This window comes from Arachis stenosperma, chromosome 3 (assembly GCF_014773155.1).
Source record: "Arachis stenosperma cultivar V10309 chromosome 3, arast.V10309.gnm1.PFL2, whole genome shotgun sequence".
Classification (NCBI taxonomy): domain Eukaryota; kingdom Viridiplantae; phylum Streptophyta; class Magnoliopsida; order Fabales; family Fabaceae; genus Arachis; species Arachis stenosperma.
In genome coordinates, this window is record NC_080379.1 from 83,747,663 (window position 1) to 83,819,751 (window position 72,089).

Sequence of the window (72,089 nt, forward strand, 5' to 3'; positions counted from 1 at the left end):
TTGAATTTTATAACAGATTAAGTATTTTGATGTGGTGGCAACACTTTTGTTTTCTGAATGTATGCTTAAACAGTGCATATGTCTTTTGAATTTGTGGTTCATGAATGTTGGCTCTTGAAAGAATGATGAAAAAGGAGACATGTTACTGAGGATCTGAAAAATCATAAAAATGATTCTTGAAGCAAGAAAAAGCAGTGAATACAAAAAAAAAAGAAAGAGAAAAAGAAAGAAAAAAGAAAGAAATAAAGTTGTGATCCAAGGCAAAAAGAGTGTGCTTAAGAACCCTGGACACCTCTAATTGGGGACTCTAGCAAAGCTGAGTCACAATCTAAAAAGGTTCACCCAATTATGTGTCTGTGGCATGTATGTATCCGGTGGTAATACTGGAAGACAGAGTGCTTTGGGCCACGGCCAAGACTCATAAAGTAGCTGTGTTCAAGAATCATCATACTTAACTAGGAGAATCAATAACACTATCCGGATTCTGAGTTCCTAAAGAAGCCAATCATTCTGAATTTCAAAGGATAGAGTGAGATGCCAAAACTGTTCAGAGGAAAAAAGCTAAAAGCCCCGCTCATCTAATTAATACTGATCTTCATAGATGTTTTTGGAATTCATTGCATATTCTCTTCTTTTTATCCTACTTTGATTTTCAGTTGCTTGGGGACAAGCAACAATTTAAGTTTGGTGTTGTGATGAGCGGATAATTTGTACGCTTTTTGGCATTGTTTTTAGTATGTTTTTAGTATGATCTAGTTAGTTTTTAGTATATTTTTATTAGTTTTTAGTTAAAATTCACTTTTCTGGACTTTACTATGAGTTTGTGTGTTTTTCTGTGATTTCAGGTATTTTCTGGCTGAAATTGAGGGACCTGAGCAAAAATCTGATTCAGAGACTGAAAAGGACTGCAGATGCTGTTGGATTCTGACCTCCCTACACTCGAAGTGGATTTTCTGGAGCTACAGAAGCCCAATTGGCGCGCTCTCAACGGCGTTGGAAAGTAGACATCCTGGGCTTTCCAGGAATATATGATAGTCCATACTTTGCCCAAGATTTGATAGCCCACACCGGTGTTCAAAGTTACCTTCAGATTTCCCAGCGTTAAACGCCGGAACTGGCACCAAAGTGGGAGTTAAACGCCCAAACTGGCACAAAAGCTGGCGTTTAACTCCAAGAAGAGTCTCTACACGAAAATGCTTCATTGCTCAGCCCAAGCACACACCAACTGGGCCCGGAAGTGGATTTTTATGTCATTTACTCATCTTTGTAATTCTTAAGCTACTAGTTCCCTATAAATAGGACCTTTTACTATTGTATTTTCATCTTTTGATCATGTTTTGATGATTGAACCCTCTTTGGGAGGCTGGCCTCACGGCCATGCCTAGACCTTATTCTTATGTATTTTCAACGGTGGAGTTTCTACACACCATAGATTAAGGTGTGGAGCTCTGCTGTACCTCGAGTATTAATGCAATTACTATTGTTCTTCTATTCAATTCCGCTTGTTCTTGTTCCAAGATATCACTTGTTCTTCAACTTGATGAATGAGATGATCCGTGACACTCATCAACATTCTCACCCATGAACGTGTGACTGACAACCACCTCCGTTCTACCTTAGATTGGGTGAATATCTCTTGGATTCCTGATACACGATGCATGGTTGATCGCCTGACAACCGAGCGCTCGCCTGACAACCGAGCCAGCCATTCCGTGAGATCAGAGTCTTCGTGGTATAGGCTAGAACTGATGGCGGCATTCAAGAGAATCCGGAAGGTCTAACCTTGTCTGTGGTATTCTGAGTAGGATTCAATGATTGAATGACTGTGACGTGCTTCAAACTCCTGAAGGCGGGGCGTTAGTGACAGACGCAAAAGAATCACTGGATTCTATTCCGGCCTGATTGAGAACCGACAGATGGATAGCCGTGCCGTGACAGGGTGCGTTGAACATTTCCACTGAAAGGATGGGAGGTAGCCTGGTGCACGAAATTGTGATCATCAATGGCGCCATCAATGACATAAAAATCCACTTCCGGGCCCATTTGGTGTGTGCTTGGGCTGAGCAATGAAGCATTTTCGTGTAGAGACTCTTCTTGGAGTTAAACGCCAGCTTTTATGCCAGTTTGGGCGTTTAACTTCCATTTTGGTGCCAGTTCCGGCGTTTAACGCTGGAAATTCTGAAGGTGACTTTGAACGCCGGTTTGGGCCATCAAATATTGGGCAAAGTATGGACTATCATATATTGCTGGAAATCCAAGGATGTCTACTTTCCAATGCCGTTGAGAGCGCGCCAATTGGGTTTCTGTAGCTCCAAAAAATCCACTTCGAGTGCAGGGAGGTCAGAATCCAACAGCATCTGCAGTCCTTTTCAGTCTCTGAATCAGATTTTTGCTCAGGTCCCTCAATTTCAGCCAGAAAATACCTGAAATCACAGAAAAACACACAAACTCATAGTAAAGTCCAGAAAAGTGAATTTTAACTAAAATCTAATAAAAATATACTAAAAACTAACTAGATCATACTAAAAACATACTAAAAACAATGCCAAAAAGCGTACAAATTATCCGCTCATCACAACACCAAACTTAAATTGTTGCTTGTCCTCAAGCAACTGAAAATCCAAATAGGATAAAAAGAAGAGAATATACAATGAATTCCAAAAACATCTATGAAGATCAGTATTAATTCGATGAGCGGGGCTTTTAGCTTTTTGCCTCTGAATAGTTTTGGCATCTCACTTTATCCTTTGAAATTCAGAATGATTGGCTTCTTTAGGAACTCAGAATCCAGATAGTGTCATTGATTCTCCTAGTTAGGTATGATGATTCTTGAACATAGCTACTTATTGAGTCTTGGCTGTGGCCCAAAGCACTTTGTCTTCCAGTATTACCACCGGATACATACATGCCACAGACACATAATTGGGTGAACCTTTTCAGATTGTGACTCAGCTTTGCTAGAGTCCCCAACTAGAGGTGTCCAGGGTTCTTAAGCACACTCTTTTTGCCTTGGATCACAACTTTATTTCTCTTTTTTTTTCGTTTTCTCTTTCTCTTTTTTTTTCGTTTTTTTTTTGTATTCACTGCTTTTTCTTGCTTCAAGAATCATTTTTAATGATTTTTCAGATCCTCAGTAACATGTCTCCTTTTTCATCATTCCTTCAAGAGCCAACCAATCATGAACCACAAATTCAAAAGACATATGCACTGTTTAAGCATACATTCAGAAAACAAAAATATTGCCACCACATCAAAATAATCAAACTGTTATAAAATTCAAAATTCATGCAATTCTTTCTTTTTTCAATTAAGAACATTTTTTTATTCAAGAGAGGTGATGGATTCATAGGACATTCATAACTTTAAGGCATAGACACTAAGACACTAATGATCACAAGACACAAACATAGATAAACATAAGCACTAAAATTCGAAAAACAGGAAAATAAAGAACAAGGAGATTAAAGAACGGGTCCACCTTAGTGATGGCGGCTTGTTCTTCCTCTTGAAGGTCTTATGGAGTACTTGAGCTACTCAATGTCTCTTCCTTGTCTTTGTTGCTCCTCTCTCATGATTCTTTGATCTTCTCTAATTTCATGGAGGAGGATGGAATGTTCTTGGTGCTCCACCCTTAGTTGTCCCATGTTGGAACTCAATTCTCCTAGGGAGGTGTTCAGTTGCTCCCAATAGTCTTGTGGAGGAAAGTGCATCCCTTGAGGTATTTCAGGGATCTCATGATGAGAGGGGTCTCATGTTTGCTCCATCCTTTTCTTAGTGATGGGCTTGAGGTCATGCCTTCTCAGTTGAACCGGCATCCCTCTTGAATCTCTCTTTCATTGAACGCCCTCTTCATAAATGTCTATGAGGACTTGGTCCAACCTTTGATCAAAGTTGACCCTTCTTCATGGCCACAACTTCATAGAAGTGGTCTTGATGCACCATTGAGATGAATCTCTCCATCTCCCATGACTCAGAGGAGGAGGCTTTTGCCTTCCTTTTCCTCTTTCTAGAGGTTTCTCCGGCCTTGGATGCCATAAATGGTTATGAAAAAACAAAAAGCAATACTTTTACCACACCAAACTTAAAAGGTTTGCTCGTCCTCGAGCAAAAGAAGAAAGAATAGAGGAGAAGAAGAAGAAATGAGGAAGAAGGGAATGGCTTTGTGTTCGGTCAAAGAGGGGGAGAAGTGGTGTTTAGGTTGTGTGAAAATGAAGGGGTGAAGAAGAGTTTATATAGGAGAGGGGGGCTCATGGTTCGGTCATGTATGGGTGGGTTTGGGAGGGAAAGTGGTTTGAATTTGAAGGGTGAGGTAGGTGGGGTTTTATGAAGGATGGATGTGAGTGGTGAAGAGAAGATGGGATTTGATAGGTGAAGGGTTTTGGGGGAAGAGGTATTGAGGTGATTGGTGAATGGGTGAAGAAGAGAGAGAGTGGTGGGGTTGGTGGGGATCCTGTGGGGTCCACAGATCCTGAGGTGTCAAGGAAAAGTCATCCCTGCACCAAATGGCATGCAAAAACGTGTTTTGAGCCACTTCTGGCGTTAAACGCCGGGCTGGTGCCCATTTCTGGCGTTTAACGCCAGGTTCTTGCCCTTTCCTGGCGTTTAACGCCTGTCTGGTGCCCCTTTCTGGCGTTAAACACCCAGAATGGTGCCAGACTGGGCGTTAAACGCCCATCTGCTAGCCTTACTGGCGTTTAAATGCCAGTAGGTTCTTCCTCCAGGGTGTGCTGTTTTTCTTCCTGTTTTTCATTCTGTTTTTGCTTTTTCAATTGATTTTGTGACTTCTCATGATCATCAACCTACAGAAAACATAAAATAACAAAGAAAAATAGATAAAATATAATATTGGGTTACCTCCCAACAAGCGTTTCTTTAATGTCAGTAGCTTGACAGTGGGCTCTCATGGAGCCTCACAGATACTCAGAGCAATGTTGGAACCTCCCAACACCAAACTTAGAGTTTGAATGTGGGGGTTCAACACCAAACTTAGAGTTTGGTTGTGGCCTCCCAACACCAAACTTAGAGTTTGACTGTGGGGGCCCTGTTTGACTCTGATTTGAGGGAAGCTCTTCATGCTTCCTCTCCATGGTGACAGAGGGATATCCTTGAGCCTTAAACACAAAGGATTCTTCATTCACTTGAATGATCAGTTCACCTCTATCAACATCAATCACAGCCTTTTGCTGTGGCTAGGAAGGGTCTGCCAAGGATAATAGATTCATCCATGCACTTCCCAGTCTCTAGGACTATGAAATCAGCAGGGATGAAATGGTCTTCAATCTTTACCAAAACATCCTCTACAAGTCCATAAGCTTGTTTTCTTGAATTATCTGCCATCTCTAGTGAGATTCTTGCAGCTTGCACCTCAAAGATCCCTAGCTTCTCCATTACAGAGAGAGGCATGAGGTTTATACTTGACCCTAAGTCACACAGAGCCTTCTTGAAGGTCATGGTGCCTATGGTACAAGGTATGGAGAACTTCCCAGGGTCCTGCCTCTTTTGAGGTAATTTCTGCCTAGACAAGTCATCCAATTCTTTGGTGAGCAAAGGGGGTTCATCCTCCCAAGTCTCATTTCCAAATAACCTGTCATTTAGCTTCATGATTGCTCCAAGGTATTTAGCAACTTGCTCTTCAGTGACATACTCATCCTCTTCAGAGGAAGAATACTCATCAGAGCTCATGAAAGGCAGAAGTAAGTCCAATGGAATCTCTATGGTCTCATTTTGAGCCTCAGATTCCCATGGTTCCTCATTGGGGAACACAGTGGAGGCCAGTGGACGTCCATTGAGGTCTCCCTCAGTGGCGTTCACTGCCTCTCCTTCCTCTCCAAATTCGGCCATGTTGATGGCCTTGCATTCTCCTTTTGGATTTTCTTCTGTATTGCTTGGAAGAGTACTAGGAGGGAGTTCAGTAATTTTCTTGCTCAGCTGTCCCACTTGTGCCTCCAAGTTTCTAATGGAGGACCTTGTTTCAGTCATGAAACTTTGAGTGGTTTTGATTAGATCAGAGACCATGGTTGCTAAGTCAGAATGGTTCTGCTTAGAATTCTCTGTCTGTTGCTGAGAAGATGATGGAAAAGGCTTGCTATTGCTAAACCTGTTTCTTCCACCATTATTGTTGTTGAAACCTTGTTGAGGTCTCTGTTGATCCTTCCATGAGAAATTTGGATGATTTCTCCATGAAGAATTATAGGTGTTTCCATAGGGTTCTCCTAGGTAATTCACCTCTTCCATTGAAGGGTTCTCAGGATCATAAGCTTCCTCTTCAGATGAAGCATCCTTAGTACTGCTTGGTGCATTTTGCGTTCCAGACAGACTTTGAGAAATCAAATTGACTTGTTGAGTCAATATCTTGTTCTGAGCCAGAATGGCATTCAGAGTATCAATCTCAAGAACTCCTTTCTTCTGATTTGTCCCATTGTTCACAGGATTCCTTTCAGAAGTGTACATGAATTGGTTATTTGCAACCATTTCAATTAGTTCTTGAGCTTCTGTAGGCGTCTTCTTCAGATGAAGAGATCCTCCAGCAGAGCTATCCAAAGACATCTTGGATAGTTCAGAGAGACCATCATAGAAAATTCCTATGATGCTCCATTCAGAAAGCATGTCAGAAGGACATTTTCTGATCAATTGTTTGTATCTTTCCCAAGCTTCATAGAGGGATTCTCCTTCCTTCTGTCTGAAGGTTTGGACTTCCACTCTAAGCTTACTCAATTTTTGAGGTGGAAAGAACTTTGCCAAGAAGGCATTGACTAGCTTTTCCCAAGAGTTCAGGCTTTCTTTAGGTTGTGAGTCCAACCATGTCCTAGCTCTGTCTCTTACAGCAAAAGGGAATAGCATAAGTCTGTAGACCTCAGGGTCAACCCCATTAGTCTTGACAGTGTCACAGATTTGCAAGAATTCAGCTAAAAATTGATGAGGATCATCTAATGGAAGTCCTTGGAACTTGCAATTCTGTTGCATTAGAGAAACTAATTGAGGCTTAAGCTCAAAGTTGTTTGCTCCAATGGCAGGGATAGAGATGCTTCTCCCATAGAAGTCGGGAGTAGGTGCAGTAAAGTCACCCAGCACCTTCCTTGCATTGTTAGCATTGTTGTTGTTTTCGGCTGCCATGGGTTCTTCTTGTTTAAAGATTTCTGTTAGGTCCTCTACAGAGAGTTGTGCCTTAGCTTCTCTTAGCTTTCGCTTCAAGGTCCTTTCAGGTTCAGGGTCAGCTTCAACAAGAATGCCTTTGTCTTTGCTCCTGCTCATATGAAAGAGAAGAGAACAAGAAAATATAGAATCCTCTATGTCACAGTATAGAGATTCCTTGAGGTATCAGAGGAAAAGAAAAATAGAAGAAAGAGGTAGAAGAATTCGAACTTAGTGAGACAGAGTTCGAATTGTGCATTGAGGAGGAGTGATACTCCATAAATAGAAGGATGTGAGAAGAGGGGAAGAGATTTCGAAAATTAAATTAAAAAGATTTTAAAAACATTTTGAAAAACTTTAATTGATTTTCGAAAACCAAGAGTGGGGAAGAAATCAAGTGATTTTTGAAAAAGATTTTGAAATTAGAAATCAAAAAGATATGATTGAAAACTATTTTGAAAAAGATGTGATTAAAAAGATATGATTGAAAAGTCATGGTTTTAAAAAGATATGATTGAAAAGATATGATTTGAAAAATAATTTAAAAAAAAATTGATTTTAAAAATTAATGACTTGCCTAACAAGAAAAGATATGATTCAAACATTAAACCTTTCTCAACAGAAAAGGCAACATACTTGAAATGTTGAACCAAATCATTAATTGTTAGCAAGTATCTTTGAAAAAGGAAAAAAATTGATTTTGAAAACATTTGATTGAAAAGATTTGATTTGAAAAAGATTTGATTTTGAAAAACTTTGAAAACTTGAAAAAAAAATCTGAATTAAAAACAGAATCTTCCCTCTTGTGCCATCCTGGCGTTAAACGCCCAGAATGGTGCACATTCTGGCGTTTAACGCCCAATGCACTACCTTTTTGGGCGTTAAACGCCCAACCAGGCACCCTGGCTGGCGTTTAAACGCCAGTCTGTCCTTCTTCATTGGGCGTTTTGAACGCCCAGCTTTTTCTGTGTAATTCCTCTGCTGCATGTTCTGAATCCTCAGTTTCCTGTACTATTGACTTGAAAATAGAACCAAGATCAAATAAACAATGCATGCAAGACACCAAACTTAAAATTAGACACTAGACTCAAACAAGAAACATAAAATATTTTTGGGTTTTTATGATTTTGTAATTTTTTTGGATTTTTCGAAAATTAAGTGGAAGAAGAAAATAAAGGTATCAAAATTCTTAATGAGAATTCCAGGAATCATGCAATGTTAGTCTAAAGCTTTAGTCTAAAGGAATTAGACATGAATAGCCAAGCTTCAGCAGGACATTGCATTCAAGAGCTAAATTGATGAGAATCAATCAGCTTTGGTGATGATAAGATCATCACCTTGAAACACTAGAATTCATTCTTAAGAACTCTGAAAAATACCTAATCTAAGCAACAAGATGAACCGTCAGTTGTCCATACACGAAACAATCCCCGACAACGGCGCCAAAAACTTGGTGCACGAAATTGTGATCATCAATGGCGCCATCAACATGGTACGCTCATTGCAATCTCAACTCTCTATCACAACTCCGCACAACTAACCAGCAAGTGCACTGGGTCGTCCAAGTAATAAACCTTACGCGAGTAAGGGTCGATCCCACGGAGATTGTTGGTATGAAGCAAGCTATGGTCACCTTGTAAATCCTAGTCAGGCAGACTCAAATGGGTATGGGTGATATATGAATAAAACATAAAGATAAAGATAGAGATACTTATGCAATTCATTGGTAAGAGCTTCAGATAAGCGAATGGAGATGCTTGGTCCCTTCCGTCTCTCTGCTTTCCTACTGTCTTCATCCAATCCTTCTTACTCCTTTCCATGGCAAGCTTATGCAAGGGTTTCACCGTTGTCAGTGGCTACCTCCCATCCTCTCAGTGGAAATGTTCAACGCACCCTGTCACGGCACGGCTATCCATCTGTCGGTTCTCGATCAGGCCGGAATAGAATCCAGTGATTCTTTTGCGTTTGTGACTAACGCTCCGCCTTCAGGAGTTTGAAGCACGTCACAGTCATTCAATCATTGAATCCTACTCAGAATACCACAGACAAGGTTAGACCTTCCGGATTCTCTTGAATGCCGCCATCAGTTCTTGCCTATACCACGAAAACTCTGATCTCACGGAATGGCTGGCTCGGTTGTCAGGCGAGCACTCGGTTGTCAGGCGATCAACCATGCATCGTGTATCAGGAATCCAAGAGATATTCACCCAATCGAAGGTAGAACGGAGGTGGTTGTCAGTCACACGTTCATAGGTGAGAATGATGATGAGTGTCACGGATCATCACATTCATCAAGTTGAAGAACAAGTGATATCTTAGAACAAGAACAAGCGGAATTGAATAGAAGAACAATAGTAATTGCATTAATACTCGAGGTACAGCAGAGCTCCACACCTTAATCTATGGTGTGTAGAAACTGCACCGTTGAAAATACATAAGAACAAGGTCTAGGCATGGCCGTGAGGCCAGCCTCCCAATGATCTAAGAACTAGATGTCCAAAGATGATCTAGAGATCTAAAGTGATCAAGAGATCCTAAGATTGAAAGATGAAAATACAATGGTAAAAGGTCCTATATATAGAGAACTAGTAGCCTAGGGTGTACAGAGATGAGTAAATGACATAAAAATCCACTTCCGGGCCCACTTGGTGTGTGCTTGGGCTGAGCAATGAAGCATTTTCGTGTAGAGACTCTTCTTGGAGTTAAACGCTAGCTTTTATGCCAGTTTGGGCGTTTAACTCCCATTTTGGTGCCAGTTCCGGCGTTTAACGTTGGAAATTCTGAAGGTGACTTTGAACACCGGTTTGGGCCATCAAATCTTGGGCAAAGTATGGACTATCATCTATTGCTGGAAAGCCCAGGATGTCTACTTTCCAACGCCGTTGAAAGCACGCCAATTGGGCTTCTGTAGCTCCAGAAAATCCACTTCGAGTGCAGGGAGGTCAGAATCCAACAGCATCTGCAGTCCTTTTCAGTCTCTGAATCAGATTTTTGCTCAGGTCCCTCAATTTCAGCCAGAAAATACCTGAAATCACAGAAAAACACACAAACTCATAGTAAAGTCCAGAAAAGTGAATTTTAACTAAAAACTAATAAAAATATACTAAAAACTAACTAGATCATACTAAAAACATACTAAAAACAATGCCAAAAAGCGTACAAATTATCCGCTCATCATAGCCACTGACAACGGTGAAACCCTTGCATAAGCTTGCCATGGAAAGGAGTAAGAAGGATTGGATGAAGACAGTAGGAGAGCAGAGAGACGGAAGGGACCAAGCATCTCCATTCGCTTATCTGAAGTTCTCACCAATGAATTGCATAAGTATCTCTATCTTTATCTTTATGTTTTATTCATATATCACCCATACCCATTTGAGTCTGCCTGACTAAGATTTACAAGGTGACCATAGCTTGCTTCATACCAACAATCTCCGTGGGATCGACCCTTACTCGCGTAAGGTTTATTACTTGGACGACCCAGTGCACTTGCTGGTTAGTTGTGCGGAGTTGTGATAAAGAGTTGAGATTGCAATGAGCGTACCATGTTGATGGTGCCATTGATGATCACAATTTCGTGCACCAGGAATCTAAGAGATATGCGCCCGGCCTAAGGTAGAACGGAAGTGGTTGTCAGTCACGCGCGTTCATAGGTGAGAATGAGGATGAGTGTCACGGATCATCACATTCTTCAAAGTGTTGTGCAACGTATATCTTGGAATAAGAATAAAAGAGAATTGAATAGAAAGTAATAATAATTGTATTGAAACTTGAGGTACAGCAGAGCTCCACACCCTTAATCTATGGTGTGCAGAAACTCCACCGTTGAAAATACATAAGTGAAAGGTTCAGGCATGGCCGAATGGCCAGCCCCCAAAACGTGATCACAGGATTCAAAATACAATCCAGGATCCAGCCTCTCTTTGGATCTGATAGTAAAAAGTTCTATTTATAATAAACTAGCTCCTAGGGTTTACATGAGTAAGTAATTGATGCATAAATCCACTTCCGGGGCCCACTTGGTGTATGTTTGGGCTGAGCTTGATCTATCCACGAGCTGAGGCTTTTATTGGAGTTGAAATCCAAGTTATGACGTGTTTTGGGCATTCAACTCCGGATCATGACGTGTTTCTGGCGTTTAACTCTAGACAGCAGCATGTACTTGGCGTTCAACGCCAAGTTACGTCGTCAATTTCCGAATAAATTATGAACTATTATATATTGCTGGAAAGCTCTGGATGTCTACTTTCCAACGCCGTTGAGAGCGCGCCATTTGGAGTTCTGTAGCTCCAGAAAATCCATTTCGAGTGCAGGGAGGTCAGATTCCAACAGAATCAGCAGTCCTTTTGTCAGCCCTTTTTCAGAGTTTTGCTCAAGTCCCTCAATTTCAGCCAGAAATTACCTGAAATTACAGAAAAACACACAAACTCATAGTAAAGTCCAGAAATATGAATTTAACATAAAAACTAATGAAAATATCCCTAAAAGTAGCTTGAACTTACTAAAAACTACCTAAAAACAATGCCAAAAAGCATATAAATTATCCGCTCATCAATTGTCAAGTAATAACCTACAGTGGAGTGTGATCATATCCACAGAGATTGATTGATTGAGCAGTGTTAGCTAATGAGTTAATTAGTTAAGCTAATCAAGTAGAGAGTATTGAGTGCTGTAAATTAAATTACAGAATTATAGAGGACATGAAAGTAAAGGGAAGCAATAAAATATAGAATCATAAATGGCAAGAATGTAAATAATAGAAATGTAAATGACTGAATTGTAAATGGAAATGGGGAATTAATAGAATGTAAAAGAAAGCTATAAAGAATGTGGAAGATAATAATAAGGGGAATTCCTTGGGATTGGGAGATGTTGCTCCCTTTGGATTAAATTCAGCTCATCTCATCTTCAATCATGCAACTTATTGACCTCTTGGCAATCATGATTGATTGAGTCCCAATCCCTTGGTAAATCAATCTCTCACATCTTGATAATCAGTCAATTCCTTGGTCTAATTGCTCATGAAGAGAGATATACTTGGTCCCTAATTATACCACATATCATCATAGATCCAAATAATGGGTGAATTATATGTCACCATATCTAATCCCAAAACCCAGATTCTACTCAAGTTTGAGAAGAGATTTCAAGCATAGTTTCGTGATTCTTTTTCCAAGGTTCTCATGAAACCCATTTTGCATTCAGTTTCTTTCCCAAGATGATTGCACACTAGCATGTGGAACGAAATTCCTTCTAGCAAATCAAAGAGAAGATGAAAAGAAGAAGAAATTCACTAGCATTAATCCATCAAGTACAACAGAGCTTCCTCTCCCAATGAGAGGGAGTTTAGCTACTCATAGCTCAAAGAAAGTACAAAAGATGAAGATTAAAGTTAAAACTAAACTTTATAATGCTAACCAACTCCTTTTCCAGTACTTGGAGGTGGTATTTATACTACTCCTATTACTAGAATTAAGAAAATACAAAAGAGAAAAAAAATTGCATTTGGAGGAAAAATAAAAACTCAATAAACGTGACCTTCAGGCTTGGCGTGTGGCTGGCGTTTAAGTGGCGTGCCACACCTAGCCACTGAATTTGGCTTGGCGCGCCATGCCCAGCTCTTCAAGTGGCACACAATATGTACTCGTACCCCTGGCGTGCCACGCCTTCAAACTCAAGTGGCAGGCCTAGGGTCTTCTTACAACCTTGGTTAGCTTGGCATGCCATGCCTTCGAGCCCAGGTGGCACGCCCAGGCCTCTCTTAAAGCCTTGGTTAGCCTGGCGTGCCACGCCTTGGAGAATTGAACTAACGTGGCACGCCCAGGGTCTGGCGTGCCATACCCATTGTGTGCTCTATTTCCCTTCTCTGGAAAAAATTACTAGTGTGCCACACCCACAAGAAGCCTTCTCAACGTCTCTGGAAATCATAACTGGCGTGCCATGCCTTAGTGCTGGCGTGCCACGCCGATGCATTGCTCCTTGTTCCAGTAGATGGCGTGCCACGCCCAGCATTCAAGTGGCACGCCCTGGTGAATAGTGAGAGTTGGCATGCCACGCCTTCGACCTCAAGTGGCACGCCCATTGTTGGTGCTCATCCTTCTTTAGCATTGGCGTGCCACGCATGGGTCCCAAGTGGCATGCCCAAGTGAGTAGTGAGAGTTGGGGTGCCATGCCTTCGACCTCAAGTGGCACGTCCAGTGTTGGTGGTCATCCTTCTTCACCATTGGCGTGCCACGCCTGGGTCCCAAGTGGCACACCTAAGTGTTGATTTCAAGCTGGCGTGCCATGCCTTCGACACCAAGTGGCACGCCCAAGTGTTTGGATCTTCAACCTCCTCTTCAAGTGGCACGACCATTTTAAGGTGACTCCTTCAATCTTGGTGTGCCACGCTTGGGTCTTTAAGTGGCACACCCAAGTGATGGGCTAGAGTTGGCGTGCCACGCCTTCGACACCAACTGACACGCCTAGTGTGTGTCCTCATCTAGATGAATGAGCTAGCATGCCACGATCACAAGTTCAAGTGGCATGCCCATAGTGTGTGATGGATTCGGCGTGCCATGCCCAGCTTGGTGTGCCACACCCCTTTTGTGGCCTTCAACATTGCTCTCTGGAAAATGATACTGGTGTGCCACGCCTGGACTCTGGCGTGCCATGCCCTTGTTAAAACCCAAACATTCTTCTCTAAAAATCATTACTAGCGTGCCACGCCTTGGTGCTGGCGTGCCACGCCCACACAAATTCATGGCGTTTGTTCTAAGTGGCACACCCACCTTCACACGCCTAGCTTTATTTGTTGTTTCCTTCCCTTTTGGTTGCCCTTTTCACCTGAAATTCAACACAAACCTATTTCAAAGCAATGTACCATAATATTTATCATTTGATTCATGAAATTGCATTGATTCAATGAATTTGTGTTCTTTTTATGGTCCTTTTAGATATGAAAAAGGGGTAGATGATTCAAGTCATCATGCATTAAATTATATACAAATCAAAACAAGATGCAAATAACTACAAGAAAATTCAAGGTAACTGATAGATGAGATTCTTACCGATTTGGGATTTCACTCTAGAAAAGAGAATATCTTCGTCAGTATTATAGTCCAAACCGAAAATTTAAATCCCATCAATCAAAGTTCACAATTTCTAATTAACCGAGAGTAATCAAACCTCGGGTCGTCTTCCATAGAAACTAGTGCCAACAAGCGCACAATTTTGGTTGCAAGAAAGCAAAGGGGTGTTTTCAATAAAGAAGCCAACAAATAAAAGAAATAAAAGAACAAGACAAAATTGCAATTAATAAACTAATAAAATAACAAAAGAACTATGTATGTAATATAGACAAGTAATGCTATAAAGTGATGAAAAAGGTGGTTCAAAAACATAAATGGAACCTTGACTTGGTATGAGTTATGGAATTCCTTCCTTGCCATAACCACAACTATGATAATTATGATGGATTAATCTCACTAAGTCAACCCTTAACATCGAAGGATAGGTCAAGTGAGTATAATTGTTATTAATCTACAAATCCTAACTAACTTACCAAATTAATTGGTAAAAAGCTAGCGTTAGTGGAAGCAATAACAACTAACAACCCAATAATTATCACTAAATGTTGGCTATTATGACTCTAGTAATCCATAAACTCATTTTGCTAAGCCAAGGGATGGAAATTTATCCCATAATCAAAATTGAAATTTCATCAAACACCTAATAGGCATATTCACAAAACATGGTAAAATTAGGAAAATAATAAAAGTTATGAACCACAAATGATCAAAATCAACAAAGGCATCTCAAACAAATATATAAAAGCCATCAAACTTCAAATTCATTGACCAAAACTCAAAATTGCAAAACTATGTATTTATTAACAAAGGGAATGAAACCATATGAAAATGTAGCACAAATAGTGTAATAAAAGAGAGAATTAAAGAAATACTTACAATGATATAGCAAAATCTAAAGCCAAAATCAACTATAAAATGCAACATTAAAAACCTAGTTAAACCCTGAGAGAGAATTGTATGCTACAGTACTCCTACTCCTCTATATGTGTTTTTTTCTAATCTAAAATTGAGCTCTCCTTTGTTATATGTTGCTGCTCCTTCATATTGCCTTTGATTTCAGCATCCAAGCCTTCAAAAATGGGCCAAAAGAGCCCCAAAATCACGAGCTACGTGACTTTTTAATGAAGTCACGTGCTGTTACTTGTGCGTACGCACAGGGGTGTGCGCATGCACACATGCTTAAATTTCCTCTTGTGCATACGCACAGAGAGTTGTGTGTACACACACATGACTGTGTGCTCCTCCTTTGTTTTCATTATGTTTTCTCCCAATTTCATGCTTTTCTTCCACTCTCATCAAGCCATTCTAACCTATTACACCTGAAATCATTCACCAAAATCATCAAGCCATCGAATGGGATGAAAGTGGGATAAAATTGATTAAATTAGACACAAAATAGTATGTTTTCACAATTAAGCTCAATTTAGGGAGAGAACACAAAAGTATGCTATTTGGATGAATAAATGTGGGTTTATACGATGAAATCCACTCAAATCAATCCAAAATATATCGTCAACTATGGATTCATCAGTAACCAAATAGCTAACAAGAAATCTAAAAGACATAGTAATAACAAAATGAAATATCAAAGTGTTCGGAAAAAGCGTCTTTACAATCCAAACTGCTACTGTAAGCCTCCCCCACACTTGAATTTTTGCACAGTCCTCTGTGCGCTTACTACGATTAGGAGGGTCACAGAGACTTTAAATTGCCACCTTCTACTGGTGGATCTTCAGGCTGTTGTGACTGGTGTGCATTTAAGCCCATCACATGACTCTTATTTTCACTTTGCTATGACCTTGTCTCAAGGGTGTCTGGCTCCTCCATTTCTTTGAATCCTTATTTCCATTCTTCTCCTTCCCCTTCTTCTACTTTTCGCTCATTCATGGTGGGGTGTCTCCCACCTAGCACTTTTATTTATTATCCTTAAGATGGACGGTTGATGAGGTTCTTGTAAAGATGGCTTATGCTTGAATACCTCCTTGAATCCCCACAAAAATATTAATTTCCAATGGTATTTGGGATCCCAAATCAGGCACACCAAGATTTCAAAGAATTCCAAACTAGAAAGACCCCAAAGTTGTTGATTCACAAATTAGATTCTGGGGTCCCAAACTTTGTATTTCCACCCACTTTCTTGTTAATCTTCATATTTTTGTCTGGGTGACCCAACTTTAGAATTCTCATCAAATCACGCAAACATCCTCCGAGATTCATCTAATTTGGCATTCTGCCAACCATTGAAACCAAGCTTCAAAGATTCAACCTCAATGAACCTGGTATTGTTTCTCCAACCACTACCTAACTTCCTCTTACTTTCCAATCTACAAAGAGCCCTAACTTGACTATCAGTTTCAAGTAAATCATATTCAAGCGGGATAATGAAGCTTAAGCTTAAGAGATTAACCCACTTAAATGAAGGAATGGATGATGACTTAGGTGGGGAGGCTTCCAATAGCTTTGACAATGTGATTTTCACTCCCTTTTGCTCCTCTTGGGTGACTTCCACCACTTTACAAGTTCATCAAGTTCGATTCCTTGTTTAAATTCTCTAAACCCTTCAACCACTTATTCTAATTCCTTAATCTCAACCTCCTCTACTTGTTGCAACTCATGCTTCAACTCCTCTTCTTTCCTTTTAAGTTCCAATCTCTCTTCCACTCCACATACTTCAATTGAAGTTGGTTCTTCACTTTTATCCATGGAAGTGCTTGAATTATTGGAAGGGTGTATTAAGGCTAAGCGGGAGCTCCCGCCCTTGGAGGTCGGCTACCCTATAGTAACCTTTTTCTAGCACTTTTGTGACTCGATATGGCCCTTTCCAGTTAGCTACTAGCTTTCATTCTCCTTACCGACCTGCTCCAATATCATTCCGAATTAAGATGAGGTCATCGGTAGAGAAGCTTCATTGGATTACCTTCCGGTTATACCTTGAAGCCATTCGACGCTTTAGCGCTTCCTCTCTAATCCGAACTCTTTCTCGGACTTCTGGAAGTAGGTCGAGCTCTTCCCTTGTGCTTGGGAGTTGGTATCCTCATTGTAGAAGAGCACCCTAGGGGATCCTTCTTCCACCTTTACGGGAATCATTGCCTCCATTCCATAAGCAACTCGGAAGGGTGATTCCCCAGTGGTAGAGTGTGGCGTTGTCCAGTATGCCCATAGGATTTGTGGGAGCTCTTCAGCCCAGACTCCTTTTGCATCCTGAAGTCTACGTTTTAACCCAGCCAATATGACTTTGTTGGTGGCTTCCGTCTGTCCATTGGCTTGTGGGTGTTCCACTGAGGTGAATTGGTGCTTGATTTTCAGATCAGCTACCAGGTTTCTGAAGCCCGTATCGGTGAACTGAGTACCATTGTCCGTGGTGATAGAAAGGGAGACCCCAAACCTTGTGACAATGTTTCTGTATAGGAACTTCCGACTTCTTTGGGTGTGGTGGCGGCCAATGGTTCTGCCTCAATCCACTTCTTGAAGTAGTCTATTCTTACGATGAGGAACTTGACTTGCCCTGATCCTTGGGGGAATGGTCTGAGGAGATCAAGCCCCTATTTTGCGAACGGCCATGGTGAAGTGACGCAGATGAGCTCTTTGGGTGGAGCGATGTGAAAGTTGGCGTGCTTCTGGCATGGGGGGCATGTTTTGAGGAACTCGGTTGCTTCCTTTTGTAAGGTCGGCCAGTAAAAGTCGGCATGGAGTACCTTTTTGAAAAGAGCTCGGGCCCTGAGATGGTTGCTGTACATGTCACCGTGGACTTCTTCTAGGACTTCCTTTGTGGCGGAAGTCGGGACGCATTTTAGGAGGGATGTTGAGATCCCTCTCCTGTATAGGACGTCGTGCACTATGGTGTAATACTGTGCTTCTCATATGAGCCTTTTCGCCTCCATTTTATCGTGGGGATTGTTTCGGATTTGACGTAGTTGATTATGAGAGTCATCCACCCTTGGTCCTGGTCCGATATGTTTAGGACCTTCTCTTCTTCCGAGGTTGATGGGTTTTGTATTATTTCTTTAATGAGGCTTATATTATTGCCCCCTAGTTTGGTGCTAGCTAGTTTCGATAGTGCATCTGCTCGGGCATTTTGTCCACGAGGTATATGTCAGATCTCGTATCCCATGAATTTTCTGAGCTGTTCTCTGGTCTTGTCTAAATATTTTTTTCATGGTGGGATCCTTTTCCTGGTAGCTTCCTTCTATTTGTGAGGTGACTACTTGTGTATCGGTGAAGATGGTAAGCTTTTGGGCTCCAACTTCCCTAGCCAGTTTCAAACTAGCCAGTACGGCTTCAAACTCGGCTTGGTTGTTTGAGGCGGGAAAGTCTAACCTTAAGGAGAGTTTGAGCTGGGTTCCTTGATCACTTTCTAGGATGACGCCCGCTCCACTTCCGTCTTTGTTTGTTGAGCCGTCAACGTAGAGGTTCTAGTCAATGGGAGTTCCTGGGGTGTCGGTGTACTCTGCGATGAAGTCGGCCAGGTACTGAGACTTGATGGCCGTTCGAGCTTCATAATTAAGGTCGAATTCGGACAATTAGACCACCCATTGTAGGATTCTTCCAGCTAAGTCGGTTTTCTGCAGGATACCTTTTATGTGTTGGTTGGTCCATATTCTAATGGTGTGGGCTTGAAAGTATGGTCAAAGTTGTTGGAAAGTAAGTATGAGGGTGTAGAAAAACTTCACTATCTTTTGGTAGTTTAGTTTAGCCCCTTCTAAAGCCTTACTGATAAAGTAGATGGGTTGTTGTCCGTTCTCATCTTCTCTGACTAGGGCTGATGCTATCGCCCGACTTCCCACGGCGAAGTATAGTATCAATTCTTCTCCTTGTCGAGGTTGGGTTAGGATAAGTGGTTGCCCTAGGAATGTTTTGAAGACTTGGAAGGCTTGTTCACATTCTAGGGTCCATTTGAACCTCTTTCCTTTCCTTAGTGTTGCATAGAAAGGGAGAGATCTTATGACCGATCCGGCTAGGAACCTAGATAGGGCCGCAAGCCTTCCGTTTAGCTACTGTACCTCCTTGACGCAGGTCGGCCTTTACATGTTGAGTATAGCTTGGCATTTGTCTGGGTTTGCCTCAACCTCTCTATAGGTGAGCATGAACCCTAGGAATTTGCCAGCTTCCACCGTGAAAGTATACTTTGTGGGATTTAGTCTCATCCTGTGCTTTCTTATGGTGTCAAATACTTCAGCGAGGTCGGGTAACAGCGTTTCTTCCCTTTGTGTTTTTATCAGCATGTCGTCTACGTAGACTTCCATCTGCTTCCCAATGTGGTCGGCGAACACTTTATTCATCAATCGCAGATATGTAGCCCCTGCGTTTTTGAGCTAAAACGGTATGACTACGTAGCAGTAGTTTACTTTTTGGATTAAGAATGAGGTCTCCTCCTGGTCGGGTTGATGCATTTGGATCTGGTGGTACCCCGAGTAGGCGTCTTTGAAGGAGAGGTACTTGTATCCCGACGAGGCGTCGACTAGGGTGTCGATATTTGGGAGGCGGTAGGGATCTTTTGGGTAGGCTTTGTTGAGATCGGTGTAGTCGACACACATTCACCACTTTACATTTGGATTTTTAACTAATACAACGTTGGCCAACCATAGTGGGTACTTGACCTCCCTTATGAACCCTACCTCTAGTAAGGCTTGTACTTGCTCCTCCACGACTTGTGATCTCTCTGGGCCGAGCTTTCTATGCTTCTATTGCACTGGCTGAGATCCGGGGTACACTGCCAGTTTGTGGCACATTAGTCCGGCGTCTATGCCGGGCATGTCTGCCATTTTTCATGCGAAGTGGTCGGAATTATCCTTTAGGAACTTTATTAGCAGTGGTGCACGAAATTGTGATCACACTTTTCACAACTCCGCACAACCAACCAGCAAGTGCACTGGGTCGTCCAAGTAATACCTTACGTGAGTAAGGGTCGATCCCACGGAGATTGTCAGCTTGAAGCAAGCTATGGTCATCTTGTAAATCTCAGTCAGGCGGATTCAAATGGTTATGAGATATTGACAATTAAAAGATATATAAGACGGAAAATAAAATAGAGATACTTATGTAATTCATTGGTGGGAATTTCAGATAAGCATTTGGAGATAGTTTGTTGCTTCTGAACCTCTGATTTCCTGTTGTTGATGAGCGGATAATTTATACGCTTTTTAGCATTGTTTTTAGGTAGCTTTTGGTATGATCTAGTTACTTTTAGGGATGTTTTCATTAGTTTTTATGCTAAATTCACATTTCTGGACTTTACTATGAGTTTGTGTGTTTTTCTGTGATTTCAGGTATTTTCTGGCTAAAATTGAGGGACCTGAGTAAAACTCTGATAGGAGGCTGACAAAAGACTGCTGATGCTGTTGGAATCTGACCTCCCTGCACTCGAAATGGATTTTCTGGAGCTACAGAACTCCAAATGGCGCCCTCTCAACGGCATTGAAAAGTAGACATCCAGAGCTTTCCAGCAATATTAAATAGTCCATACTTTATTCGTGATTAGATGACGTAAACTGACGATCAACGCTAGTTCCATGCTGCATTCTGGAGTCAAACGCCAAAAACACATCACGAACCAGAGTTGAACGCCCAAAACACGTTACAACTTGGCGTTCAACTCCAAGAGAAGCCTCAGCTCGTGGATAGATCAAGCTCAACCCAAGCGCACACCAAGTGGGCCCCGAAAGTGGATTTATGCATCAATTACTTACTTCTGTAAACCCTAGTAGCTAGTTTAGTATAAATAGAACTTTTTACTAGTGTATTAGTCGTCTTTTGACCACATTACATCTTTGGTCTCAGTTTTATTTTATTCTTCATCTTAGGAGGCTATTGATCACATTTTGGGGGTTGGCCATTCGGCCATGCCTGAACCTTCATCACTTATGTATTTTCAACAGTGGAGTTTCTACACACCATAGATTAAGGGTGTGGAGCTCTGCTGTACCTCAAGTTTTAATGCAATTACTACTATTTTCTATCCAATTAGTTTTATTCCTGTTCTAAGATATTCGCTGCACTTCAACATGATGAATGTGATGATCCGTGACACTCATCATCATTCTCACCTATGAACGCGCGTGATTGACAACCACTTCTGTTCTACCTTAGACCGGGCGCATATCTCTTGGATTCCTTAATCAGAATCTTCGTGGTATAAGCTAGAATTGATGGCGGCATTCATGGGAATCCAGAAAATCTAACCTTGCGTGGTATTCCGAGTAGGATTCCGGGATTGAATGACTGTGACGAGCTTCAAACTCCTGAAGGCTGGGCGTTAGTGACAGACGCAAAAAAATCACTGGATTCTATTCCAACCTGATTGAGAAATCACAGATGATTAGCCGTGCTGTGACAGAGCATTTGGACCTTTTTCACTGAGAGGATAGGATGTAGCCATTGACAACGGTGATGCCCTACATACAACTTGCCATGGAAAGGAATAAGAAGGATTGAATGAAAGCAGTAGGAAAACAGAGATTCAACAGGGACAAGCATCTCCATACGCTTATCTGAAATTCCCACCATTAATTTACATAAGTATTTCTATCCTATTTTATTTATCTTTTAATTATCTAATCCAATCACATTTGAATCAGCCTGACTGAGATATACAAGATGACCATAGATTGCTTCATACCAACAATCTCCGAGGGATCGACCCTTTCTCACATAAGGTATTACTTGGACGACCCAGTGCACTTGCTGGTTAGTTGTGCGGAGTTGTGACTAAGTGTAATTCATGTGTGAGAGCTACCAAATTATTGGAGCCATTGTTGATGATCACAAAATCTGTGCACCAAGTTTTTGGTGCCATTGCCGGGGATTATTCGAGTATGGACAACTGACGATTCATCTTGTTGCTCAGATTAGGTAATTTTCCTTTCAAAAACTTTTCAAAAATCTTTCAAAAATTTTTTTTTATTCCTATTTTCGAAATTTTTTTATGGCTTCAAAACACTTAAGAATGGATTACAGAGTTTCATGAAGCATGTTGAATCCTGGCTGGCTGCAAAGCCATATTCAAACTCATTTGGAATTGGTCTTCAACTAATCACCACAATGCATGTAATTCCATCCTAAAGCTGACTGGCTATTAAGCCATGTCCAACTCTTTGATTGGAGCTTTGGGCTAATATTGAAAGATTCCTGGAATTCTTCTTAAAGATTTTGAATTTCTTATTTTCTTTTTCTTTTTCCTATATGTTTTTCAAAAAAAAATATTTTTTAAAATTTTCCCTTTGTTTTAAAAAAATTTAGTAAGAAAATCCAAAAAAAAAATTCAATAAAATAAAAAAAAACCAAAAATATTTTGTGTTTCTTGTTTGAGTCTTGAGTCAATTTTTATGCTTGGTGTCAATTGCATATTCATATTGTTCTTGCATTTTTTTGAAAAATTCATGCATTCATGGTGTTCTTCATGATCTTCAAGTTGTTCTTGGTAAGTCTTCTTGTTTGATCTTGATGTTTTCTTGTTTTGCATTTTTTTTTGTTTATCATATGCATTTTTCGTTTGTTAGAGTCCATGCATTAAAGATTTCTAAGTTTGGTGTCTTGCATATTTTCTTTGTATCAAAAATTTTTCGAAAATATGTTCTTGATGTTCATCATGATCTTCAAAGTGTTCTTGGTGTTCATCTTGACATTCATAGTGTTCTTGCATGCATTAAGTGTTTTGATCCAAAATTTTCATGTTTTGGGTCATATTTGTGTTTTTCTCTCTCCTCATTAAAAATTCAAAAATAAAAAAATTATCTTTTCCTTATTTCTCTCCTAATTTTCGAAAATTTGAGTTGACTTAGTCAAAAATTTTTGAAATTAGTTGTTTCTCATAAGTCAAGTCAAATTTTCAATTTTAAAAATCCTATCTTTTCAAAACTTTTTCAACATCAAATCTTTTTTATTTTTATCTTATTTAATTTCAAAAATTTTAAAATTATTTTCAAAATCTTTTTCTTAATTTTATTTCAAATTTTCGAAATTACACTAACAATTAATGTGATTGATTCAAAAATTTGAAGTTTGTTACTTTCTTGTTAAGAAAGGTTTAATCTTTAAATTCTAGAATCATATCTTTTAGTTTCTTGTTAGTTAAGTAATTAACTTTAATTTTAAAAAAATTAAATCTTTTTCAACCATATCTTTTTATCATATCTTTTTCAAAAATTTGATTTCAAAATATCTTATCTAACTTCTTACCTTCTTATCTTTTCAAATTTGATTTTAATATATTTTTCAACTAACTAATTAACTTTTTGTTTGTTTCTTATCTTTTTCAAAACCACCTAACTACTTCTCCCTCTCTAATTTTCGAAAATATCTCATCCTTGTTCAAACTTCTTTTTTTAAATTAACTAATTGTTTTAAATTTTAATTTTAATTATATCTTATCTTTAATTTTCGAAAATCATTAACTACTTTTTCAAAATTATTTTTGAATTCTCTCTCTCTTCTCTTATTCTATTTATTTATTTATTTACTAACACTTCTCTTCACCTCTCCTCATCTCCAATCACTGCCTCTATCCTCACCCTTGTGATTGGATTCTCCACTTTTATTCCTTTCTTCTTCTACTAATAATAAGGATCCTCTTTGTCCAAATATAGAGGATTCTTCTTCCTTTTCTTTTTCTCTTCTCTCTCATATGAGCAAGAACAAGGAAAAAGGCACTCTTGTTGAAGCTGATCCTGAACCTGAAAGGACTCTGAAGAGGAAACTAAGAGAAGCTAAATTACAACAATCCAGAGGCAACCTTTCTGAAATTTTCGAACAAGAGATGGAGATGTCAGCCGAACCCAACAACAATAATGCAAGGAGGATGCTTGGTGATTTTACTAAACCTACGTCCAAGTTTGATGGAAGAAGCATCTCAATTCCTGCCATTGGAGCAAACAATTTTGAGCTGAAACCTCAATTAGTTGCTCTAATGCAACAGAACTGCAAGTTTCATGGACTTCCATCTGAAGATCCTTACCAGTTTTTAACTGAGTTCTTGCAGATTTGTGAGATTCTTAAGACGAATGGAGTAGATCCTGAAGTCTACAGGCTCATGCTTTTCCCTTTTGCTGTAAGAGACAGAGCTAAAACATGGTTGGACTCACAACCTAAAGATAGCCTGGACTCTTGGATAAGCTAGTCACGGCCTTCTTGGATAAATTCTTTCCTCCTCAAAAGCTGAGCAAGCTTAGAGTGGATGTTCAGACCTTCAAACAAAAAGATGGTGAATCCCTCTATGAAGCTTGGGAAAGATACAAGCAGATGACCAAAAAGTGTCCTTCTGACATGTTTTGAGAATGGACCATATTAGATATATTCTATTATGGTCTATCTGAGTTTTCCAAAATGTCATTGGACCATTCTACAGGTGGATCCATTCACCTAAAGAAAACGCTTGTAGAAGCTCAAGAACTTATTGACATGGTTGCAAGCAACCAATTCATGTATACTTCTGAGAATAATTATGTGAATAATGGGACACCTCAGAGGAAGGGAGTTCTTGAAATTGATGCTCTAAATGCCATATTGGCTCAGAACAAAGTGTTGACTCAGCAAGTTAACATGATTTCTCAAAGTCTGAATGGATGGCAAAATGCATCCAACAGTACTAAAGAGGCATCTTCTGAAGAAGAAGCTTATGATCCTGAGAACCCTGCAATGGCAGAGGTAAATTACATGGGTGAACCTTATGGAAACACCTATAATTCATCATGGAGAAATCATCTGAATTTCTCATGGAAGGATCAACAAAAGCCTCAACAAGGCTTTAATAATGGTGGAAGAAATAGGCTCAGCAATATCAAGCCTTATCCATCATATTCTCAGCAACAGACAGAGAATTATGAACAGAATATCTCTAACTTAGCAAACTTAGTCTCTGATCTGTCTAAGGACACTTTAAGTTTCATGAATGAAACAAGGTCCTCCATCAGAAATCTGGAGGCACAAGTGGGCCAGCTGAGTAAGAAAGTAACTGAAACTCCTCCTAGTACTCTCCCAAGCAATACAGAAGAGAATCAAAAGAGAGAGTGCAAGGCCATTGATATAGTCAATATGGCCAAATGCAGAGAGGGAGGAAAGGACGAAAATCCTAGTGAGGAAGACCTCCTGTGACGTCCTCTGAGCAAGAAGGAGTCCCCTATTGAGGACCTAAAGGAATCTGAGGCTCATATAGAGACCATAGAGATTCCATTAAACCTTCTTCTGCCATTCATGAGCTCTGAAGACTATTCTTCCTCTGAAGAGGATGAAGATGTAACTGGAGGGCAAGTTGCTCAATATTTAGGAGCTATTATGAAGCTGAATGCCAAGTTATTTGGTAATGAGACTTGGGAAGGTAAACCTCCCTTGCTTATTAGTGAACTAGATACATGGGTTCAGCAAACTTTACCTCAAAAGAGATAAGATCCTGGCAAATTCTTAATACCCTGTACCATAGGCACCATGACTTTTGACAAGGCTCTATGTGACCTAGGGTCAGGCATAAATCTTATGCCACTCTATGTAATGGAGAAACTGGGGATCATTGAGGTACAACCTGCCATATTCTCATTACAAATGGCAGACAAGTCAGTAAGACAAGCTTATGGATTGGTAGAGGACGTGTTGGTAAAGGTTGAAGGCCTTTACATCCCTGTTGATTTCATAATCTTAGATACTAGGAAGGAGGAGGATGAATGCATCATCCTTGGGAGACCTTTCCTGGCCATAGAAGGAGCTGTGATAGATGTTAACAGAGGAGAATTAGTCCTTCATTTGAATGGGGACTACCTTGTGTTTAAGACCCAAGGGTGCTCTTCTATAAACTTGGAAAAGAGGTACATTAAGCTTCTCTCAGTACAGAGTCAAACAGAGCCACCATAATCAAACTTTAAGTTTGGTGTTGGGAAGCCACAACCAAACTCTAAGTTTGGTGTTGAACCCCCATATCCAAACTCTAAGTTTGGTGTTGGGAGTCCACAACATTGACCTGATCACCTTTGTGGCTCCAAGAGAGCCCACTGTCAAGCTATTGACATTAAAGAAGCGCTTGTTAGGAGGCAACCCAATTTTTATTTATCTAATTTTATTTTTATTTAATTATTATTTTGTGTTTTAGTAGGTTCATGATCATGTGGAGTCACGAAAAAAAATATTAAAATTAAAAACAGAATCAAAAATAGCAGAAGAAAAATCACACCCTAGAGGAAGGACTTACTGGCGTTTAAACGCCAATAAGGAGCATCTGGCTGGCGTTCAACGCCAGAACAGAGCATGGATCTGGCGCCGAATGCCAGAAACAAGCAACATCCTGGCGTTTGAACGCCAGGAATGTGCCCTAAGGAAAGCTGGCGCTGAACGCTAGTAACAAGCATGGAACTGGCGTTCAACGCCAGAAACATGCTACACATGGGCGTTGAACGCCCAAAACATGCACCACTTCGGCGTTTAAACGCCAGAATGGTATGCTAAGGCATTTTACATGCCTAATTGGTGCAGGGATGTAAATCCTTGACACCTCAGGATCTGTGGACCCCACAGGATCATCTCAGGAACTGTAGACCCCACAGGATCCCCACCTAACATATTCCCACCTTACCTCCTAATTAATCCTATAACACACTTTCCGAAAAACCCTTCACCAATCACCTCAATCTCTCTTCCCAATTACCCCCTTCACCACTCACATCCATCCACTTTTCCCCATAAATCCCACCTACCTTCAAAATTCAAAAATCTTTCCCACCCAAACCCACCCTAAATGGCCAAACCTACCCTCTCTCACTTCCCTATATAAACCCCTCCATTCTCCTTAATTTTCATACAACACAAACCTCTCTTCTCCTTCTTGGCCGAATACGCCTCTCCCCCTCCCCTCCATATTTTCTTCTTCTTCTTCTTCTTCTTTTCTTTCTTCTCTTACTCGAGTGCGAGCAATATTTTAAGTTTGGTGTGGTAAAAGTATAAGCTTTTTGTTTTTCCATTACCATTGATGGCACCTAAGGCCGGAGAATCCTCTAGAAAAGGGAAAGGGAAGACAAAAGCTTCCACCTCTGAGTCATGAGAGATGGAAAGATTCATCTCCAAAGCCCATCAAGACCACTTCTATGATGTTGTGGCCAAGATGAAGGTGATCCCTGAGGTCCCTTTCAAGCTCAAGAAAAATGAGTATCTGGAGATCCGACATAAGATCCAAAAAAGAGGTTGGGAAGTTCTAACCAACCCCATTCAACAAGTCGGAATCTTATTGGTTCAAGAGTTCTATGCCAATGCATGGATCACTAGGAACCATGATCAAAGTGTGAACCCGAATCTAAAGAATTATCTTACAATGGTTCGGGGGAAATACTTAGATTTTAGTCCGAAAAATGTGAGGTTGGCATTCAACTTACCCATGATGCAAGGAGATGCACGCCCCTACACTAGAAGTCCTTATGGACATATGTGTGGAAGGAGCTCAATGGAAAAGAGACTCCAAAGGCAAGCCGGCTCAACTGAGAAGACTGGACCTCAAGCCTGTGGCTAGAGGATGGTTGGAGTTCATTCAACGCTCCATCATCTCCACTAGCAACCGATCTGAATTTACTGTGGATCGGGCCATCATGATTCATAGCATCATAATTGGAGAGGAAGTAGAAGTTCATGAAGTCATCTCCCATGAATTCTACAAAATAGCCGATAAGTCCTCTACTTTGGCAAGGCTAGCTTTTCCTCATCTTATTTGCCATCTATGTTACTCAGCTGGAGTTATCATAGAAGGAGACATCCTCGTTGAGGAGGACAAGCCCATCACTAAGAAAAGGATGGAGCAAACAAGAGAGCCCACTCATGGAACCCAAGAGACGCATGAGGAAGCTCATCATCAAGAAATCCCGGAGATGCCTCAAGGGATGCACTTTTCTCCCAACAACTATTGGGAACAACTCAACACTTCCTTAGAAGATTTGAGTTACAATGTGAATCAATTAAGGGTGGAACATCAAGAGCAATCCATCATTCTCCATGAAATTAGAGAAGATCAAAAGGCAATGAGGGAGGAGCAACAAAGGCAAGGAAGGGACATAGAAGAGCTTAAGGACATCATTGGTCCTTCAAGAAGAAGACGACACTAAGGTGGATTCATTCCTTGTTCTTATTTTTTTTTCTGTTTTTCGGTTTTTATGTTATATATTTATCTATGTTTTGTGTCTCTACTTCATGATCATTAGTATGTAGTAACTCTGTCTTAAAGCTATGAATAAATTCCATAAATCATTCACCTCTCTTAAATGAAAAATGTTTTTAATCCAAAAGAACAAGAAGTACATAAATTTCAAAATTTGTCCTTGAATTTAATTTAATTATATTGATGTGGTGACAATACTTGTTGTTTTCTGAATGAATGCTTGAACAGTGCATAATTTTGATCTTGTTGTTTATAAATGTTAAAATTGTTGGCTCTTGAAAGAATGATGAACAAACAGAAATGCTATTGATAATCTGAAAAATCATGAAATTGATTCTTGAAGCAAGAAAAAGCAGTGAAAAAGCAAAAGCTTGCGAAAAAAATCAGAAAGAAAGAGAAAAAGCAAGCAGAAAAAGCCAATAGCCCGTAAAACCAAAAGGCAAGGGTAAAAAGGATCCAAGGCTTTGAGCATCAATGGATAGGAGGGCCCAAGGAAATAAAATCCAGGCCTAAGCGGCTAAATCAACCTGTCCCTAACCATGTGCTTGTGGCATGCAGGTCCAAGTGAAAAGCTTGAGATTGAGAGGTTAAAGTCGTGATCCAAAGCAAAAAGAGTGTGCTTAAGAGCTCTGGACACCTCTAACTGGGGACTTTAGCAAAGCTAAGTCACAATCTGAAAAGGTTCACCCAGTCATATGTCTGTGGCATTTATGTATCCAGTGGTAATACTGGAAAACAAAATGCTTAGGGCCACAGCCAAGACTCATAAAAGTAGCTGTGTTCAAGAATCAACAAACTTAACTAGGAGAATCAATAACACTATCTGAAATTCTAAGTTCCTAAAGAAGCCAATCATTCTATACTTCAAAGGAAAAAGTGAGATGCCAAAACTGTTCAGAAACAAAAAGCTATAAGTCCTGCTCATATAATTAGAATTAATATTCATTGATATTTTGGAATTTATAGTATATTCTCTTCTTTTTATCCTAATTGATTTTCATTTGCTTGGGCACAAGCAACAATTTAAGTTTGGTGTTGTGATGAGCGGATAATTTATACGCTTTTTGGCATTGTTTTTAGGTAGTTTTTAGTATGATCTAGTTACTTTTAGGGATGTTTTCATTAGTTTTTATGCTAAATTCACATTTCTAGACTTTACTATGAGTTTGTGTGTTTTTCTGTGATTTCAGGTATTTTCTGGCTGAAATTGAGGGACCTGAGCAAAACTCTAATAGGAGGCTGACAAAGGACTGCTGATGCTGTTGGAATCTGACCTCCCTACACTTAAAATGGATTTTCTGGAGCTATAGAACTTCAAATGGCGTGCTCTCAGCGGCGTTGGAAAGTAGACATCCAGAGCTTTCCAACAATATATAATAGTCTATACTTTATTTTTGATTAGACGATGTAAACTGGCGCTCAACGCCAGTTCCATGCTGCATCTAGAGTCAAACGCCAGAAACACGTCACGAACCAGAGTTGAACGCCCAAAACACGTTATAACTTGGCGTTCTACTCCAAGAGAAGCCTCAGCTCGTGGATAGATCAAGATCAGCCCAAGCACATACCAAGTGGGCCCCGAAAGTGGATTTACGCATCAATTACTTACTTCTGTAAACCCTAGTAGCTAGTTTAGTATAAATAACACTTTTTACTAGTGTATTAGTCGTCTTTTGACCACGTTACATCTTTGGTCTCAGTTTTATTTTATTCTTCATCTTAGGAGGCTATTGATCACATTTTGGGGGCTGGTCATTCGGCCATGCCTGAACTTTCATCACTTATGTATTTTCAACGGTGGAGTTTCTACACACCATAGATTTAGGGTGTGGAGCTCTACTGTACCTCAAGTTTTAATGTAATTACTACTATTTTCTATCCAATTCAATTTATTCCTGTTCTAAGATATTCGTTGCACTTCAACATGATGAATGTGATGATCCGTGACACTCATCATCATTCTCACCTATGAACGCGCGTGATTGACAACCACTTCCGTTCTACCTTAGACCGGGCGCATATCTCTTGGATTCCTTAATCAGAATCTTCGTGGTATAAGCTAGAATTGATGGCGGCATTCATGGGAATCCGAAAAGTCTAACCTTGTCTGTGGTATTCCGAGTAGGATTCCGGGATTGAATGACTGTGATGAGCTTCAAACTCCTGAAGGCTGGGCGTTAGGGACAGATGCAAAAGAGTCACTGGATTCTATTCCAACCTGATTGAGAACCGATAGATGGTTAGCCGAGCTGTGACAGAGCATTTGGACCTTTTTCACTGAGAGGATGGGATGTTGCCATTGACAACGGTGACGCCCTACATACAGCTTGCCATGGAAAGGAATAAGAAGGATTGAATGAAAGCAGTAGGAAAACAGAGATTCAACAGGGACAAGCATCTCCATACGCTTATCTGAAATTCCCACCATTAATTTACATAAGTAATTCTATCCTATTTTATTTATCTTTTAATTATCTAATCTAATCACATTTGAATCAGCCTGACTGAGATCTACAAGATGACCATAGATTGCTTCATACCAACAATCTCCGTGGGATCGACCCTTACTCACGTAAGGTATTACTTGGACGACCCAGTGCACTTGCTGGTTAGTTGTGCAGAGTTGTGACTAAGTGTAATTCACGTGTGAGAGCTACCAAATTATTGGAGCCATTGTTGAAGATCACAAAATCCGTGCACCAATTGTCTTCATCCAATCATGCGTCCTCCCTTCCATGGTAAGCTGTCTAATTCTCTCAATGAAAATGGTCCGGCTATGGTATTTGTATGTCTAATCAACTGTCGGATATCTCGTATCGAATGAAAAATACCAGGCACAGCTACCGCAGGGCTAATCATCTGTCGATTCTCACTTGTGTTGGAATAAAATCCATTGATCCTTTTGCACACTGTCACGCGCCCTACATTCATGTGTTTGAAGCTCCTCACAGTCATCCCTTCCCCAGATCCTACTCGGAATACCACATACAAGGTTTAGATTTTCCGGATCTCAGAAATGTTGTCTATTGATTCTAGCCTATACCACGAAGATCCTAATCACGGGGTCGGATGCTCTGTTGTCGGAGAGACGATGCGAATCCGTGAATCAGAGACCCAAGAGAGTATACTCCGGTTTGCGTCCAATGACTATGTTGAACATCATCTAGACCGCTTTGTTGTTGTCAGGCATGTGGATCTTAGCTAAGCGAGTACTGAAGATAGTGGGTGATTGTCACGGGTCACCCCTTCAGTCTGACTTAACTGGATTAAGTACAAGAGTATATCTTGGAGAAGAAGTAAGCGTGAATTGAAGGAAAAATAATAGTACTTGCATTAATTCATAAGGAACAGCAGAGCCCCTCACCTTAATCTATGAGGTGTAGAAACTTCACCGTAGAAAATACATAAGAACAAAAGGTCTAGGCATGGCCGAATGGCCAGTGACGATTGGATTTCCTGTCGGTAAAGAAATTCACAAATATAATCGCATTGTAAGTATAGCTTCTAAACCAACAGAAAATCCTTTCGTACAAACGCTTGGTTGTCACAAGTAACAAACCCAATAAAATTTATAAACCGAAGTATTCAAACCTTGGGTCGTCTTCTCAAGGAATTGCAGGGAGGTGTGTTTTATTATTGGTTATGGAAAGCAGTGTTTTGGGTTTGGAAAAGGGTTTTGAACAAGAGAAATGGGTTGCAGAAATTAATAAATTAATAACAAAGAAATCTCTTGGCAAGGTATGAAAACTGGAAGTCCTATCCTAGTTATCCTTATCAATGGTGATGAGAATTATACTTTCGCTCCCACTAAGTTAACCTCTAACTATGAAGGTCAGTTAAGTGGACAAATTAATTTAACACCTAAAGTCCTAGTCAACTCCTTAAGGAAAGACTAGAGTTATATGAATCTAAATTAATCAGCAAAGATAATAATTATCAATCACGATGAGTTTGACAACTCAAGAGTTACCAATTGATAAACCAAAGCCAAAGGGGGAAAATCTAAATTATTTACAATAAATAGAAGAAAGCAATCATGAGTCTGAAATACCTCAAAGTGTATTAATTAAGAAAATCTTAACAGGAATGGTCCATAAGCCAATTTGGCAACATAAATAATTATCAAATAAGAGAAATCAAAATAAAGGAATATTGAACCTGATATGAAGATGAGATAATCCTAAAATCAAGAGAAATTCTAAATCCTAATCCTAAGAGAGAGGAGAGAACCTCTCTCTCTAAAAACTACATCTAAATCCTAAAACTATGTATAAATGTATGTTGTATGATGTATCCAGTCCAGTCTCTCCTTTTGAATGGATGGATTCCTCCATTTATAACCCTTTAATCTATGTTCTCTGGGCTTGGATCTGGGCCAAAAAGGGCCTAGAAGTCGCTGGGGCCGACTTCTCCAAATGCTGCAGATCACGCACGTCACGCGTCCGCGTCGGTCACGCGGTCGCGTCATTTGGAGTTTTGCTATTCCACGCGGTCACGTTAGTCATGCGTCCGTGTCAGTTATGTTTTGCACGTCATGCGTTCGCGTCGTCCATGTGCTCGCGTCGATGCTAATTTACGCAAAGCACGCATTTGCATCGTCCATGTGAACGCGTCGCTGCCAGTTTCTCCAAAACTCCAATTTGTGCTTTCCTTCTATTTTTGTATGTTTTCTTTCCATCCTTTAAGTCATTCCTTCCCTATAAAACCTGAAAGTACTCAACACACAAATCACGGCATCGAATGGTAATAAAGGATAATTAAATTTGATTATTTTAAAGCATAAGAAACATGTTTTCTCATATGTCATATCCCAAGGAAGGAATTGTAAAACCATGCAAATTCATATGAATAAGTAGGTGAAGAGTTGATAAAATCATTCAATTTAAGCACAAGATTTATCATGAAATAGTGGTTTATCAACCTCCCCGCACTTAAACAATAGCATGTCCTCGTGCTAAATCCAAGAGAAAAGAGTAAAGGTAAAATGGTGGAATCATATGCAATGCAGTCTACTCTAAATGCAACTACCTAAATAAGTCATGCAAATCTAGTTATTATTCACCTATATATAAAGCATACATGTAGTCAAATTAATTCATATCTTCAAGGAATCATGCATGTACAATTAGGGCCAAATCATATTAAAGCACAATTACACTTGAGTTGAGTTAAGATAGTTTACAACTTGCAAGACAATCAATAATTAAACATGGACATATGAGAATGAGCTATTGAACCCTCACTGGATTTTGTGTTTACTCTCTAGTCACTCAGTGTTTATTTGGGTTAATTGCTCTATTCTTCTTTCTATCCTTACTTTCTATAACTTTGCTCTTCATCTAACCAATCAACCAATATGGAATATAGACATACAAAAATCATGAGGTCTTTTCCTTGGTTGTAATGGGGTTGAGGTAAGGGTAAGGATGTATATATAAGGCTAAGCGAGCTAACAAAGTGAATCCTTGACTAGTCTAAGATCTCACCTAACATATACATATATAATTTCATAATTCTTCACCTAGCTACCCAAATCTTTCCACCTTTGTGTTACATGCTCATGCATTTTATTTTTTACTTTTGTCCCATGTTCATTAATTTTTTTGTAATAGCATTCGGGATAATTTTTGTATCCCCTTATTTAAATAAAATATTATTTTTTTTAAATGCACATGGTAACTTAATTGTTTTGATTTCACATGAGCATGCTTCCCAAATTTTTCAAATAACTTATTCAATTTAATTCCCTACTTTTTCTATCATTCCATGTTCCCATAAAATTTTCCACACTTAAATTATACACAATATCTATCTTAAGCTAACCAAGGATTCAACTTGGGATTTTTATTTTGTTTTTCTGCTTAAGGCTAGTAATGTGGTTATAAAATGAAGGGGGATTAAAGAGCTCAAGGGGGCTAACAAGGATGGCATAAAAGGTAGGTTTATTTGAGACAAGTGGGTATAAATACAAATAATGGCCATATTCATCTCTTGGTATGTATCTATATTCTATATTGGACATATAGATTAAAGCAAAGTAAAGAACACCAGAATGAAAAAGAAGCGCAAAACACACAGGAATGAAATTTATGGTTTGAATGCAACAATACAATTAAGCTCAAAACTCACAGGCTGTGTGTTCTCAAGCTCATAAATCATATATCAGTTATGTATGTCATGCAAGTAGAAATTAAGAGTTTCCATTCAACTAAATGTAAATTTTTTTTAAGGTGCCCCTTAAAATCTTAGTGTTACTCTTTGAAGAAATGTTGTTAACTAACTAACATGTAATGCTATATATACAAGGTGTGTGGATTGTTTTACTATACTATGGTTCCTAGCTTACTCTTTTTATTTTTCAATCAAATCAACTATCATATGCTAAAAAGGGTAAACTATGCTAATTAATCCACTTAATATATAACTAGTAAACTAAGATGCAAATTAAGCTAAAATATCCAAGATATATACAGCCCAAAGTGCAGAATGCAAAAGTGCAACAAAAGCAAAAGAGAAAAACATGCAGAAATACAGAAAATGGACAAAATAAGATAGGAGTCTGTAGTGGTTCACTAAAAGAAATATATGCCAGAGATGGCGACCTCCCCACACTTAAATAATAGCATCGTCCTCGATGCTCACTCAAACTGGATGTGAGGAAGTGTCATCTCCGGAAGGATGGGCTGCCAGTGTCTCGGTGGTAAGCTGAGGGTCTGCAGTCTCTATGAGTGTAGGAGGAGCGGTCTGCTGAAGCGGGGGCTCTGTCTGTAGAGGAATGTCCGGATCAGTGGTTTGTAGCTGGTAGTGCTCCTCATGATGTGGTACAGTGTGCTCGGATCCTCCCTGCTTAGCCTGGGTAGGTACCTCCTTCTCATGATCGCTCACCTCCTCCTCAGATGTGTCGGAGGGCGTGTCCGGCTCGGAAGGGATGTCACCACCAGATCGAATCATCAGCTTGAGGTGCTCATAGCGCTGCATGTTGCGACGCTCAAACCTCTCATAACATCGCCTGTTGCGACGTTCAGACCTCTCAAAGTGCTGCTGGTGACGGCGCTCCATCTGGTCTAAGCGGTCAAAGAGTCGGTGCACCAGAAGGTAGACGGGCTCAGGAGCAGGTGGGGGTGCAGTGGGTGGTGCTGGGCCAGTAGAAGCAGAAGGAGCAGCTGAAGAAGTAGCTACCTCAGCAGAGTCAATGAGAAATAGAGGTCGGTAGCCGAAAGCCTGAAACTTCCGACTGTGAGAGATGATCTTTCTGCATTCCGCGGTGGGTGGCTTTTCATCAGCAACCTTCCAAGGTACCTCAGCTCGGCGACCCAACTGAGTAATCTGGAATGGAAAGGGGAGGGTGCCTCTAACATGGACTCTGGTCATGTAATGCCAGATGAAGCGGAGTAGATATAAGTCATTACCCGTCATCACACACCAGATGAGGGTAATCATATCAGCTGGCACCTCCGTCTCATGAGTGCTCGACATCACGTAGTTACTCAGAATCTGTTGCCATAGCCGAGCCTCATCGTTCAGATAAATTAGCCGGATTCCCTTGGGTACCACTGTGCTCTTTCCCAGGACCCATGGAACAGTAGGATCAAGAGTGATATCCCGTTTCACTGCATCCCAATCAAACCTCATGAATCTCATATCCTCCTTAGCTTTTTGGTAACCATCTAACTGATCTGATTTAGGTAGGAGCTGGAGGATGTCTTCTATTGCTTCCTCAGTAACAAGAACTTGCTTGCCTCTGAGCTGTACTACATCCAGTGATGATAGAAAGTAGTTACAGTGGAATTTTCTGACCCATGATGAGTTGATCTCAGTCAAGTTTCTCTCCAGGAAGAACCAGCTTCTCTGTTTAATTTGGTCTGAAGTGTACTGCTTGAGTTCTTCTGGAATTTTGAGTGTCCTTTCCAGGTATAGGTTCCTGGATGTGGCAAAAACTGGGTACTTCAGCTCACAGTATTTGTTTGCAAATTTAATTGGGTCAGCCGCAGGTACCAACTGATCAGCTTTTTCCTGCGGGGTAAAGTTCTTCTCCCGCCAGGAATCATCATGTAAGATGCCAAGGATGGAAACAGAGGATTTGCCTCTTTTCCTTTTGCCAGTGGTTACTTTGCCCTTTCCTCTGCTTTAAGAGTCAGACATCCTGAAAGACAGAATTTCCAAGATATAATTGAAGAATGAAAGCAGGAAAACAAGAAGGCAAATAGGATAATAGCAATATAAGCATAAAGGCAAAAGATGAACGAAATAGGGGTAAAAGCATAAAGTGAGTTGAATATATGATATGTAGAATTTTTGTTAATTAGGAAAATAGTAGTCATGTCATTAGTTAGAAAGTTAGAATGGTTAATAAGTTAAAAGGAAGTTAAAGCAGGGAGTTAAAAAGAAAGTCAAAGTAAGGGGCATGATAACGGTTTCCTTGTTAACAATATTCACAAATGAAAAGAAAAAGCAACTCACATGCAAGCAAGATTGATGAGAATTCAGATGGATAAAAAATGTGCAAAACCAACATGAAATTATCAATAATGGAATTTAGTGTCCCGGGAATCAAAAGGAATAAGAATGCTGGCCCGTGTATTCAAGAATCGGTTTGGTTGTAACTGAGTAGTGCAAAATTGAGAAAAGCCAAAACCAATTCCTGAATGTAAAAGAAAACAATTTGCAGAAAATTGGGCAGCATCTCGGCTAAAATTGGATGTTCCCGAGAAACAAACAGCAAGAAAATAAAACAGTTCATATGAGAATAAAAGTGCTGCAGTGGGTTACAATTAGCATGAACAGTAATGAATAGTGTAACAACAGCATCAAACATGAAAGGACAACATATGAACAGGATGAGTATTACAGCCAGATTAAAATTGCAGAATAGATAAACATGTAACAAGAACGGCGCAATTATCAGGCCTAAATCCACTAACCACATCCTAGCTACCTAACCACCTAAAATCCACTACAAACATGCATCTCTATCTAGCCTATTCGGAACAAAAATTGGAAAACAAACTAAAGAATCACAAGGGGGAATCGCAGAATGGCGGAACCTGGTGCATAAAGGACAATGATATGGAACAGAGATGAGGGCAAAGAGGTGGTGGTGGTGATGCAGCGGCGCTGGGGGAATAGCGGCGGCGTGGTGGTGGAGCAGGGGCGGTGGCAGGGGTGCAGGAAGGGGTGAATGGTGGAGGGTTGGGTGGGTATGGTTGAGAAGAGGGGGTGAGGGTTATGGTGGTGGCCGGCGGAGGTGGGCTGTGGTGGTCTGAGGCTGGCCGCGGTGTGGCAGTGGCAGAGGAAGGTGAAAAGAAGAAGGGAAGAAAGAAGAGAAGGGGAGAGAGGGGTGTGGTGGTGGTAGCGCGGTGGTCTGGACAGCTGGGGGTGGTTGTTGGTGGTGGCTGCAGGTGGTTGAGGGGGAGGGAGTAGCAGAGGAGTAGGGAGAAGGGGTTGGGATTTGGGGGACGTGATGGGTTAGGGTTCACGTGATTTGGGGTTCGCGTGATTTAGCGTGAGTAGGGTGAAATAGGGTTGACGCGGATGCGTGGTTGACGTAATCGCGTGGGTTGGGTAAAAGATGGGTGACGCGAATGCGTGAAGCACGTGAACGCGTCACTGGAATTTGTGCTAGACGCACAGTTCCAGCGTCGTTCTCGCGTAACTCTCTATTTAATTTAGGGGGCCATAATATCCATGCGACACGATCGCGTCGCACACGCTTTCGCGTGGGATGGGTGTTGTGCAAGTGACGCGTTCGCATCAGGGACGCGCACGTGTGGGTTGTTTTGTGCTAAACGCACACCAGCCGCATGATTCCAGCCCAAATTTCTGGGCGTTGGATCTTTACTCCGATATCCAGATCACGCGTTCGCATGAGTGATGCGGACGCGTGGGAGGCATTTTTCGCAACGGACGCGAGCGTGTGGGTCACGCGGTCGCGTGGAACAATTTATGCCAAAGGCACGCCTCCAGCCATGCTTTAGCGTGACCTGTTCACTTTCATTTTCTTCCTAATGCACTTGTGATGCGGATGCATCAACGACACTGTCGCGTCGCGTGCTCTCTCTCTCTTTTTTTTATGCAGTATGCAGAATGCAAAATGCAATGAATGTCATGCAAAAATTTCAGGTTCAAACAAAATTCAAAAACAGAGTAGAATGGAGAAGGAACGATCATACCATGGTGGGTTGTCTCCCACTTATCACTTTTAGTTAAAGTCCATAAGTTGGACCTTTGATGAGCTTCCTGTTTTGGTGGCTTGTGCTTGAATTCGTCCAGAAATCTCCACTAGTGTTTGGAATGCCAGCATCCACCGGGGTCCCAAACAAGGCACGTAAATCCTTTGAGCAGTTTCAAACAGGTTTCCAGGCTCCCGGGGTGTTGAATATCAGAATAGATTCTAGGATCCCAAACCCTACTTTTACACCCATTTTTGTCTTTATCTGCATTTTTCCAGTCAGGTAGTGAGTAATCTGAATTCTCACTGCAGTGACCAAACAGCTTCCGAGATCCTTTCAATTGAGTTTTGCACCAATCTTTGCACCTCAAATTGAAGTGTGAAACCTCATTGAATCTTGCATACCAGCGCCGAGTGCGAGTCATTCCCCCTTGACTTGTGAGGATGGTCTTTGAGCATAGGGTGGGGCTTGGTGGTGATTACGAGGGGGTCCACCATATCTTTCGGCTTGGTATGCATTGTAGAATGGTCTCTGTCCATGATATCTTGGAAGGTGTTGTTGCCTTAAGGGTTGATCATACACTCTTGGCTCCATCCATCTTTGATTACTTAGACCGTGATGCATATTCCTGTTATAGCTTCCATTCCTTTCAATAAAATTATAACCAAACTCAAAGCGAGAGGGGTGAGAATTCATAGTCACTATCAGAAATAAGAAGGGAAAACAAAAACAAATAAACAAGTAAAAGAAAAATATTTACAATAACCAATAATAAGGCACACGTTTGCAATTCCCCGGCAACGGCGCCATTTTGACGATCGGATTTTCTGTCGGTAAAGAAATTCACAAATATAATCGCATTGTAAGTATAGCTTCTAAACCAACAGAAAATCCTTTCGTACAAACGTTTGGTTGTTTCAAGTAACAAACCCAATAAAATTTATAAACTGAAGTATTCAAACCTCGGGTCGTCTTCTCAAGGAATTGCAGGGAGGTATATTTTATTATTGGTTATGGAAAGTAGTGTTTTGGGTTTTGAAAATGGTTTTGAGCAAGAGAAATGGGTTGCAGAAATTAATAAATTAATAACGAAGAAATCTCTTGGCAAGTTATGAAAACTGCAAGTCCTATCCTAGTTATCCTTATCAATTGTGATGAGAATTATACTTTCGCTCCCACTAAGTCAACCTCTAACTATGAAGGTTAGTTAAGTGGACAAATTAATTTAACACCTAAAGTCCTAGTCAACTCCTTAAGGAAAGACTAGAGTTATAAGAATCTAAATTAATCAGCAAAGATAATAATTATCAATCACGATGAGTTTGACAACTCAAGAGTTACCAATTGATCAACCAGAGCCAAAAGGGGAAAATCTAAATTATTTACAATAAATAGAAGAAAGCAATCATAAGTCTAAAATACCTCAAAGTGTATTAATTAAGAAAATCATAACAGGAATGGTTCATAAGCCAATTTGGCAACATAAATAATTATCAAATAAGAGAAGTCAAAATAAAGGAATATTGAACCTGATATGAAGATGAGATAATCCTAAAATCAAGAGAAATTCTAAATTCTAATCCTAAGAGAGAGGAGAGAATGTCTCGCTCTAAAAACTACATCTAAATCCTAAAACTATGTATCAATGTATGTTGTATGATGTATCCAGTCTCTCCTTTTGAATGGATGGATTCCTCCATTTATAACCCTTTAATCTGTGTTCTCTGGGCCTAGATCTGGGCTAACAAGACCCCAGAAGTTGCTGGGGCTGACTTCTGCAAATTCTGCAGATCACACGCGTCACGCGTCCGCGTGGGTCACGCGGTCGCGTCATCTGGAGTTTTGCTCTTCCACGCGGTCGCGCCAGTCATACGTCCGCATCAGTTGTGTTTCGCACGTCATGCGTTCGCATTATCCATGTGCTTGCGTCGATGCTAATTTACGCAAAGCACGCATTTGCGTTGTCCATGCAAATGCGTCGCTGCCAGTTTCTCCAAAACTCCAATTTGTGCTTTCCTTCCATTTTTGTATGTTTCCTTTCCATCCGTTAAGTCATTCCTGCCCTATGAAACCTGAAAGTACTCAACACACAAATCACGGCATCAAATGGTAATAAAGGATAATTAAATTTGATTATTTTAAAGCATAAGAAACATGTTTTCTCATATGTCATATCCTAAGGAAGGAATTGTGAAACCATGCAAATTCATATGAATAAGTAGGTGAAGAGTTGATAAAATCATTCAATTTAAGCACAAGATTTATCATGAAATAGTGGTTTATCAGCCAGCCTCCCAAATGGTATAAGAATTTGAAAACAGGGAAAGAATACCTGATCAAAGGTTCGAAAAGTGGTCCAAAGATGAAATACAATAGTCAAAAAAGTGCTATTTATGTTAAACTAGTAACTTAGGTTTATATAAAATGAGTAGATAGTGCAGAAATACACTTCTGGGGCTTAGTTGGTGTGTGTTTAGGCTGAGCTTTGAATCTTTCACGTGCATAGGCCATCCTTTGGGTTAAACGCCAGCTTTGGTGCCAGTTCTGGCGTTTTACTCCAGAAAAGGGTCTCTAGTGGGCATTTGAACGCCAGTTTGGGCCATCAAATCTGGGATAAAGTATGGAATATTATATATTTCTGGAAAGCCCAAGATGTCTACTTTCCAACGCAATTTAGAACGCACCAATTGGACTTCTGTAGCTCCAGAAAATCCATTTCGAGTGCAGGAGGGTCAGAATCCAACAGCAGCAGTCCTTTCTTAGCCTCTAAATCAGTTTTTTACTCAGGTCCCTCAATTTCAGCCAGAAAATACCTGAAATCATTGAAAAACACACAAACTCATAGTAAAGTCCAGAAATGTGATTTTTGCATAAAAACTAATAAAAATATACTAAAAGTAACTAAAACATACTAAAAACTACCTAAAAACAATTCCAAAAAGCGTATAAATTATCCGCACATCACAACACCAAACTTAAATTGTTGCTTATCCCCAAGCAACCAAGAACAAAATAGGATAAAAAGAATAGAATATATAATAAATTCCAAAAACATCAATGAAGCTTAGTTTCAATTAAATGAGTAGGACTAGTAGCTTTTTGCTTCTGAACAGTTTTGGCATTTCACTTTATCCTTTGAAGTTCAGAATGATTGGCATCCATAGGAACTCAGAATTCAGATAGTGTTATTGATTCTCCTAGTTTAGTATGTTGATTCTTGAACACAGCTACTTATGAGTCTTGGCCGTGACCCTAAACATCTTGTTTTACAGTATTACCATCGGATACATAAATGTCACAGACACAAAACTGGGTGAACCTTTTCAGATTGTGACTCAACTTTGCTAGAGTCCCCAGTTAGAGGTGTCCAGAGTTCTTAAGCACACTCTTTTGCTTTGGATCACGACTTTAACCACTCAGACCCAAGCTTTTCACTTGGACCTTCATGACACAATCACATGGTTAGGGATAGCTTGATTTAGCCGCTTAGGCCAGGATTTTATTCCTTTGGGCCCTCCTATCCACTGATGCTCAAAGCCTTGCATCCTCTTTACCCTTGCCTTTTAGTTTAAAGGGCTATTGGCTTTTTCTGCTTGCTTTTTTTCTTTTTTTTCTTTTTTTTTTGCCTTTTTTTCTTTTTTTTCCGCAAGCTCTGTTTTTCACTGCTTTTTCTTGCTTCAAGAATCAATTTTATGATTTTTCATATTATCAATAACATTTCTCTTTTTTCATTATTCTTTTCAAGAGCCAACAATTTTAACATTTATAAACTTCACTATCAAAAATATGCACTGTTTAAGCATTCATTCATAAAACAAAAAGTATTGCCACCACATCAAAATAATTAAACTAATTTCAAGATGGAATTCAAAATTTATGTACTTCTTGTTCTTTTGCAATTAGAAACATTATTCATTTAAGAAAGGTAAAGGATTCATGGGACATTCATAGCTTCAAGGCATAGACACTAGAAACTAATGATCATGTAATAAAGAGACAAACATAGACAAAACACAAGGCACAAGAAACGAAAAAAACAGAAAAAAATAACAAGGAAATTAAAGAACGGGTCCACCTTAGTGATGGCGGCTAGTTCTTCCTCTTGAAGATCCTATGGAGTGCTTTAGCTCCTCAATATCTCTTCCATGCCTTTGTTGCTCCTCCCTCATGGCTCTTTGGTCCTCTCTAATTTCATGGAGGATAATGGAGTGCTCTTGGTGCTCCATCCTTAGTTGCTCCATGTTGGAACTCAAATCTACTAAAGAGGTGTTGAGTTGCTCCCAATAGTTATGTGGAGAAAAATGCATCCCTTGAGACATCTCAGGGATTTCTTGATGAGGGACTTCCTCATGCTCTTGTTGAGGTCTGTGAGTGGGCTCTCTTGTTTGCTCCATCCTCTTTTTAGTGATGGGCTTGTCCTCTTCAATGAGGATGTCTTCCTCTATGACAATTTCGGTTAAATTGCAAAGGTGACAGATGAGATGAGAAAAAGCTAACCTTGCCAAAGTGGAGGGCTTGTCAGCCACATTGTATAGTTCTAGAGGTATGATCTCATGAACTTCCACTTCCTCTCCAATCATAATGCTATGGATCATGAGAGCCCGATCCACAGTTACTTCGAACCGGTTGCTAGTGGGAATGATAGAGCGTTGGATGAACTCTAACCATTCTCTAGCCATAGGTTTGAGGTAAAGCCTTCTCAGTTGAACCGACTTACCTTTGGAGTCTCTCTTTCATTAGGCTCATTCCACACAGATATCCATAAGGACTTGGTCCAACCTTTGATCAAAGTTGACCCTTCTTGTGAAAGGATGAAGATCTCCTTGCATCATTGGCAAGTTGAATGCCAACCTCACGGTTTCCGGACTGAAATCAAAGTATTTCTCCCGAACCATTGTGAGCCAATTCTTTGGGTTCGGGTTCACACTTTGATCATGGTTCTTAGTGATCCACGCATTAGCATAGAACTTTTGAACCATTAAGATTCCGACTTGTTGGATGGGGTTGGTGAGAACTTCCCAACCTCTTCTTCGAATCTCTTGTCGGATCTCCGGATATTCGCTCTTTTTGAGCTTGAAGGGGACCTTGGGGATCACCTTTTTCTTGGCCACAACTTCATAAAAATGGTCTTGATGGACCTTTGAGATGAATCTCTCCATCTTCCATGACTCGGAAGTGGAAGCAATTGCCTTCCCTTTCCTCTTTCTAGAGGTTTCTCCAGTCTTAGGTGCCATTAATGGTTATAAAAAAACAAAAAGCAACACTTTTTCCACACCAAACTTAAAAGGTTTGCTCATCCTCAAGCAAAAGAAGAAAGAAAGGAGGAGAAGAAGAAGAAATGGAAGAGATGGAGGTGTAAGTTTGGTTTGGCGAAAGGGGGTTGAGAGTGTTTGTGATGTGTGAAAATGAAGGAGTAAGGAGGGGTATATATAGGGTAAGGGGAGAGGGAATCCATGCGATATGGGTTGGGTTTGGGAGGGAAATGGTTTGAATTTGAGTGGGTGGGGGTAGGTTGTATGATGGGAAATAGCGGATGGATGTGATTGGTGAAGAGGTTATGGGAAAGAGGGTAGGATTTGATAGGTGAATGGTGTTTGGGAAAGAGTGTTATGGAAAGGTGTGAAGAGGAGTGAGAGTGAGTTGGGGTAGGTAGGGATCCTGTGGAGTCCACAGATCCTGAGGTGTCAAGGATTTCTCATCCCTGCACCCATACTGGCATTTAAATGCCCTCTGTGTGGCATTTGTGGCCTTAAACGCCAGGCTGATGCCCATCTCTAGCGTTAAACGCCAGTCTGGCTGCCAATTCTGGCGTTTAACGCCCAAAATGCTGCCAGACTGGGCGTTAAATGCCCATTCTGCTACCCTTACTGGCATTTAACGCCAGCCAGACACCAGACACCCTTTTCTGGCATTAAACGCCAGTCTATGTCCCATTTTTGGCATTTAACGCCCAGAATGGTGCCAGACTGGGCGTTAAACGCCGACTTTGCTAGCCTTACTGGCGTTTGAACGCCAGTAAGCTCGTCCTCCAGGGTGTGCTATTTTTTATGCTATTTTTTATTCCTGTTTTAATTCTGCAGCTGTTTTTGTGACTTCATATAATCATCAACCTAAAGAAGACATAGACTAACACTAGAAAATATAATGAAAAAGTAATTAATATAGATAAATAAAATTAGGTTGCCTCCCAATAAGCGCTTCTTTAATGTCAATAGATTGACAGGAAGCTCTTACAGAGCTTCACAGATGCTCAGAGCATGGTTGTGGCCTCCCAACACTAAACTTAGAATTTGAGTGTGGGGGCTCTGTCTGACTCTGTATTGAGAGAAGCTTTTCATGCTTCTTCTCCATGTTTACAGAAGAAGATCCTTGAGTCTTGAACACAAGGTTGTCCTCATTCAATTGAAGGACTAACTCTCCTCTGTCCACATCAATCACAGCCCTTGCTGTGGTTAGGAAGGGTCTTCCAAGGATGATGGATTCATCCTCATCCTTCCCAGTGTCTAGGATTATGAAGTCAGCAGGGACGTAAAGGCCTTCAACCTTCACTAAGACATCCTCTACAAGTCCATAAGCCTGTTTCATTGATTTGTCAGCCATCTCTAGTGAGATTCTTGCAGCTTGTACCTCAAAGATCCCTAGTTTTTCTATTACAGAGAGTGGCCTGAGGTTGATACCTGACCCCAGGTCACACAGAGCCTTTTTCAAAGGTCATGGTGTCTATGTTGCAAGGTATTAAGAACTTTTCGGGATCCGGTTTCTTTTAAGGCAATGTCTGCTGAATCCATATATTCAGTTCATTGATGAGTAATGGAGGTTCATCATCCCATGTCTCATTACCAAATAACTTGGCATTCACCTTCGTCATTGCTCCCAGATACAGAGCAACTTGCTCTTTAGCAATGTCTTCACCCTCTTTAGAGAAAGAATATTCATCAGAGCTCATGAATGGCAACAGTAAGTTTAGTGGAATCTCTATGGTCTCTGTATGAGCCTCAGATTCCTTTGGTTCCTCAATAAGGTACTCCTTATTGGTCAGTGGATGTCCAGCAAGGTCTTCCTCACTGAAAATCACTGCCTTTTCACTCTCCCCAAGTTAGTTCGGCCACTTTAGATATGGTTATGGCCTTGCACTTTCTTTTGGGATTCTCTTTGTATTGCTTGGGAGAGTACTAGAAAGAGTTTCAGTAACTCTTTTACTCAGCTGACCCACTTGTGCCTCTAAATTTCTGATGGAGGACCTTGTTTCATTCATGAAACTGAGAGTGGTCTTGGATAGATCAGAGACTATGTTTGCTAAGCTCGAGGGATCTGCTCAGAATTCTCTGTCTATTGCTGAGAAGATAATGGGAAAGGTTTTCTATTGCCAAACTTATTTCTCCCACCATTATTGTTGTTGAAGCCTTGTTGAGGCTTCTGTTAGTCCTTCCATGAGAAATTTGGATGATTTCTCCATGAAGGATTATAGGTGTTTCCATAGAATTTTTCCATGTAATTCACCTCTTCCATTGCAAGATTCTCAGGGTCATAAGCTTCTCCTTCAAAGGAGGCTTCCTTAACACTACCGGATGCAGCTTGCAATCCAGTCAGATTCTGAGAAATCATATTGACTTGCAGAGTCAATATTTTGTTCTGAGCCAATATGGCATTCAAAGTATCAATCTCAAGAACTCCTTTCTTTTGAGTCATCCCATTATTCACAGGATTTCTTTTAGAAGTGTACATGAACTGGTTATTTGCAACCATCTCAATGAGTTCCTGGGCTTCTGCAGGGGTTTTCAGATGAAGGGATCCTCTAGTAGAATAGTCCAATGACATCTTAGACAATTTAGACAGACCATCATAGAATATGCATATGATGCTCCATTCTGGAAGCATGGCAGAAGGACACCTTTTGGTTAATTGATTGTATCTTTCCCAAGCTTCATAGAGGGATTCACCTTCCTTCAGTTTGAAGGTTTGGACTTCCACTCTAAGCTTGCTCATCTTTTGAGGTGGAAAGAATTTGGTGAAGAAATCATTAACCAACTTGTCCAAAGAGTTCAGGCTTTCTCTAGGTTGTGAGTCTAACCATGTTCTTGCTCTGTCTCTTACAGCAAAGGGGAAAAGCATAAGTCTGTAGACCTCGGGATCAACCCCATTAGTCTTAACAGTATCACAGATTTGCAAGAATTCAGCTAAGAACTGATGAGGATCTTTCGATGGAAGTCCATGAAACTTACAATTCTGCTGCATTAGAGAAACTAATTGAGGCTTAAGCTCAAAGTTATTTGCTCCAATGGCAGGAATTGAGATGCTTCTTCCATAGAAGTTGGAAGTTGGTGTAGTATAGTCACCAAGTATCTTCATTGCATCTCTAGCATTATTGTTGGGTTTGGCTGCCATGTTTGCTTCTTTTTTGAAATTCTCTGTAAGGTCCTCTCTGGAGTGTTGTGCTTTAGCTTCTCTTAGCTTCTTCTTCAGAGTCCATTCAGGTTCAGGATCAGCTTCAACAAGAATATTTTTATCCCTGTTTTTGCTCATATGAAAAAGAAGAGAACAAAAGGGATTAGTGGAATCCTCTATGTCACAGTATAGAGATTCCTTGAGGTGTCAGCAGAAAAAAAGAATAGAGTAACGAGGTAGAGAGAGAATAAGAAGAATTCAAACACAGAGGAAGAGAGAGGGTTCGAATTTTTAGATAAGTGGAAGAGAATTATTAGCAATTAAATGGAATAAATAGAAAGAGATGAGAGAGAGAGTTTTCGAAAATTTGAAAAAGGAATAAAATAAAATTAGAATTGAAAATAATTAGTTAATAAAAAAGATTTTTGAAAAAAAGTGGTTAGTGATTTTCAAAAATTGGAAGTGAAAAAGTGGTTAGGTGGTTTTGAAAAAGATTAGAAATAGTAATTAGTTGAAAAAGATTTGAAAATAATTTTGAAAAGATAAGAAGTTAGAGAAAAGATTTTGAAATCAAAATTTAAAAATATATGATTGAAAAAGATTTGATTAAAAGAAGATATGATTGAAAACATATGATGGAAAAGAAAATTAAAAAGGGAATTAAAAAGATTTGATTTTTAAAATTGATGACTTGACTAACAAGAAACTAAAAGATATGATTCTAGAATTCAAAGATTGATCTTTCTTAACAAGAAAGTAACAAACTTGATATTTTTGAATCAAAACATTAATTGTTAGCAAGAATTTTTGAAAATATGGAAAGATAAGATTTTAAAATTATGAATTAGAACATGAAAATTTGAAAAAAATTTTGAATTTGAAACTAAATTACCTCTCCTGTGTCATCCTGGCGTTAAACGCCCAGGATGCTATCCATTCTGGTGTTTAACGCCCATAATGCTACCTCTTTGGGCGTTTAACGCCCAGCCAGATACCCTAGCTGGCGTTAAACGCTAGAAATCCTTCTTTACTGGGCATTTTTTTAAACACCCAGAATGCTGCCAGTTCTGGCGTTAAATGCTCAGAACGCTGCCCATTCTAGCGTTTAACGTCCAGAATGATACCTTTACTAGCGTTAAACGCCAAGAATGATAGCCATTTTGGCGTTTAACGCCCAAGTTGCCTCTTTACTGACGTTTTAACGCCAGTGAGCTCTTTTTCTCTGTGATTCTTCTGCCTTATGTTCTGAACCTTCATTTCTCTGTATTATTTACTTGAAAAAATATATTTTTTATTTTTGAAATAAAATATAAAAATGCAAGATCAAAACAAGTAATGCATGGAAGGACACTTTGAATGTCAAGATGAACACCAAGAACACTTTGAAGATCATGATGAACATCAGGAACATATTTTTGAAAATTTTTAAGAAAAGACAGACATGCGAGACACCAAACTTAGAAATTTTGAATGTTCAAACACTATGATTTTGAAAATGCATATGAAAAACAACATAAAACACAAAACAGAAAAATCATGAGATCAGACAAAGGAAATCATAAAGAACAACTCAAAGATCACAGAAGAACACAATGCATGAATTTTTTTCGAAAACTTGAGAAAATTTGAAAACATGCAATTGATACCAAACTTAAAATTTGACACTAGACTCAAACAAGAAACACAAATTTTTTTTGTTTTTATGATTTTATTAAATTTTAATTTTTTGTATTTTTCAAAAATAAAAATAAAATTACCCAATCTAAGCAACAAGATGAACCGTTAGTTGTCCAAACTCAAACAATCCCCAGCAATGGTGCCAAGTAATACCTTACGTGAGTAAGGGTCGATCCCACGGAGATTGTCGGCTTGAAGCAAGCTATGGTCATCTTGTAAATCTCAGTCAGACGGATTCAAATGGTTTTGAGATATTGATAATTAAAAGATATATAAGACGGAAAATAACATAGAGATACTTATGTAATTCATTGGTGGGAATTTTAAATAAAAGTTTGGAGATGCTTTGTTGCTTCTGAACCTCTGCTTTCCTATTGTCTTCATCCAATCATGCGTCTTCCCTTCCATGGCAAGCTATATGATCCTCTCAGTGAAAATGGTTCGGCTACGGTCTCTGTACGGCTAATCAACTGTCGGATTTCTCGTCTTGAATGAAAAATACCAGGAACAGCTACCGCAGGGATAATCATCTGTCGGTTCTCACTTGTATTGGAATAAGATTCATTGATCCTAATGCACACTGTTACTGCGCCCTACATTTGTGAGTTTGAAGCTCCTCACAGTCATCCCTTCCCAGATCCTACTCGGAATACTACAGACAAGGTTTAGACTTTTCGGATCTCAGGAATGTTGTCTATTGATTCTAGCCTATACTACGAAGATCCTAATCACGGGGTCGGATGCTCTGTTGTCAGGAGAGACGATGCGAATCCATGGATCAGAGACCCAAGCGAGTATACTCCGGATGGCGTCCAATGACTACGTTGAACATCATGTAGACCGCTTTGTGGTTGTCAAGCACGCCGATCTTCGCTAAGCGAGTGCTGAAGATAGTGGGAGATTGTCACGAGTCACCCCTTCAGTCTGACTTAACTGAATTAAGTACAAGAGTATATCTTGGAGAAGAAGTGGGCATGAATTGAAGGAAAAATAATAGTACTTGAATTAATTCATGAGGAACAGCAGAGCCCGTCACCTTAATCTATAACGTATAGAAACTCCACCGTTGAAAATACATAAGAACAAAAGGTCTAGGCATGGCCGAATGACTAGCCTCCCAAATGGTATAAGAATTCGAAAACAGGGGAAGAAGACCTGATCAAAGAATCAAAAAGTGGTCCAAAGATGAAATACAATTGTCAAAAAGTGCTATTTATACTAAACTAGTAACCTAGGTTTACAGAAAATGAGTAGATAGCGCAGAAATCCACTTTCGGGGCCCAGTTGGTGTGTGTTTGGGCTGATCTTTGAAGCTTTCACGTGCATAGGCCATCCTTGGAGTTAAATGCCAGCTTTGGTGCCAGTTCTGGCGTTTTACTCCAGCTTTAGTGCCAGTTCTGGCGTTTTACTCCAGAAAAGGGTCTCTGGTGGGCGTTTGAACGCCAATTTGGTCCATCAAATCTCAAAAAAAGTATGGATTATTATACATTTCTGGAGAGCCCAAGATGTCTACTTTCTAAAGCAATTGAAAGCGCACCAATTGGGCTTCTGTAGCTCCAGAAAATCCATTTCAAGTGCAGGAGGGTCAGAATCCAATAGCATCTGCAGTCCTTTCTTAGCCTCTGAATCAGTTTTTTGCTCAGGTCTCTCAATTTCTGCCAGAAAATACCTGAAATCATAGAAAAATAGACAAACTCATAGTAAAGTCCATAAATGTGATTTTTGCATAAAAACTAATAAAAATATACTAAAAAGTAACTAAAACATACTAAAAACTACCTAAAAACAATGTCAAAAAGCGTATAAATTATTCGCTCATCAAGCAGCTCCTTTAGTCCTTCCTTTAGGTTTGCACCTAAGTTTGTTGTTTTGTCATGGGAGTATCCGATTTGGACCTCTTCTGTCTTGTCTTCTGGTTGCAGACGAAGTTATTCTTGAGCCCAGGCTCCTCCGAGTTCAATGGCATTGGACTCTTTTCCTCTGGGGTCGCCTTTCGAGTTCAGGCTTTCATTATAGTAGCATCGCACGAGCTTTTGGTCTCCTTTGATGGTGGCTATGCCCTCTAGGGTTGGGAACTTAATGCATAGATGGGGGGTGGAGACTACCGCGGCGAGCTGATTTTAGATCATCTGGCCTATAAAGGCGTTGTATGCGGAGTTCATGTCAACTACGATGTAGTCTATACTCAATGTTCTGGACCGGGTTCCCTTTCCGAAGGTTATGTGTAGTGGGATGTACCCGAGGGGGTGGATCAGGGCGTCTGATGAACCGCTATTTTACGGTTTATCTTGTGCTCAATTGAGTGCTTTTTATCAGATTATTCCCACATTTATCCATGTAATTAGCATGTTATACATTTACCTTCCTGATCTAATACTATGATTGGAAACCTGCTTCCTAAGCCTTTAAATTGTTATATTATAATCCCTCCATATACCTTTCGATGCCGTGATCTGTGTGTTCAGTGTTTCAGGCCTTATAGGGCAAGAATGCCTTAGAAAACGGAAAGGAAGCTTGCAAAAATGGAAGGAACACAAAGAAACAATGAAGCTGACCTGCGAGACGTGACGTGCACGCATGGCCGACACGTGCATGTGATTTGGAGCATTCCATAGTGACGCGCACGCACACTTGACGCGCGTGCGTGATTAGCGCACAGGATGACCGACGCGTACGCGTGACAAGGAGTTTTCACAAACGACGCGCACGCGTGACCTAGGCGTACGCATGACATGCGCGACGTACAGCAGTTGCAAAAAATTGCTGGGGGCAATTTCAGGCCAGTTTTAGATCCAGTTTTCGGCCCAGAAACACATATTAGAGCCAGGGGACAGCAGAGACTCAAGAGATTGACACATTGACACAAAAATCTTCTCATTCATTAGTTTTAGTTTTGAATCTTAGAGAGAGAAATCACTTCCTCCTCTAGGGTTCCTCACATTCATAGTTCTTGGTTCTATGCTTTTGATCTGGATATTGAGAAGATTGACTACCTCCGTTGAAGTTTATACTATTCTAGTTTGTTCCCTCATACCTTTACTCTTTTTATTGCCCATTCACCCTGCTCAGATACGTATGTTTATGACTTTTGGATTTATTAATGCAAGGAACTATTTTTACCTTTAATTAATTCTCAGTTATTATTCAATTTATCATGTCTTCTCTTTATTCTCGTTTTATGCTTATGAACATAGCACTCATGTCAAGGGAGTAAACTCCCAACTTGACTTGGGAGCTGATTGAGAGGAGACCCTTGAGTTGGGAATACTCAAGTGTTAATTCTAATTGGAAGTCGTTGGCCGACTCTCTAGTCTCTAACTCTAATCCTTCCTTAAGAGAGGATTAGGACTTGAGGATAGAGTTGATTAGCTAGTTACTTGACTTTCCTTTATTCAGTAAGGGATAACTAAGTAGAACAACAACCTATCACTATTACACTTGGGAATATCCAACAAGGATAGAACTTCCGATTAATCTTCTCCCAGTCAAGGCCTTTTTATCATAGTTAATTAAATCTTTTGTTAATTCTCTAGCTTTAATTATATTCTCCAACTCCAAACTTCTCAGAAACTTCCTAATCAATAAATAGCACTCTCTCTGCAACTCGTTGGGAGACGACTTGGGATTCATACTCCCAGTATTTTCATTCTTATTTTTTGACAACCCCTTTTAAATTGATAAGCGAATTTTCGTCGGTTAAAGAACTATACTTGCAACGCTACTTTCATTATAAATTCTTAATCGGCTAATTTCCGCCACATCAATTTTTGGCACCGTTGCTGGGAAGTTGCAACAGTATGCTAAATTATTGGTTGGAATTTATTTATTTGCATTTTTTTCTTTTATTTTATTACCATGAGCTGTATGTTTCTTTCACTGAATGACGTGTTCACTGCCTGATCCGAGCCTACCCACATTTGATCCTGAAATTGAAAGAACTATTTCATGTATAAGACAAGCTCGGCTTCAGTTAGTCCTATCTGAGGACGAATCTAAAACGTCAACAAGCTCCCTTTCTATTGATTTGGTTTATTTGAGCACAGAGAATATGGCAACTCCCAGGAGGATTACTCTCCAGGAAGCAGGAGCTCCAGACTTTACACTACCACCTTTCCAAGCGTGTCATCCAAATTTGGGTGTAGATATTGAACTGAAGAGTGCACTAATCAATCTACTGCCGAAGTTTCATGGCTTACCTGCTCAAGAGCCTCTCAAGCACCTCAGAGATTTTCAGACAGCCTGTTCTACTGTTAGGCATAATAGTGCAACTGAGACTTCTATTTTGCTTGCTGCCTTCCCGTTTTCTCTTGAGGGGAAGGAGAGGGAGTGGTACTACACTCAACCTGAAGCAGTTGTTACGAATTAGGACATGCTCAGGAGAGAATTCTTGGAAAAATACTTTCCAGCTGAAGTTACTGATAGACTGAGGAAAGAAATTTCAATGATTATTCAAGGCGAATCCGAGACTCTTTATGAATATTAGGAGCGCTTCAATAACCTCCTAGACGCATGCCCCCACCACATGATCGACAAACTAGTGTTGATCAGCTATTTCACACAAGGCATGAAGCCTCAGGATAAGACTACATTGGATGGTGCAAGTAATGATTCTCTGAAAAAGTACAAGACCGCAGAAGAAGCGTGGCAACTGATCAGTGATCTAGCTGAGTCTGCTTAGAATCACAGGCATAGGAACAACCATCCCAAAGCTGTGAAAGAGGTTTCCTCTAGTAGTAAAACTACTACCCTTACACAGACTCTGAATGAGGTGACTAACCTACTGAAGCAAATAAAACAGAATCAACAACAACCTCAGCCTTCCCCAGCACAACAAAGTCAATAGTTGGTTCCTCAGAAAGTATGCGGAATATGTGCTGATTATTGATGACAAGTCATCATATACCCATTTTTCAAGCTAATTTCACTTGTTTTGTTAGCATTTATGCACTTTCTTGCATCCTAAGTTAGTGATTTGGAGTGAAAATGCACAACTTCTCTAAATCAAGCAACCACCATGAAATTAATGATAAATCATGAGGTTTAAGCTAACTTTAATTGCATTTTAATTGATTTATAAGCCTCTTGAATTTAGTGATGCTTTGAGTGGTTGTTTGGTTTATTTTAGGTGAAGAAAAGAAAAGAAAATGGAAAGCGTGGCATAAAAAGTGTAGCCAAAGAAAGAAAAGCGTGGCCGAATCAAGAGGAGGCGTGCCGCATTATAATGGGGAAGCAACCTTGCCCTCCACAAGGGCAGAATGCCCTCTAGGAGGGCAGCATCAAGTGACCAAGCAAGCAAAGGCAACCCTGCCCTGCCCACTCTAAGGGCAGAGCACAAAATGGTGCCTTGGAGCCAAGAGAAGCAAACTCTGCCCTGCCCTTGTGGAGAGCAGGATCGGGCTCCATGAGAAAGAAATCCAAGGAAAAATAGCTCCCATGCAAGCCACAAGGTTCGAACCAAGAACCATGAGGAAGCCAAGCCTTGAGACCAAATAGCGTGCCAAGAAATCAAAAGAAAAAGTAGCGTGTTTGCAAGCCACCAGATTCGAACACGGGCCATGAGATTGGGAACCTTGCCCTGCCCTTGGCGCGGGCAGGGCAGCATTTGAAATTGGCGCATCACACACAAGACCTTGGCGCACCAACTCTGCTTCCTGGCGCACCAAACCATTCCTGCCCTGCCCTTGGCGCGGGCAGGGAGCATCCACGCGTCAACGTGCTTCGCGCGCACGCGCGCTCCTCAAATCTGGCCGTCCCACGCATCAACGTGCAGCACGCGCACGCGCGCTTCTCAATTCTGGCAGCACCAAGCGCAAGCACGCATCACGTTCTGGCGCAGCAGCTTTCCCGCCCTGCCCTTGGCGCGGGCAGGGCAGCCTCTGGCGCACCAAGCTCATGCCAGACACGCACCAACTCGCACCAGAATCGCACATGGCCGCACCAACTCCAAGCACCAAGCATCAATTTTCTGCCCTGCCCTCCACAAGGGCAGGGCAGCCTCCTGGGAGTGGTTTTTGGGCCAAAATTCAAATTAAAAATTGATTTGAATTCATTTCTTCACCAATCCAAAAGCCCATCCAAATCCCATCATCCAAGAATAGAAAGTGTATAAATAGGACTTAGTTTGATGTAATTAGGACTTTTAGCTACCTTTACTTTTGAGCTTTGCAATTTTGGCTTTCATTCTGAATTTTTGAACTTCTTTTGAGCTTTCTTGAGAGATTTGTCCGAGCACCAAGAGGATCAAAGGAGAATTGCTTGATCTCCTTCCTCAATTCCCTTGGGCAATTCTCCTCTTCTGTTTTCTGAGTATTGGGTGTGTGAAATTGGGGAAATTCTGTCCCAATTCCCATTCAAACTCTTTGCATTATATTTTCTGCATAATTCAATCCAAATTCTGTTCTTCTACTGCTTCATCTTTAATTTTCTGTCAATTGCTTAGTAACTTCAGATCTGGGAAGGAAATTGGGTTTTAGGCTCTGCTACCTAAGCCCTTGGGATCCTGAGATCACTTTTGGTTCCTCTGTGAACCTTTACTGCACTTTAATTTCCTTGCTGTTTAAATTTCCTGTTTGCATCCAATTCATTTCTGCTACCTTCTTTACTACAATTTACTTCTTCTTGTTTAGATCCTGCAATCCCATTCCTCAATTCCCCTTTACATTCAGCAATTTATCTTTCTTGCCATTTAAGTTACTGCAATTTAAGTTTCTTGCACTTTAAGTTTCAGTCATTTACTTTCTTGCTCTTTAAGTTTCTGCACTTTTACTCTTCTGTTCTTTATTTTACTGCATTTCTCCCTTCCCCCTTTACATTTACTGTCATTTAATTTCTGATAAACACAAATCACTCAACCAAAACTTGATTCGCTTGACTAAACCACCCACTAAACTAAAATTGCTCAATCCATCAATCCCTGTGGGATCGACCTCACTCATGTGAGTTATTATTACTTGATGCGACCCGGTACACTTGCCGGTGAGTTTTGTGTTGGATCGTTTTCCACACATCAATTATACTCATTACACTGATGAGTGTCCGCAGCTCCAACAAGAAGACAACACCATGGCAGCTACTCATAATTTCTATGACCGCCCGAATTAAGGATACTATCAACAAGGCGGCAATTGCAACCAAGGTGGAAACTACAATCAAGGTTGGCAAGATAACTCCAACCAGGGATGGAGAGATAATTCCAATCAAGGATAGAGGGACAACTACAATAGAAAAGGCAGAGACAACAATAGAAATCAGAGGTGGAACAACAACAACAACAGACAGCAGAGTCAAAACCAGCCTTACAGAGCACCTCACCAAAGGCAAGCCCAGGGATCTCAGAATAACCAACAGCAAGGCCCTCAAGGCACCTATGCACCTTCCTCTTCAAATGACGAGTTACTTCAGTCTATTGACCAAAGACAAAAGAACATGGAGAACACACTTAGCTCCACTTTGAACAGCCTGACTTCTGCTGTACAAGCTCTAGCCTTATAGATTGGATCTATGAATACACTCAACAGTCAACCTGCAAGCTCTACTGCACTTTCATCTCAACCTTTACCCAACCCTAAGGGAGGCATCAATGCCATCACTTTGAGGTCTGGAACCACACTGCCAGAGCGGAGTCATGATGAGCCAAGATTAAAGGAGAACATTCAGGTTAGAGATGCTGTTGAGGTAGAAGATGCTGAAGAGGAAGAGAAGGTACAAGACATGATTGCAGAAGAAGCAACTCAACCAGAGAATAGCACATCAAAAGCAGCTGAAGCTACGAGAGACACTATCCCTATCCCCTTTCCACATCTTGCAAGGAAATCCAGGAAGCAGATGGAGCTCGATCCCAAAATGGTAGAAATCTTTAAAAAGGTAGAAGTAACTATTCCCCTTTTTGATGCCATTCAGCAAGTACCTAACTATGCAAAATTTCTAAAAGATTTGTGCATACATATGGATAAAATTAATGAATTTGAAACTATTCCTTTAGGTAGCTCTATATCTGCTTTAATGGGTGATATAGCAGAAAAATATAGTGATCCAGGTCCATGCATGGTTACTTGTACTATTGATGGTATTCAAATTTTTGACTGCATGTGTGATTTGGGTGCATGTGTGAGTATTATGCCATTATCTGTATATGATGCTTTGGGGCTCCCTCCCTTAAAAAGGTTGTCAGCACATTTTGTTTTGGCAGATAAAAGCATAATCTCTGTAGTTGGAATTGCTGAGGACGTTCTCATGATCATTAAGGGGTTGACATTCCCTATTGACTTTTATATTTTGGAGATGCCCCCTAATGACTCAGGAAAACTTTCATCTGTCCTACTTGGAAGACCATTTCTGAAAATCTCAGAATTTAAGCTGGACGCCTACTCAGAAACCTACTCTTTTGAGATAGATGGCAGAACAGTGAGCTTCAATCTGGATGAAGTTATGAGACACCCACCGGAAGATCACTCCATCTTCCAGTGCGACTGACGAGAGGACTTTTATTGGTAAAGAAATTCACAAATATAATCGCGTTGTAAGTATAGCTTCTAAACCAATAGAGAATCCTTTCGTACAAAAGTTTTGTTTGTCACTTAAGTAAACCCAATAAAAATAAATAACCGAAGTATTCAAACCTTGGGTCATCTTCTCAAAGAATTACAGGGAGGTGTGTTTTATTATTGGTTATGGAAAACAGTATTTTTGGGTTTTTTGAAAGGTTTGAACAAGAGAAATAAATTGCAGGAATTAATAAATCAATAGCTAAGAAAACTCTTGGTAAGGTATGAAAATTAGAAGTCCTATCCTAGTTATCCTTATCAATTGTGATGAGAATTGCTCGTTGCTCCCACTTAGTCAACCTCTAACTATGAAGGTAAGTCAAGTGGATAAATCAATATGAATCCTCAAGTCCTAGTCAATTCCCAAAGAAAGACTAGAGTTAGTGGAATTCAAGTCAATTAGCAACTTCCAATTATCAATCAACAAAAGAGTTTGATAACTCAAGAGTCTCTAATTACTCAACCAAAGCCAAGAATATAGAAAGCTAAAAAAATTAAATATCTTAAATACCTCAAATTATATTAAATAGAAAGTTAGATTGAACATAGAAATCCATAAACCAAATTGGCAACATCAAGTAATCAACTAAAGTAATAGAATAAATAAAAGTAGAAGAAAACATAAAGTAAAGTAAAGGAATATTAAACCTGGAATTGAAAAGACGAAGAAATCTTAATCCTAAAACCTAAGACATAAGAGAGAGGAGAGAACCTCTCTCTCTAGAAACTACATCTAATCCTAAAATTGTGAATAATGAATGTTGTATTCTTGTTGTATGAATGGATGCATTCCCCCACTTTATAGCCTCTAGTCTGTGTTTTCTGGGCCGAGAACTGGGCCAGAAATATCCCAGAAATCGCCCCCAGTAATTTCTGGTTCGTACAAGTCGCTGCAAAGCCTCGGATGTTAGCTTTCCAACGCAACTAGAACCGCGGCATTTGGACCTCTGTAGCTCAAGTTATGGTCGATTTAGTACTAGGAGGTCAAGTTGGACAGCTTTAACAGTTTCTTCAGTTTCTTGTATTCTTTCCACTTTTGCATGCTTCCTTCTATCCTCTAAGCCATTCCTGCCCTGTAATTCCTAAAATCACTTAACACACATATCACGGCATCTAATGGTAATAAGAGAGGATTAATATTAGCAAATATAAGGACAAAGAAGCATATTCTCAATCATAGCACAAAATCAGGAAGGAGAATGTAAACAATGCATTTTGTATGAACAAGTGTATGAAAGATCGATAAAATCCACTCAATTGAGCACAAGATAAACCGTAAAATATCGGTTTGTCAGCGACATTATTAACGAGACAGTGGCTGCAGTCCAGAAGAAATAAAAGAGATGCACATGGAGCATGAAGCAAGTGTGGGGAAGCCCGCTGAGCTTCCTGAAGATGTCATACCACCACACATAGCTCCGGATGATCAAGTACCTAGCCAGGAGCAGAAAACAGAACTGAAGCCCCTTCGACCCCACCTCAAGTACGTATACCTTGAGGATAATCAGAAGCTCCCAATCATCATTGCAAGGGAACTCACTTCCCAACAGAAGGAGCAGCTGCTTAGTGTGCTGAGAGAACACAAGAAAGCAATTGGGTGGAGCTTGGCAGATATAGTAGGCATCAGCCCCCATGTTTGTGAACACCGGATATTTTTAGAAGAAGGCACAAGGCCTGTCCGTCAACCTCAAAGGCGGCTTAACCCCACTATTTTGGAGGTTGTCAAGAAAGAAGTGACCAGATTACTTGAAGCAGACATCATCTATCCCATCTCAGATAGCGAATGGGTCAGTCCATTTGTTCCGAGGGTTACCTGAAATTGGAGGTCGATCTCGGACGAGATCTTCTGTGCTGGTTGGAGCGATTGTGTCCGACTTGTTGGACTTGGTGGTAGTGCTGATCCTTCGTCCCCGGAGAGTGGGGGGAACCTGCAAGGGACTCCGATGCTTAAGTTAGCAAGGGTATTAAGCAGGTATTGAATAGAATCAGAGTATGAGTTATACCTGGGTGCTCCAGTGTATTTATAATGGTGAGATGTGACCTTCTTTGGATAAGATAAGTTAGTTATCTTGTCTTATCTTATCTTTTGTCGAGGTCAGCTTATCTTCCATGGAACCGCCCTTACCTCTATAGGCTTGGGCTGCCTTTGGATCGGGGTCGTATTCCTTGAGTTGGGCCTTTCTTTGGGCTTTCCTGTCAATTTGGCCGAGTTATTTACGAAGAAGTCAGTCTGCTTGACCTAAAGAGGTCGGTCGCTTTGCTACTGAACATCCCGGCTCGGACAGCTCAACCCAGGGTATGAACAGTGCCCCTGCTTGAGCTCGGTCTTCTTTTTTGAGGTCGAGTCCTTGACTTCGGTCCTTCTCTAGTGAAGCCAAACTCAAGCATTTTGTCGATTCCTTTGTAGAAGCTTGACAAACCCCAATTTGACGGTTTGTTTTGTATTGAATTTGGAGCATCTTGATAGCCTTTTGTCACATTTAGCCTAGGAATTAGCATGGTTTTGTTATCTCTCCCTTATTTGTGCTTAAGTGTAAAAAACATGCTTTTTAAGCCTTATTTTGATGAATTCTATTTCCTCTTTGATTCCATAAGATGCCTTGATATGTTTGTTAGTAATCTCAGGATGAAATAGGCTAGGCATGGATCAAAGGAAGCAAGGAAGGAAGCATACAAGTGGAGAGAAGCATAAAAAGTCAAAGAAGCAAAGTCAGCCATGCACGCGCACGCGCACAAGGCGCTCGCGCGCACATTGCGAGATAGGCCAAGGACGCGCACGCGTACCATGCGCGCACGCGCCGATGACGGCACATGACCTCACTAATGAAGCACGTGCCTGGCGATTTTGGGAAGGTTTCAGCAACCAACTTTGGCGCCAAAATGCATATAAGAGCCAAGGATTGAAGGGGATTGACATTATGACATTCACACATCCACATCCATAGACTAATTTTAGATCATTGGATAGATAGTTTTAGCTAGAGTTAGTTTCTAGAGAGAGAAGCTCTCACTTCTCTCTAAAATTAGGAATAGGATTAGGTTTAGTTCTTAGATTTAGATTTAGATTCATCTTCTTCTACTTCTATCTTTTCAATTCCTTGTTGTTACATTCATTCTTCTTCCATTCTATTATTGCAATCTCCTTTATGTTGTTCTTGTATTTTGTTATAGATCTAGTATTGTTCCTTTTACTCTCTTCCAATTCAATAAAGGTAATTCATAATAAAAGTGTCTCTTTTGATTGTTGTTGTTAATTTCTTTCAATAATTGTTGTTAGCTTTCATTCTTGTTGTTGATTTACTATGTTTCCCTTTTATGCCTACCAAGTGTTTGATGAAATGCTTGAGAGGATGTTAGAGTAGGATTTTATGTTCTTGGCTTGAGAAGGTAACTTAGGATTTCTTGAGTCACTAGTGTCCAATTGATTGCTAGTTGATGGCCATTAACTCTAGCCTTCATTAATCCAATTAGTGGAAAGCTAGGACTTATGGACTAGGATTGATATAACTCACTTGACTTTCCTTTGTTAATTGATTTTAGGATGACTAAGTGGGATTAATCCTTGCAACTACCATACTTGTGGCTAGTGATAATGATGAAGACCCTTGACAACCAAATCTTGCCAAGACCATTTTGTTAATAAAGTTTTCTTACCATTTACTATTCATGTTTCTCCTCTAAAACCCCCAAATATAACTCACAACCAATAACAAAACACTTTATTGTAAATCCTAGGGAGAACGACCCGAGGTTTAAATACTTCGGTTTATAGATTTTAGGGGTTTGTACTTGTGACAAACAAATTTTTGTATGAAAGGATTATTGTTGGTTTAGAGACTATACTTCGACGAGATTTCATTTGTAAAATTCTAAACCGTCAAAAATCCAATCGTCAAAGCTTTTTGAGTGTGGAACGTTTTCCTCTAAAAGCGCGTGCTTTTATATCAGCGCTTTGGGAATGTGCGAGGGTTTAATACCTTCATTAATTGGTATTAATTGCCCCGTTTTTCCTTGTGGCCTTTTATTTTGAATTTGTGATCAGAAAACAATTTCCCTTCTTCACTCCTCTTCGTAACTTCTCCTTCGTTCTCTCGCTCTCTGTCTTTCACCCACATTTTGCTTTTCTTGCGTTGCAGCGTCGTTCAGTGATCGGTGATTCTGTCTCTCCATCTCCAACTTTTATAAAGCTTCCTGCTTTTTTCCAGGTTGGTTCCATTTTCTTTTCGTTTTGCTTTGTCTTTAATTATCTGGTAAATTGTTGATATTTGCTTGACTGTCAAAAAAGTTTGAACCTTTCTTATGATCTTGTGTTATCTTGTCGCTGTAATGTGTTTTTTCTTCTTCGCGTATTCCTGGTGTTTCTTCTTTGCGGTTTCCCAGGGGTTTGCATGTTCTATTGTTGCTTCTGGCTGTTATTTTTGGAAAAATTGTCTCTTGCTCCTTAATTTCAAAAGATCCTTGTTGCTGTACCTTTGTGGGAGATAATGATACCTATAGTTTGCTTTTTGCTTGGAGTGCATTTTCTTGGCTTCCTCTTGATACTTTTTAGGGTTTTTTCTTGAGTCTGCAAAAGGTTGTGTTTTTAACGATTTTTTGCTTGGTGTTGTTGACAATGCTCATTGCTGGTAGACTGTAGAAAGATAGTGGCTTTGATGATTTTTGTGTTTCTACTTTCCTTTTTTGAAATGCTTTGCTTGTTTGAAGTATTCTTTTCTTGTTTGAGAAATGCTGGGATGCGTGCTGTAGATTTTTCCTGAAAACCTTGCTTTGTTACTGCCTCCAAAGGATGCCCCAGGACTTTGGTTTGAGTCTTGGGGTTTTCCTTTTCTGTTTGTTCGCCTGTGTCATATTAATCAAGTTGTTTTGTCCTTCGTCCGAGATGTTTTTAGTAATCCCATCTTCTTTTCTTATTGTAGGATTAGTTGGCCTTATGTCTTCTCACAATAACATTGTAGAGATGTCTTCCAGAGTTCCCGAGGGGATGTCCGATTGGCTGGACTCCCTTGTCTTGATGTGTGTCTCTATTGTGGATGCTAAATTTTGCGTAGAGCTGAGGAAGCGTCATAGGATCTGTGGTAGTAGTGCCCGGGAGAGGGATTATGAGCTTGTCGCTCCTGATTCTGATGAAAGGGTTTGTTTTCCTACCTCCATCGAGGGAGAATGTCCCTTCTTCTATGCCTATGAATATTTCTTCAGTCAGTTGGACATTACTTTTCCTTTTACTGCTTTCGAGGCCGACCTGTTGTGGCCGTGTAACATTGTCCCATCCCAGCTTCACCCAAATTCCTGGGGTTTAGTCAAGATCTTTCAGCTACTTTGCCAAGAGTTAGGCGTAACACCTTCTCAGACTCTTTTCCTTTATCTGTTTGTTTCTGCCAAGCCTAGTGGTTCTTCCAAAAAGAAAGCTTCCTGGGTTTCTTTCAGGTCTGCCCAGGGCCATAAAGTTTTTGCCATGTATGACGAGTCCTTTAAGGATTTTAAGAATTACTTCTTTAGAGTTCGTGCTGTCGAGGGGGCCCGCCCCTTTTTTCTTGATGAAAATGATGAGCCTTCTTTCCCTCTAGAGTGGCAGAAGGATGTGAGAGTGTCTCGGTATACATGGGAGATGCTTGACGAGGTTGAGCGTGCTTTTGTTGTTGTTCTTGAGGATTTATGGTGGGAACCACCCCATCTTGATACAAAAAGGTTTTTGAATGACCCGTCCTTGTTTCGGACTGTTTTGGGTATTTGTCTGACTTGTTTCTGTACTTGTTTTCTTAGTTTTGCTTCCTCTTCTTGTGATTGTAACCCTTTACTATGGCTGATTCTGTATTTGCAGAGATGTCAAAAAACAATGACTCCATGAAGGCCTTCAAAAAGGCAAAGAAGGCAACTACTGCTCAAAACATCTCGGCCAAGGTGGCCGGAGAGGGATCTTCTCAGGTTCCAGTGAAACCTCCTGTGCCGAGTTCTCCCGGGCCGATGAAAGCAATTCCTATTCCTCGGGTTCATCTGGTCGATCCTCCACAAACTTCTGCCGCTGCTTCTGGTGCTTCTCCTAGTAAGAAGAAAAAAACAATTGAGCCTTTCAATCTTGATGCTCCTGACTTTGATGCGGTTGAGTTTGTAGATCAACAAATTGGTCCTTATGGTGTCCTCCCTATGGATGACGTGTCACTTCTTCATCATTTTGATTATATAACTCGAAGTAGTATCAAGATGGCACACATGGGAGCGGCCCTGTATCGAACTGCTCAAAGTCTTCCTCTCCATGCCACCAAAGCTTTTATGGAGGAGGCTAAACGGGAGTTTGATCGGATAAAAGGCTTGAAGGAGGAGCTTGAAGTGAAGGTGGCCAAGTTGGAAAAAGATCTGGAGAATAAGAAGGCGAGTTCCCTCTCTTTGGCTGCCTCTGTGAGGCTGGCTGAAGACACGGCACTGAGGCATAAGGATAGCTATGTCACATCTTATCGGGAGGGAATGCATCTGAAGGAGGAGTTGGAGAAAGTCCGAGCTGATTACTCCGAGCTCCAGGGTCATCTTGTTGGCAGTGTAACTGCTGCCTATGAGAACATGAAGGAGCAGGTTCGGGTTATTTCTCCTGAGGCCGATCTTACTCTCTTCAGCCTGGACAATGTTGTGAGGGATGGTAAGATTGTCCCTGATGACCAGGATGATGATGATGTTGAACCTCCTCCAGTGCCTTCTATCAACGTGTCGACCTCCTCGGTTCCTCTAGTTATGTCTGATCCGGATTGTCAGATTCTGAACCGGGATGATGGAACTGTAGATGCTGTGCCTATTCAGACTCGCCCTCCTTCTCCCCATACTAATGCTGCCGGGAAGGCTCCCGATCTTTGCTGATCTTCTTTTTAAGTATTTGTGTAAATAGCCCGGTTTGTGGGCTTTTGAACTATTTTATTGTTTTGTTTAACTGCTAACACTTTTCAGTTGCCTGCCTGGCAACTTTTACTTTGAAAAACAAAAGTAGCTTTTTGAGGTAGATTTTTGTGGCCTCTTGATGCTTTATTATACTATGCTTTTATTGCGTTTTAACATGGTATCTCTTCTGGTTTCTGAGAGTGTTGGAATCTTGCTGCTTGACCTCTTTGGATTGCTTTTGTACTTATTGTTTGTACCTTGGATCCTTTGAGGCCGTGACTGTATGGGTCCGACTTGTTTCTCGGTTTTCTCGCTTTTGCTTGTATTTTTAGCGCCCCATGACTGATTTCTTTGTGTTGGTCCCCTTCTAAGTTATTTTTGTAATCCTCTTTCTTGGACTTTTGTCAAGTCTCTTTCAGGGATTACTTTTATAACTTGTATTATAGGAGACCTACTTCGTTAGGTCGATCTCTTCTAAGTTATTTTTGTAATCCTCTTTCTTGGACCTTTGTTAGGTCTCTTTCAGGGATTACTTTTATAACTTGTCTTGTAGGAGACCGATTTCGTTAGGTCGATCTCTTCTAAGATATTTTTGTAATCCTCTTTCTTGGACCTTTGTTAGGTATCTTTCAGGGATTACTTTTATAACATGTCTTGTAGGAGACCGACTTCGTTAGGTTGATCTCTTCTAAGTTATTTTTGTAATCCTCTTTCTTGGACCTTTGTTAGGTCTCTTTCAGGGATTACTTTTATAACTTGTCTTGTAGGAGACCGACTTCGTTAGGTCGATCTCTTCTATGTTATAGCAATTCCTATTTAATAGGGTTGGCCAGACCTCTTTCCAGGGATTTGCTGATAACTTGGGTTGACTTGGTCCGATTTTTTAGTGTCGGCCAGTCTTTTTAAGTTATTATATAGCAATCCATAAGACCTCGTCAGGTTCTTTTTGGGATCACTTTCGATAACTTCTTGCATTATTCTGTGTTCATCTTTGCCGATTTGTAGATGGTGGTTTCTGTCCTGGTTTGATCGTCCTTTAGGTGAATCACGTTTTCACCTTTATCGGACGATCATTCCTATCGAGATCATACAGTGAATCTGTTCTTCACTTTCTGTCGATCTGTTGCTTTATAATCGGACGATGAATGCTTCATATTAATGCGTCTTGGGAATTTGTAGAATATTTGAAATGTATTTTATTCAAAGAAAGTGAAAATATATACAGGCGGGAGTTTTTCTTACCCTTAAGTCGGATTAAATCTCAGTCTTGATGCCTCATTAAAAAATCTTTCCAGGAAAAATAGTGCATCTTGTGATGAGATCTTTTACCTTTCCTAGCTATAGTACCTTCTTAGGTTACAAGCATGGCATGATCTGGGGAGTTCTCGTCCCTCGATTTTGGACAGTCTGTAGTAGCCCTTCCCAAGTACTTTTTTGACTCGGTAGGGTCCTTTCCAGTTGGTTGCCAGCTTTTCTTTTCCGGGTCGAGTTGTTCTAATATCATTTCAGATTAAGATTAGATCGTTCTCAACAAAACCTCGTGGCACTACCTTTTGATTATACCTGGAAGCCATTCGCCGCTTTAGTGCTTCTTCTCTGATCCGAGCTCTTTCTTGGATTTCCGAAGTAGGTCGAGCTCTTCTCTTTGAAGTTGAGAGTTGGTTTGTTCATTGTAGTAGACTACCCAGGGAGACCCTTCCTCGACTTCTATTGGAATCATTGCCTCCACTCCGTATGCTAATCGAAATGGTGATTCGTTCGTAGTAGAGTGGGGGGTTGTTCGATACGCCCGTAGGACTTGTGGAAGTTCCTCGGCCCACTCCCTTTGCTTCTTGCAGTCTCTGTTTCAGCCCGGCCAATATGACTTTGTTGTCCGCTTCGGCTTGTCCATTGGCTTGGGGATGTTCGACGGAGGTGAACTGGTGTTTTATATTCAAGTCGGCCACTAGTTTTCTGAAGCCTGCATCTGTGAATTGGGTGCCATTATCTGTGGTGATGGAGTATGGGACCCCGAACCTTGTAATGATGTTCCTATATAGGAATTTCTGACTTCTTTGAGCAGTGGCATTGGCTAGGGGTTCTGCCTCGATCCATTTTGTGAAATAGTCTACCCCTACTATGAGGAATTTGACTTGTCCCGTTCCCTGGGGAAAGGGTCCGAGAAGATCGAGTCCCCACTTTGCAAATGGCCAGGGTGAGGTCACGCTGATGAGCTTTTCCGGCGGGGCGATGTGAAAGTTGGCATGCTTCTGACATGGTGGACATGTCTTTACAAATTCTGTACTTCCTTTCGTAGAGTTGGCCAATAGAATCCCGCCCGGAGTACCTTTTTGGTGAGAGCTTGCGCTCCGAGATGATTGCCACAAATGCCGCTGTGTACGCATTTTAACAATGGTATTGAGATCCCTCTTTTGTATAGGGTGTTGTTTATGATAGTGTAGTACTGTGCCTCCCTTTTTAACCTCTTTGCCTCCTTTTCATCTGTGGGAAGCGCTTCTATTTTGAGGTAGTTAATTATGGGAGTCATCCATCCTTGTTCCCGACCTGTTATGGCTAGGACTTTTTCTTCTTCCGATATTGACGGGTTCTGCAGTATTTCCTGGATGAAGCTTCTATTGTTGCCCCCTGGTTTGGTGCTGGCTAGTTTTGAGAGTGCGTCAGCTCGGGCATTTTGCTCACGGGGTATGTGGTAGATCCTATATTCCCCGAGTTATCCGAGTTGTTCCTTGGTTTTATCCAAATATTTTTTCATGGTAGGGTCTTTGGCTTGGTAGCTCCCTGTTATTTGTGAGGTAACGACTTGTGAATCGCTGTAGATGTTGAGTTTCTGAGCTCCAACCTCCCTAGCCAGCTTCAAACCAGCTAATAACGCTTCGTATTCCGCTTAGTTGTTTGAGGCCAGGAATTTAAATTTGAGGGAAAGCTCAAGTTGGGTTCCTTGGTTCCTTTCGATTATCACACCTGCACCGCTTCCGGTTTTATTCGAGGAATTGTCCACGTATATATTCCACTCTATAGGGATCTCCGGGGTGTCTGTGAATTCTGCAATGAAGTCGGCTAGGTATTTGGTGCACGAAATTGCAATAACACTTTTGCAACTCCGCACAACTAACCAGCAAGTGCACTGGGTCGTCCAAGTAATACCTTGCGTGAGCAAGGGTCGATCCCACGGAGATTGTCGGCTTGAAGCAAGCTATGGTTATCTTGTAAATCTTAGTCAGGATATCAGAAATTATCAGGATTGATTGTAAAAAGCAAAAGGACATGAAATGGTTACTTGTATTGCAGTAATGGAGAATAGGTTGAGGTTTGGAGATGCTCCATCTTCTGAATCTCTGCTTTCCTACTGTCTTCTTCTTCAAACACGCAAGTCTCCTTCCATGGCAAGCTGTGTAGGGTTTCACTGTTGTCAGCAGCTACCTCCCATCCTCGCAGTGAAAGCTAATGCTCACGCACTCTGTCACAGTACGGCCAATCACCGGTTTGGTTCCCACCCCTGCTGGAATAGAATCCCTCTTTTGCGTCTGTCACTAACGCCCAGCAGGTTAGAGTTTGAAGCACGTCACAGTCATTCAGTCATTGAATCCTACTCAGAATACCACAGACAAGGTTTAGACCTTCCGGATTCTCTTGAATGCCGCCATCAGTTCTAGCTTATACCACGAAGATTCCGATTAAAGAATCCAAGAGATAACTACTCAATCTAAGATAGAACAGAGGTGGTTGTCAGGCACATGTTCATGGTTGAGAATGATGATGATTGTCACGGATCATCACATTCATCCGGATTAAGAACAAGTATTATCTTAGAATCGAAGCAAGCATGATTGAATAAGAAACAGTAGTAATTGCATTAATCCATCAAGACACAGCAGAGCTCCTCACCCCCAACCATGGGGTTTAGAGACTCATACTGTGGAAAGAAATGTGTAAAAATGTAATGAGATCATAAGGTGCGGATACAATGTCAAAAGATCCTATAAATAGTAAACTAGTGTCCTAAGGTTTACAGAAATGAGTAAATGACAGAAAAATCCACTTCCGGGCCCACTTGGTGTGTGCTTGGGCTGAGCAATGAAGGAATTTCGTGTAGAGACCTTTTCTGGAGTCAAACGCCAGCTTTCATGCCAGTTTGGGCGTTTAACTCCAATTTTTATGCCAGTTCCGGCGTTTAACGCTGGAATTTCTGTAGGTGACTTTGAGCGCCGGTTTGGGCCATCAAATCTTGGGCAAAGTATGGACTATTATATATTGCTGGAAAGCCCAGGATGTCTACTTTCCAATGCCGTTGAGAGCGCGCCAATTCGGCTTCTGTAGCTCCAGAAAATCCACTTCGAGTGTAGGGAGGTCAGAATCCAACAGCATCTGCAGTCCTTTTTGGTCTCTGGATCAGAGTTTTGCTCAGGACCCTCAATTTCAGTCAGAAAATACCTGAAATCACAGAAAAACACAAAAACTCATAGTAAAGTCCAGAAAAGTGAATTTTAATTAAAAACTAATAAAAATATACTAAAAACTAACTAAAAGATACTAAAAACATACTAAAAATAATGCCAAAAAGCATACAAATTATCCGCTCATCACAACACCAAACTTAAATTGTTGCTTGTCCCCAAGCAACTGAAAATCAAAATAGGATAAAAAGAAGAGAATATACTATAGACTCCAAAATATCAAAGAAACATAGCTCCAATTAGATGAGCGGGACTAGTTGCTTTTTGCCTCCGAACAGTTTTGGCATCTATAAGAACTCAGAACTCAGATAGTGTTATTGATTCTCCTAGTTAAGTATATTGATTCTTGAACATAGCCTGTGTATGAGTCTTGGCTGTGGCCCAAAGCACTCTGTCTTCCAGTATTACCACCGGATACATACATGCCACAGACACATAATTGAGTGAACCTTTTTAGATTGTGACTCAGCTTTGCTAAAGTCCCCAATTAGAGGTGTCCAGGGTTCTTAAGCACACTCTTTTTGCTTTGGATCACCACTTTATTTCTTTCTTTTTCTTTCTCTTTTTTTTTTCGAAATTTTTTTTTTTTGTATTCACTGCTTTTTCTTGCTTCAAGAATCAATTTGATGATTTTTCAGATCCTCAATAACAGTTCTCTTTCTCCTCATTCTTTCAAGAGCCAACAAATTTAACATTCTTAAAACAACAAATTCAAGAGACATATGCACTGTTCAAGCATTCATTCAGAAAACAAAAAGTATTGTCACCACATCAAGCTAATTCAACTAGTTTCAGGGATAAATTTCGAAATCCTGTACTTCTTGTTCTTTTGTGATTAAAGCATTTTTCATTTAAGAGAGGTGATGGATTCATAGGACATTCATAACTTTAAGGCATAAATTTTATTAATTATGAACTAAGAACAAGACTCAAATATAGATATAAGATGAGACTAAAAATAAAAATAGAAAATAAGACAAGAAAAACAACAAAAAATAGGCTCCTAATGATAGAGGTTTTCACAGAGTTAGAACTCAACAACCTTGATTTTGAGAAGTGGATGCTCCCTCAGCTTGAGAGGAGAGCTTTTGGCGTTTCAACTCTTGGAGTTCACGCCCCTGCTTCTCTTGTTCCTTCAGCAATTTGCAAAGCATGCAGTTCTGATTCTGCTGTTCTTCCTTCAGTTGCTCCATAGTCTCTTGCAACTTGGTGATAGATGCTTCTAGGCTGGACCAGTAGTCAATTCTTGGGAATTCAGGGAGGAATTCCTGCGCCCTCCTCTTGATGGAGTTGTCTTGCACTTGTCCTTCCATTGACTTCTTGGTGATTGGGTGTTCAATGGGTATGAACTCATCTACTCCCATCTTCACCCCAGCCTCTTTACAGAGCAAGGAAATCAAGCTTGGATAAGCCAATTTGGCTTCAGTGGAGTTCTTATTTGCAATGGTGTAGATCTCACAAGCAATCACATGATGAACCTCCACTTCTTTTCCAAGCATAATGCAATGAATCATCACTGCTCTCTTGATGGTGACCTCAGAACGGTTGCTAGTGGGCAATATGGAACGCCCAATAAAGTCTAGCCAACCTCTTGCAATTGGCTTGAGGTCTCCCCTCTTGAGTTGGTTTGGGACACCCTTAGAATTGGTTATCCACTTAGTTCCAAGGAGGCATATGTCCTCTAGAACTTGATCCAACCCCTTATCTACTCTCACCATCCTCCTATTAAAGGAATCAGGATCATCTTGCAGTTGAGGCAACTTGAAGATTTCTCTTATTTTGTCCAGATGAAAGTATATAACTTTCCCTCTGACCATGGTTCTGTAGGTATGGTAAGCGGTTCCAGTCATTCTCTGCTTATCTGTTAGCCACAGATTTGAGTAGAATTCCTGAACCATGTTCCTTCCAACCTTTGTCTCATGATTGGTTAGAACTTCCCATCCTCTGTTTCGAATTTGCTCTTGGATCCCCGGATATTCATCTTCTTTCAGATCAAATTTAACTTCCGGGATCACTGACCTCAGACCCATTATTTTATGATAATGGTCTTCATGTTCTTTGGTTAAGAACTTCTCTTCATTCCAAAGATTCTTTGGATTATTCTCTTTCTTGCCTCTTAAATTGGTTTGTTTTCCCTTAGGAGCCATGATATTGATGAATCTTGGCTTAGTGATCACGGAAAAGCACACCAAACTTAGAGGTTTGCTTGTCCTCAAGCAAAAGGAAAGAGAGAAGAGAGGGGGAGGAAGAGGAAATTCGAATGGTGTGGGCCAAAGGGGGTTCCAAACGTGAATTTATAAGGGAGGGGAGAAGAGATTTCGAAAAAAAAAAAATTTGAAAGGAGATTTGAGAAGATTTGAAAAGAAATTGAGAAAAGGGTGAGTTTTTGAAGAAGATTTGTGATTAATTTGAAATGGATTTGAAGAATGGTTTTGATTTGTGAAGATTTGAAAGTGAATAATGAAAGGTTGAAGTGCATTTATGTAGAAGAGTATGTTTAAAAAGAGGAAAGTTTGAAAAAAATTGAGTTGAAAACAAAAATGTGGTCCCCCCACCTTTCTGGCGTTAAACGCCCAGAATGGCACCCATTCTGGCGTTTAACACCCATTTGCTCCCCCTTTTGGGCGTTTAACGCCCAGCCAGGTGCCCTGGCTGGCGTTAAACGCCAGAAAGCCTTTGTCACTGGGCGTTTTTCCAAAACGCCCAGGATGCTGCACACCTGGCGTTAAACGCCCAGAATGGTGCCCATTCTGGCGTTTAACGCCCAAAATGGTACCATTACTGGCGTTAAACGCCCAGAATGGTGCCCATTCTGGCGTTTAACGCCCAAAATGCCCCTTACTGGCGTTTTTTCGCCAGTAAGCTCATTTTCTCTGCTTTTTGAGCTGAATCCTTCTGTAACTCTGTGAATTCCTTCATTTTTGATACTTGCCTCTGTAAGAACTAATCATATGCCTTCCTAATGACTGGTTTGCCTCCCAGCAAGCGCTTCTTTACTGTCTTTAGCTGGACTTCTGCTAAGAATTACTCAAGTCTCAGTCTTGAGCATTCCTGCTCAAAATTTCCTTCAAGATAGTGCTTGATTCTCTGTCCATTAACAATGAACTTCTTGTCAGAATCAATATCCTGAAGCTCAACATATCCATATGGTGATACTCCTGTAATCACATACGGACCCCTCCACCGGGATTTGAGTTTTCCTGGAAACAATTTGAGCCTGGAGTTGAAGAGCAGAACTTTTTGTCCTGCCTCAAAGACTCTGGTTGACAATCTCTTGTCATGCCACTTCTTTGCTTTTTCCTTATAAATTTTTGCATTTTCAAAGGCATTGAGTCTGAACTCCTCTAGCTCATTTAGCTGGAGCAGTCTTTTTTCACCAGCTAACTGTGCATCCATGTTTAGGAATCTGGTTGCCCAGTAGGCTTTATGTTCCAGTTCCACAGGCAAATGACAGGCCTTCCCATACACCAGTTGGTATGGAGAAGTGCCTATAGGAGTCTTGAATGCTGTTCTGTATGCCCACAGAGCATCATCCAAGCTCTTTGCCCAATCCTTTCTTCGGGCTATCACAGTCCGTTCTAGGATTCTTTTTAGCTCTCTGTTAGAGACTTCAGCTTGCCCATTTGTCTGTGGGTGATATGGAGTTGCCACTTTATGGCTGATTCCATATCTAACCATAGCAG

The 72,089-nt window shown here is 40.5% G+C and overlaps 1 protein-coding gene and 2 non-coding genes across 3 annotated transcripts; 2 read left to right on the top strand and 1 right to left on the bottom strand.

Annotated features, from left to right (window-relative positions):
* The first annotated feature begins 6,600 nt into the window (after positions 1 to 6,600).
* On the top strand, positions 6,601 to 6,708 carry LOC130971487 (small nucleolar RNA R71). The gene has a single exon (XR_009082704.1). It is a non-coding gene; the product is annotated as a small nucleolar RNA R71 (small nucleolar RNA).
* Positions 6,709 to 24,356: 17,648 nt separating this feature from the next.
* LOC130971213 (small nucleolar RNA R71) lies at positions 24,357 to 24,460 on the bottom strand. The gene has a single exon (XR_009082445.1). It is a non-coding gene; the product is annotated as a small nucleolar RNA R71 (small nucleolar RNA).
* A 31,588-nt stretch (positions 24,461 to 56,048) lies between these two features.
* On the top strand, positions 56,049 to 57,020 carry LOC130966337 (uncharacterized). The gene is made up of 2 exons (XM_057891125.1): positions 56,049 to 56,446; positions 56,534 to 57,020. The coding sequence occupies exons 1-2, from the start codon at positions 56,049 to 56,051 to the stop codon at positions 57,018 to 57,020; spliced, it is 885 nt and encodes a 294-aa protein (XP_057747108.1).
* The last annotated feature ends 15,069 nt before the right edge of the window (positions 57,021 to 72,089 follow it).

What these genes read in the sequence shown, in the direction of transcription:
- LOC130966337 (XM_057891125.1), top strand. Translation starts at nt 56,049, where the DNA reads ATGAATACACTCAACAGTCAACCTGCAAGCTCTACTGCACTTTCATCT. An exon ending in CCCCTTTTTGATGCCATTCA is followed by an intron (nt 56,447 to 56,533) that starts GCAAGTACCTAA and finishes TCCTTTAGGTAG; the next exon opens with CTCTATATCTGCTTTAATGG.